The following is a 72,089-nucleotide window of genomic DNA, read 5'->3' as shown; positions in this document are numbered from 1 at the left end:
ACACACTCCCATTTTCACAATCTCACCAACCTCGTTCGTCTGCGGTTTTCAAGGCAGCCACTTGCCTCAAGTGTCATCACCTTGTCTTGGTACAGCTTGATTCGGTGACTTGCACCTCGCTGTTGCTGGCTGGCCTGCCCTCAGCCCTGGCTGGGTCGAGTCGTACCTCACCTGCTCCCCTCGCTGCTCAACGGCTGCAAACTGGCCACCTTAGCTCGTGGCTTTCGCCCAGTGCCTCATCTCACTGTTACCATCTGGTCTGCCTTCCTCAGCCCTGGTTGAGTCACCCCTCTTCTACTCCGCTTGCTACTCCACGGCTGCTGACCCGACGAGCTGGCTCACGACCTCATGGCTTTCACCCGGTCCCGGCACCTCGCACCTCACCACGCTGTTGCTGACTGCGCAGCCCTCCTCAGCCATAGCTGGGTCAAATTGCCCCTCACCTGCTCCCCTTGCTGCTCGATGGCTGCTGACTAATTGGTTCACCTTGGCTCATGATTTCACTGGAGCCTTGCATCCCGCCTTGATGTTGCTGGCCGGTCTGACCTCAGCCCCAGGTCAAAAAACCTGCTTGTTGCGCCTTTTTTCACAAAAGTAAAACTCTTCTGCCTTAGCCTCTCTCCCTCCTCACCTCATCACCTCTCATTCCTTGCGTGTTCATGCCTCAATGTTCAGGCCAATCTGCTTTCCCGCTCCAAGGAGATGGGACCAATCAGGGTCTGGCGTCCCTCTGTACTGTCTGCAGATAGACTCATTTTGTGTTGGAGCCTATAGCAAATACAGAGTTATCAAGCTCTGATTGGTGCCCATAGACACCCCCCCCCTCAATTGGTCAAGGCCCGATGACTAGCCAAGTGTGTTTTATTGTAAATCCGCCTGTGCTTGTGACTAAAAAACTGAAAGATGATACATATGGGAAAATCGGAAGGCTTGCTCCATTGGCATAATGATAGGGTGCCTAATTTATGCCACTGTGATTAAACCTTTCTTTTCCAATCTCTGTCGCAATCCCAGAAGATTGGTGTTCCACCACCAGACCTGTCTATTATTTTCACTGTTGCCTTTAAATTAAAACTGTCTGCTACACTAAAATGATTGAATTCAGCAACAGACCAGTGAGACTGTTAGGGCTGCGTGATGGGCCAGTGAACATGTTTCATAATGAACACCACCAACTGCACTGTACTCAACTGTGAAGGATAAGTACAGATATTCAGCTTTATAGGAGGCGTACAAAGTAATTAATGTTTAATTGTCTATGGATTGAGTGACCAATGTTTCCTTTTCTCTCTCGGTCAGCTCTATATCCTTCCGTTTTAAATCCTATTGTTACCTATGGATTTATGCGATAAACCACATGATTCAGCAGGAGAAGGGGCAGCAATTACAACATGAGGTAATAATAACAATAATGATCTTTATTATCACGAGTAGGCATACATTAACACTCCAATGAGGTTACTGTGAAAATCCCTTAGTCGCCACATTCCAGCGCCTATTCGCATACACAGAGGGAGAATTCAGAATGCCCAATTCACTAACAGCATATCTTTCAGGACTTGTGGGAGGAAACCGGAGCACATGGAGGAAACCCACGCAGACACGGGGAGAATGTGCAAACTCCGCACAGACAGTTACCCAAGCCAGGAATCAAATCTGGGACACTGCGCTACCGTGCCACCCAGATTGCCATGGACAACATGATCTATTTCTCACATTTAAATGTTGGACAGCAGCTTTGTTGTTAATTTAATCTTGTCCTTAACAAGTTGATAGATGGTGTATCGGTACGGAGCTTCTGCACACACTGCCAGTGCTTGTTTGATATCTGTGCCATCCTCGGTATTCTGTATCTCATTGAGGTCCTATCATTAAAAGGGAAATTCAATATATTCAAAATATATCTTTTGATGAACCAGGAAAATATAAAATGCACTTCATTTATGAAAGTAATACTTCAAATCTCAGAGAATAATCTTCTGTTGGTGTTCATTTATTGAGCTTGGTCAGCTTGAAACCTGATTTGTTTTTAAAATATGGTAGTTATCACATGCAGAGAATTGGATTGGCATCTGCAAGGGAAGTAGATTTAAAAGCTGAAGAAAAAGGGGTAAAAAGACACAAAATCGTGCCCTTGGGGCTTTCCATTCACATAATACAATTCCACAGAGGCCTAAACCAGTCAAGCCTTCTTTCCACAAGCCACCCACATAACAATTAACCTCACTACAACCTTGAGGTCTCTGATTAGTGATGGCCTATTGTTTAACTCCATTAGCATAGCCCCTGTGCAGCCGTATTCTCACTCAAATGGTCTAATCAAATCAGTCACTGAGGACCTCAGCTCAGGGACTAAGCTTAACAAGCATTGACTTGTTAGTCAAATGGTGGCTCGCAACACCATTACAACCATTTAAAATATAGCATATTCAACTGTTTACAGTTTTCATTTTTGACATGATTTCAGACAACACGTCACTGCATTTGACAATGACAAAATAAATTGAACTTAAGTTTATTTTTTTTTGTGTAGTTTTTAAATTTGCATTCAGATCAGTTTACATGATTTTGATGAAAGACACCACACTCAGAGCTCTTTCGCATCTAACTCCAATGCGGCTCACAGTCAAATGGTAATAAAATCTCTTGGAAAGCAAGACAGGCAACGTGAGCTCTCCTTTACTCTCTGAAATCCAGGAATGTTTTGTGACCTCAAGGCACTCCAGCTGGTAAATCCGGCCAAGGGCTTGTGTAAAGATGCTCACAACCCTGGCTGGGCTCAAAAAAGCCGAAAGGTTGACAAAGGGTTGACAAAGGTTGGTCCACACAGGTTCCGTTTGCCTACGCTGATTAACACAACAAACAGATGCTGAAACCACACCCACCCTCTTAGTAAGACCCATTGCATTCTTTTCAGTCCTCGTCATCTCATTGTCGTCCATATATTTTTTTACATCCCGTGTGGACCATCTGTCGTCTGTTTTACCTGCTGCTTTGTTATTTTGCGTTTCTGAATAATAAGGACCCCACCCCACCCCACAACCGCTCTACTCCCCCACCCAGTGAATAAATAGACCATGAATAGTGCCAGGTTCAAACTATGGGCTGCATTGACTTATTTTGTTGCAGCCACGGGGGCACGATAATTGACATCAGCATGACGGAGAGGAAACTAAATTGATGCCTCGTGACAGGTGGGAAATATATCTGGGTATTCAGATGAGCACAGGCCTAGACTCAGAGAATCTCGTGGGGGCTCATTTTTGGCACCAAGTGCCGTTGAATATGGGTCGCGATCTCGCCAACGTGGCCATTGCTAAACACCCCATCAAGAGTGCCAAAACCGGATTTTGAAATTGTTCCGTTGATTCACACCTGCAAACTCTGCTTCCCAACCATAGACAATTTCACATTGTAACAATAATTTGTGCAAAGCAATATTTTGGAACCTCAGTACTTATTGGAACTTTGTGCATTTTTGTTACTGTCTCACCAACTGCTGTTGATTCAACCTTTAATGCTCCAATGGAAAAAGCCCTCTGATTTCAAACTTCAGTGGGAAAAGCATTTGATTGTCCCTGTTTTTGGATAGGGGAATCCCTGATTCTTAAAGACCCCCTGCCTGACCCCATTGAGGCGGTGGCTGCCTCCTTATTTCAATTTTTTCAGTGTACCCAGCACTGAAAATGCTGCTGGCTGGCTGAACAATCAACAGGGGACGATGGAGTCCATTTGCATGGTTAGCAAGTGCTTCATAGAACATAGAACGTACAGTGCAGAAGGAGGCCATTTGGCCCATCCAATCTGCACCGACCCACTTAAGTCCTCACTTCCACCCTATCCTTGTAACCCAAGAATCCACCTAACCTGCACATCTTTGGACTGTGGGAGGAAACCGGAGCACATGGAAGAAACCCACGCAGACACGGGGAGAACGTGCAGACTCCGCACAGACAGTGACCCAGCGGGGAATCGAACCTGGGACCCTGGCGCTGTGAAGCCATAGTGCTACCCACTGAGCTACCGTGCTGCCCAGAAAAGTTCAGAAAACTTGCCTATTGTAAAGATAGTGTACCTCTCGCTTGAACTGGAACTGAATATCTTAATGCTGTTGCTGAATGTGTCTGTAAGAATTGGCCACAAGAAGAAGCACAGGAAATGGAGCAGCAGGCAAGGCAGAGGCCTCTGATGCAGTAGTGTAGGAGGTGGAAAGGAGGAGAGAAGCAATGAGCATGCAGGGGCCCAGGATTCCACAAGGCAAACCGAAAAGGGAATGGGAGCAGGTGGCTAAACAGGTCAAATTCCAGAGTCTAAAGATCTGTCAGCAGCATCTCAGGAAGTTCACTGACCTCACATGGGTAGTCAAAGTTAGTGAATGCATTTCAAATGGGCAGCTCCTATCCATCAAACTCCCAATCTCTCAATTTGCTCAATGCACCGCAGCCCAAACACTCAGCTCTTTTCCCTGGGTTTCTGTGGTTGTGACTCATCTTTCATTCTCACTCCACAGTATAAATATTCCCCACATTCTCTGACTGTTAGCTTTGACAAAGAGTCATTGGACTCGAAACGTTAGCTCTTTTCTCTCCCTACAGATGCTGCCAGACCTGCTGAGATTTTCCAGCATTTTCTCTTTCGTATTAGATGATGCTACATTGCTGCATTATGGCTTCACTAAATTCCCACCTCAACCTCATCCCGCTGCCTGGGATGAAGTGCGAGTTGCAGATCATGCGACCAATGTTTTGTAACATGCCCTCTTCCATCACCCCAATCTGCATTTCTGCCTGACAGAGATGCACGGACTGCTAACAGCCTCAGGTGAAAGATCAGGAGCAGCACCAGACTTGTGATGAAGAAGGAATGTCATTTCATCTGGCGCTCGCAGCCACCAGCTCTGGTATTGACACAGCTTGGAAGTGTGGTGGAGGCAGATTCAATCAAGGCATTCAAGAGGGAATTAGATTATTATTTGAATAGAAACAACGTGCACGATTTTGGGGGAAAGGCAGAACAATGGTGCTAAGTCATAATGCTCATTCGGAGAGTTGGTACAGACATGATGGGTTGAATGGCCTTCTTCTACAGCTTAAAAATTCTGTGATTCTGTATCTTCGAGTCCAGTATAGAGTTGGCATATGCATGTGGTGAGTCACCCGGAACCAGTAGGTTACTGGCAGGCCAGGGGGCGGGGGAAAGGATAGTTCATGTGGCACCTCCCTGGTGGACAAAGCTGCAGAAGCCTTCTTCTGTAGGAGCCTCAGATACAAGCTCCAGGCGTCCCATGTTCGATTCCCTGCTGGGTCACTGTCTGTGCGGAGCCTGCACGTTCGCCCCGTGTCTGTATGAATTCCCTCCGGGTGCTCCGGTTTCCTTCCAAAGTCCAAAGATGTGCAGGTTAGGTGTTTTGGCCAGGCTAAATTTCCCAGAGATTTGGGGGTTACTGGGTTATGGGGATAGGATGGGGGTGTGGCTTAAGTAGGGTGCTCATTCCAACGGCCGGTGCAGACTCGATGGGCCAAATGGCCCTGCACTGTTAATTCTATGAAATCTATGAATTGAAATACAGATGAACATGCTTACCATGGTGTTTGATGCAACTGCAGACCTGCCCAACAGTTTGTCATTGTCAAGTAACATGGAGAGTTTGGAACAGGGTCTTGTGCGGAGTTTGAAACCCAACCTTGCCAACGTGGGAGTGATGAAGAACTCCAACCCATCCATAATGCAGCATCCGATGGCTCTCAGTTTCCATTGTAACACAGGTTCAAGTTCCCAATGTAGAACAGGTTGAAGCTGCCCAATGTCTCAGGGCTGCATTGGAAGATCAGACTGAGGTTATGAGATTCACGCTTGCTGCAATGCCAGCCTGGCCGGGGGTGCTCAGTGCTCAAAGAGGCATACAGGATTTTACAGCAGCCCAGCAATCTGTCCTCCAACAGTTAGCCAGGATAACTGAGGCATGGCCTGGGTGAGTGCCATTGGCTTTGTCAGCACAAACCTGCCGACCTTTCTCCGGATGACAGCATTCCTATTACCACCCCTGCCAGTCACACTGTGGCCTTTCTGTTGCCTCACAGCGGGTAGCCCAATTTGCTGCCAGCTATGCCAAGGTGGTGCAATCTGAATCCAGGCTTGAAAGGCCTAGAGCTGCTCAAAGATATCCTGCAAGGCCATCCCCAGTCTCCCCCACTGAAAGACGGCAGCTGGGCAGCACTGCAGAGGAGCACCAAACAAATACACAAAAGTAAATAGATTAGTTCAACGGTCTGAAATTATACCGGAAAGTCAAACAAAAGTTTAATAGAGGTGTTCAAAATTATGGGGTGCTTGGCAGAGAGATTAACAGAGCATCAAAAGCATGGCAATACGTCCTCAAAGATATGTGTTAGATGACAAGGTTGGTGACAGAAACTATGACATACTTTAAGGCACTGCCAGAGAGGTATTCTCTGCTATGCAGAGCCCTGTGGAGCAGATGGCAGCTCCAGGAACTTGTACATATATCCCCCAGAATGCAGAAGGCTCCTGGAATATAATTTCATGGACACATTAAAGAATAATCTTCCAAGGTTTACTGGTGGTTAAGCAGCTGAGGCCAGACCTCGATCCCCTGTGATGATGCCTGATAACCCTGACTTCCCAGATTTCCTGATGATCCTGTTCCCCTTGCTCCTCAAACAAATAGAGTCGGAGCTAACACTGACATGTCACCTTTCACATCCTCAGGATGTCTAGAATAATTCACAGTTAGTTAAGTACATTTAAAGTACAGTCAATGTTGTAATATAAACAAATGTAGCAGCCAATTGCACAACAAAAGTTCCTACAAACGACAACAAGATAACTCCATCAGATAACTTATTTTGTTGTTGTTAGCTGAGGGTTTAATATTGGTTTTCTTTGAAAAGTGCAGTAGAACCCTTTCCTCTCACCCAAGCAAGAAGGGAGAACACTCTTTTAAAGACCCACCTGAAAGATAGCACCTCTGACAGTGCAGTATTTCATTGGTGCTACATTGAAATATCAGCCTACATTATGTCCTCTGGTCTTTGTGGTGGAACCTGATCCTTGGTTTTCTGATTCAGAAGTAGAAGAGGTACAGCTGAGCCAAGTTTGATATCTAAAGAGGAAAATAGCGTTGGAACCTTTACCTTGATTTGATGGAAACAGCTTAAACAGGTAACAGTCTTTCAAGAGATTGGGAGCCTCGAGAATAAAGAGCACTTGAAGTATAAGATGCCAACATCAGCATTCCCCAACTGTTGTCCAAAGGTACATCTATTCTATGCTGGAAAAATGGTAGATCCTCAAGAACAAATAACAGAATTTAGGACTGGCAACATCATCCTGATTAAATTTATAATTTTCACGGCTGTACTTTTGCTCTAACCAGTATATTTTATGCCTTCAGTCACTGTCAACTTTAGGATAGATAGGGCATGAAATATCTCTTTATAGCAATCAACCCTCATCCCTGAAAGTATTCATGTAAATTAATGCTGCAGCTTTACCATAACATTTATATCCTTCTAATACTGGGATTCTCAAAACTATGTAATATTCCAAAAATGACAGAGTTAATGCCTATAATGTAAGTGCAATGTTATAGTCATTCTTTTTGTATTCTATATCTCCATAATACTAAGAATTCCCATTCTGGCCTTACCTAATCACATTAAGATTGCCTACTCCTCCATTCAGTTTGAAATCTCACCACTTAAGGTCTCTTTCCTTCTCCTACTCTTACTTCCAAAATTATCATTTCATATCTCTCTCAATTGAATTGGATCTGAAGTCAATTTGGAAGGTTGGGTGAGGCGGGGGGGGGGGGGGGGGGGGGGGGGGTCACTTTTAAGGTTTAATACCACAAAATGTAATACTGTACATTTTTAAAAATCCTCTTTTGTATTTAAACTAGCATATAAATAGCAGTCTAAATTTTCATTATGCTCTAAAATAGACACAATTGTGATGACATGCTGTGTTGATCTACCAGAGAATTGACATTCTTGGGCATCAAAAACTAAATGTAAGAAACTAAAAACTGGGATTAATGCTAAAACATGGCATTGACTCACTCTTGCCCGTTTTCATACTCTTGCAGAGTCTGGGAATTAAATCCCGATTTGTCACTCGGGGATTGCTTAAAGAAAGGTTTTACAAATCTCTACACCATCCGAGGTTCATCTCAGACAGGCTACAAACTCACAGCGTTCAATGTAATTTGTATGACAGCTTTTGGGGAAGGGGAAATAATCCAGTTGTTGAGTTAGGTCATGTTGGAATTAGATACCACATATCAACCTTCTTGACAATTCAATCTATATTTTTCTGAAGCTGCTAGTAGATGTCTGATTAAAAAACCCGAGGTATAGTGTCACTAGTGTAAAAGAGGCAGATGCCATTTATGATACATTGTGGGTTGGCGCTGGAGAAATCAGAATGGTAAAGTTGTATTAGCTACAGCGCTGAATTGTTTTGTAAGTATAATGTATTTTTGTAACGACTTTACTAATATTGGTTGATTGCTCTATGATTAATTATCCTTTGGGAATCAGCATTTGGCCTCCAAATTCACTATTGCTACGGTCACTCTGCCTACTGATGCAGGTGTAATGAAAGAAAGATGAAACCTACATTTTCGCTGGACCTTTCATGATCTCCCAAATTGCTTTACAGCCAACTCGGTACTGTTGAATTGTAGTTGTCACGGTGTAATGCAGTAACATTATTAAATGGCAGAGCAGGCTCAAGGAGTCAAATGGCCTATTCTTGCTCCTAGTGTGTATGTCCGTGTGTCATTTGGATGGAAGATATGGGGTGGGATTCTCTCAGTCCTAGGCCGGGCCGGAGAATCCCCGTGATCGGGCCATGCCGTTCTCTGCTCTGCGGAGAATCGCCTCCATTGGCGCTGGTGTGGTTGGCGTGGCGCCGGTCGCAGTCCACTCTACACGGCCTGCCCGCTGATTCTCCGGCCCGGATGGGCCGAATGGCCATTGAAAAAAATAGTCCCGTTGGTGCCATTCTGACCTGCTCTGAGCCGGCGGGACGTCGGCGGTGAAGGGTCGGGTGGCAGCCTGTGGGGGGAGGGGGGGGGGGGGGAAGGGGGGGGGAGGGGGGGAGGGGGGGTCCGACCCCGGGAGTGCCTCCGGTGTGGCCTGGCCCACGATCGAGGCCCACCGATTGGCGGGTCGGCCTCTCTGACTGGCGGCCTCCTTTCCTATGCACCGGCCCCTGTAGCCCTGCGCCATGTTGCGTCGGACCGGCGCATTGAAGGAGGCCACTGCGCATGCGCATGTTGATGCGCATGTGCGCGTTGGCGCCGGCCCCACTGCGCATGCACGGATCCCCCGGTGCACACGCGACAGCGTTTACGACGGCATGGACATTCTGCCGCAGGATGAGACAATCCCACCCATGAGCTGGGCTAGATGGCCTTTGACATCCATAATTATCTCGTTATCAGAGGATGGAATCATGGGCTGAATTCTCAGTTTCGTGACACTGGAAATGCAGATCGTGTTTGGGCGGAGAATCGCAAGTAATCCAAATAGAATTATAGAATCATAGAATTTACAGTGCAGAAGGAGGCCATTTGGCCCATTGAGTCTGCACCGGCCCTTGAAAAGAGCAACCTACTTAAGGCCAATCCTCCACCTTATCCCCGTAATCCAGTCACCCCACCTAACCTTTTTGGACACTAAGGGCAATTTAGCATGGCCAATCCACCTAACCTACACTTCTTTGAACTGTGGGTGGAAACCGGAGCACCCGGAGGAAACCCACGCAGACACGGGGAGAGCATGAAGACTCCGTACAGATAGTGATCAAGCCGGGAATCGAACCTGGGACCCTGGAGCTGTGAAGCAACTGTGCTAACCACTGTGCTACCGTGCTACCCTTAGTGAGCTTCGCGCCCAGCACCAATTCCAATGCCATGCTCCGGACCCTCACTGGCGATGATATCGATGTTTGCCCCGCGCCAGCGGATACACCGTAGTTTGCATGGATTTCGATATCATTTGTTATGCAGATTATTATTTGAATGGGTGTAAATTGAGAGAGGTGGATGCTCAGCGAGACTTTGGTGTCCTCGTGTATCAGTCGCTGAAAGTAAGTGCGCAGGTACAGCAGGCAGTAAAGAAGGCAAATGGTATGGTGGCCTTCATAGCGAGAGGATTTGAGTATAGACATAGAGATGTTTTACTGCAATTCTACAGGGCATTGGTGAGGCTATACCTGAACTATTGTGTGCAGTTTTGGTGCCCTTCTCTGAGGAAGGATGTTCTTGCTATGGAGGGGGTGCCGCAAAGATTATAAGGCTGATTCCTGGGATGGCGGGACTGTCATATGAGGGGAGACTAAATTAGTTAGGATTATATTCATTGGTGTTTAAAAGAGTGAGGGGGCATCTCGTAGAAACTTACAAAATTCTACCAGGATTAGACAGCGTAGATTCAGAAAGCATGGGCAGGATTCTCCCGTACCCGGCGGGGCGGGGGGGTCCTTCAGGGACTAGGCCGGCGCCGGAGTGGTTTGCCCCCTGCCAACCGGCATGGAAGGCCTTTGGCGCCGCGCCAACTGGGGCCGAAGGGACTCCGCCGGCTGGCGCTGGTCCGCGCATGCGTGGGAACGGCTGCTGATGTCATCCCCGCGCATGCGCGGGGAGGGTTCACCTTCGCGCGGGCCATCGTGTAGGCTTACACGGGCAGCGAGTAGGAAAAGAGTGCCCCACGGCACAGGCCCGCCCACGGATCGGTGGGCCCCAATTGCCGGCCAGGCCACCGTGGGGGCAACTCCTGGGCCAGATCGTCTCGCTCAGGACCCCAGAGCCCGCCGGCGCTGCCAGGTCCTGCCGGTAAGGGACCAACTCTAATTTACGCTGGCGGGACCTGCATAGAACGAGCGGGACTTCGGCCCATCGCAGGTCGGAGAATCGCCGGGGGGAGGTCGCTGCGAGCCGACCGGTGCGGCACAATTCCCACCCCTGCCAATTCTCTGGTGCCGGAGAATTCAGTGGCCGGCGGGGGCGGGTTTCACACTGTCCCCCGGCGATTCTCCGACCCGGCGGGGGGTTGGAGAATCTCGCCCCATGTTCTTGATGTCAGGGGTGGGGGTCCAGAATGAGCAGTCATAGTTTAAGGATAATGGGCAAACCTTTTAGCACTGATGAGAGTGGTGAATCTGTGGAATTCACCACCACAGAAAATAGTTGAGGCGAAAACTTTGTGTAGTTTCAAGAAGCAATTGGATCCAGGTCTTGGGGATAAAGGGATTAACAGATATGAGGGGGAAGGAAGGTTCAGGGTATTGAACTTGATGATCAGCCATGATCATAATGAATGGCGGAGCAGGCTTAAAGGACCGAATGGCCTCTTCCGGCTTCTATTTTCTATGTTTCTACTAGCAAGTTTGTCACAGTATGCTCCACCCTTCCATGATGCTCTACCCCTCATTGGCGGAGGTCTTGCGGGCACGAATTAGTGCAAGTATTGGCAAGTGGGTCCTGGGGTGCCATGACTGTGGAGGGGGAAGCGGAAGGCAAAAAAAAGCGGAAGGCTTCCTGGGCCCGTAACAGGGAGCAACTGGTGCCAAGTCTGTGGATTCTGAGTGCCCCCCTCGGGATCAGGGTGGTTCAGACTGCCAACGTTGCAGTCTCTCCATTAAATGCACCACCTCGGTGCTCCTTACAGATCCCTGGCTCTTCACTCTGCTGAGTGCTGCCTGTGTCATTTGAAGGCTCAGGGCACCTCTGGTCATCTGGAGCTCACCCAGGCCGCCCCTCAGCGCAACCTCAGATCCCAGCTGTTTCATCAAGGGATGGACGTGGCCAAGGTCAGTCCGAGACCCAAAAGGTGTTGACACTCTTCAGAAGTGTTGCCCCAATGCAAGCAAGACTAGTAATTGCGCTCTTTACAGCTTATCAGCAAAATGAAGTATGTAAAACATCCAAAATTAACCCGCACTTAAAAATCAACTTTAAAATTCCTGGCATTGCACAGTACGGGTGTGAGAGCTGAACCCTCAGTTATACTGGTGGGAAGATGTTTAGAACTTCTGAAATGTGGATCTGGTGTAGGATCATTCGAATCGGCTGGACTTACCGAAGGAGCATTGAACTTGCCCACAGAAAAATTACAGTCCCAGTATCTCATGAGCTTTTAGCAGAAGTGAAGGAACAGAAATTACAATATGAGCAAGCTAATTAGGAGCAGAAGTAGGCCATTCAGCCCCTCGAGCCATCTCCATCATTCAATAAGATCATGGCTGATCTGATAGTAAACCCAACTCCACATTCCTGCCTGGTTAATGAAGAATCTATCTCGATCTGCCTTGAAAATATTCAAAGGCTCTGCTTCCACTGCCTTTAGAGGAAGAGAATTCCAGAGGCTCACTCCCCACTGAGAGAAAAAATGGAGAAAATGCAAACACTGGAAAAGTCTGGTGTTGGTGTCAAAAGAGGTTGAAAGAACAGGTGAGGTTACTGAAGGCCAGATGGGTGGATGATATCAGACAACAGGTGGAGGGAGGAATGACAGCAGCACACTGAATTGAAGTGAACAGAGGGAGATAGATGCCTAAGCCCCAAATTGACTATGAATAATTATGGATGGATGGACCTATGACATGCAGTATTGTACAGCCACTTTTAACATGCCACCAAAATCTTCAGCTGATCCCTGGAAGGTGCAAGAACTGAAGACGTTCACCGTCACTATGACTTTGGCGGTTACTGGCAATGATGGGAACAAATATCTGTGCCCATCTGCTTAGTGAACTGCAGTTCTTCTGGCACTGCTTCTCAGTCATCTTCAAATAGTTCCACCTTCGGCAATATATATGCTGAAGGTATGGCTTCCATGTCTTTCCGGCACCTCATCTCCATTCGCTGCCCTCCTGATTTCCGTAGCTCTGCCCTTCTTGTGGAGGGTGTTTCTTCTCATCATCACTGGGCTCAAAATCTCAGCGTCATTGACTCATTGCCACCTGAAGCCTTCCTTGTGTTGAGGTGGTCTCCCCATTGTGCTGGCTTCTTGCCCCCTGTTCCTTCTACCCCCTGCAAGCCAGGAAGGTGATGACCACCAACGCTCCCCCAACCCCCTGCATGAGCGCTGACTGCCACCTGCACTGGCCTGCTGTCACCTCGCTCTCGTGGCGGAATCCCCCGCTGAGCCATTAACCTTTTTAAATTCCCTGCATAAGGCCATGAATGGCTCCCCACTGTGTGCTCACCTTGCTTAAGCTGGTCTGTCCCAGACAGCACATGCATGTGTGTCCTTCTGAAAATTCACTCTATCCCCAGGTAACAAGCTCTTAATCAGCCAGCTTGATTGCTCACAAAGCTTTCCTTGGTTTAGCTCACTGAGCTAAATCGCTGGCTTTTAAAGCAGACCAAGCAGGCCAGCAGCACGGTTCGATTCCCGTATCAGCCTCCCCGGACAGGCGCCGGAATGTGGCGACTAGGGTCTTTTCACAGTAACTTCATTGAAGCCTACTCGTGACAATAAGCGATTTTCATTTCATTTTCCTTCATCCATGCTGGTGAAAACGGCCAGCTCCAGGAGCATTCCCGGGAAATCGGCATGCCGGCTGGTGCTGTGGCTATCAATCCCCACCTGTCCCTGAATTCAGCCCTTTATTTTTTAACAGACACAAAGTAGAGATCTGCATCTTGTATTATTCATTCATCCGTATTCACAAATGGTTTGGTTTTGGAAACTTATTTCTTCCGTACATCTTTATAAATTATGTTATAAATATTCAACCTGTAATCCATTTAAATGATACTGCAAAGTAAAATCAGAAAATGTAATTATTCTTAAGTAGTTTTCATAGTATCACATTAAGGTACTAATCTCATCTGTAGCATAGACGACTATAATAATGTTCTTGAAAAGCATTTAACAAGAATACAATGCTGTATCAGTATGACTGGGCAATGAATCGTTTTCAAAAACCAGTGGTTTATTTTATAATGGAAATTCTCATATGCCTGGAAGGCTACATTTCTAAATATTGAAAATATATTTCAATGTATTTCTGTATAACACCAGTGCTAACAATACTTGATTATCCCAATTTCTCTTTGCATTGTAACAAATCCATGATTATTATGTAAATTTCTGCTCAAGGCTGGAACCAAGGTTTTTATCAAAAAAAAAGGTTGACTTCATATTTTTAATGTAGAAATTTGCAGTGGTTACCAGCCAAAAGCATTTTCAGCTTGCAGAACGATGTGGACCTTTGCTATTAGGTGGTTGCTGTGTTGTGGGGCACAGGAGAACAGTCAATTTTGGATGGGCCTTTCAATTTTGTTTTGAAGGTGATCTGTATCCAAGAATGTGTCCCTGCTGGCGAAGTGACACATGGCCTGTAGGGAGATCAGAAGTGAGTGTTTGCGTGGGCTTCAGTTCTCCATCCTAGATTGTATGAGCAACATCGCAAATTAAACCTCTCACCGTGTTGGTCAGAACCAAGAGTGTGGGCACCTCCGTAACTTATTCTCTTTGCAGCAAACTCCAAAGATGTAACAAAAGAGAAAACTGGCGACGAGGATTGAGGGAAGAAAACGGAATTGTTGAACAAAAAAAAATATCGCCGACGGAATTGGTGGAGTCACTGTCGAGAGCATAGAAAGATTCTCGAGACCGGACTTCCGCCCATGTCAGGCGAAGCAAGCTGCCTATGCTGAAAGTTGTGCAATAAAAATCAACTACGACCGTGAATAAATGAGAACAACAGTTTGAAAACCTGCTTGTCGTTGAAGGGGTAGAGTCTGGGTTGCAAAGCTGCACATGTGGCGAAGCTAAATGGGCTGAAGGGATGGGGATTCAGAAGTCTTCTGACTCTGTGCAGGCACCTACTTGGGAAGAAGTCAAACCACAGTAAGACAAAAAAGAAAAGAATTCTCAGTAACTTGTGAATAAGGGATCACTTGTGCCATATAGAATATAGAACACAGAACATACAGTGCAGAAGGACCGACCCACTTAAGCACTCACTTCTACCCTATCCCCGTAACCCAATAACTCCTCCTAACCTGAGGACAGAAGAACGTGACCAGCGAGGTACAATGGAGTAAAATATGCCTTAAAGAACTCAGAGCTGTTGTTCCCAGGTATCTGCTGTCCTTGACCTCTCTGGCTGTGGTTGTGGCTTTGGAAGGTGCTATATAAGGAAGCTTAGTGAATTACTTCAGTACATCTTGTAGGTGGTACACATGGCTGCTACTGTGCATTGGTGGCTGAGGGAATTAATGTTTGTGGAAGAGGTGTCAATCAAGCGGGCTTCTTTGTCCTCGATGGTGTCAAACATCTTGGTTGTTGGAGCTACACTCATGCAGGTAAGTGCAGAGTACTCTACCACACTCCTGACATGTGTCTTGTAGATGATTGACAGGCTTTGGGGAGTTGGGATGTGACTTACTTGCTGAAGGATTCCTCATCTGACCTGTTCTTGTTGTCACAGTATGTATAGGACTAATTCAGTTAAATTTCTGGTCAATGGTAATCCCCAGGATGTTGACAGTGGGGGAGTCAATCATGGTAATGTCACTGAATGTCAAGGGGTGATAATTAGATTCTCCCTTGTTGGAGATGGTCTGTCAGCCCAAGCCAGGATATTGTCCAGGCTTCTTGCATTTGAACATGGACTACTTCAATACCTGAGGAGTATCATGGTGATGAACCTTGTACAATCTTCAGCAAGCATCCTTAAATCTGACCTTATGATGGAAGGAAAGTCATTGATGAAGAGTTGAAGATGATTGGACCTCAGACACTGCCCTGAGAAACTCCTGAAGTGATATACTAGAACTGAGATGATAGACTTCCAACAACCACAATCTTTCTTCGAGGTATGGCTCCGACCAGTGGATAATTTTCTCCCTGATTATCATTGACTCCAGGGCTCCTTGATGCCTCACAGTCTTGATGTCAAGGGTAGTCCCTTCCAACTCACCTCTGGAGTTCTTCCCTTTTGGCCATGTTAAAACCAAGACTGTAATGAGGTCAGGAGCTGGGTGACCCTGGTGGAACCCAAACTGAGCATCAGTGAACGGGTTATTGCTAAGCAATATTTATTAGCGTAATGCAAAAGAATCAGGAAGAAAGTATGTTATTTTGTTACTCATAGATCTTTGCAGCGTACATGACACTATGTTATATTATTTGATCCAGTGAAGCACTGGATAGTCTCATGTGTGCCGCAATAAGCACATTTGACAAACTTTGCAAAGATACAAAACGTCTGGACCTAAGTGCACCAAGTCAGGTGTTAAAAATTTCTGGAGGCCAGAGCCCACCCCAAAAAAAATTCTGTTTGTGATGTACAATATACCAGCATCGAAAACTGTCTCACATCATTCGTCATAGATTGCGATGAGGATACAGGGATCCTACAGCATGATCTGGACAGGTTGGCGAGTGGGCAAATCAATGGCAGATGCAATATAATTTGGATAAGTGTGAGGTTATTCACTTTGGAAGCAAAAACAGGAAGGCAGGTTACTATCTGAATGGTTATAAATTGGGAGATGGGAGTGTGCAGCGGGACCTGGGTGCTCTTGTGTACCTTTCACGGAAGGTAAGCATGCAGGTGCAGCAGACCGTAAAAAAGGCTAATGGTATGTTGGCCTTCTTTGCGAGAGATTTCGAGTATAGAAGCTGGGATGTGTTGCTGCTATTGTACAGGGGCTTGGAGAGGCCACACCTGGAGTACTGTATGCAGTTTTGGTCTCCTTCTCTGAGGAACAGTGTTCCTGCTCTCGAGGGAGTGCAGTAAAGGTTTCCCAGACTGATTCCAGGATTGGCGGGACTGTCATATGAGGAGAGATTGACTAGGTTGGGATTGTTCTCGCTGGAGTTCAAAAGAATGAGGGGGGATCTCACAGAGACTTATAAAATTCTAAAAGGACTAAACATGGTAGATGCAGGGAAGATGTTACCAATGATAGGTGGGTGTATCCAGAACCAGGGGTCACAGTCTGAGGATTCATTTCGGACAGAGATGGGGAGACATTTCTTCACACAAAGAGTGGTGAACCTGTGGAATTCATTACCACAGGAAGTAGTTGATGCTGGACATAGCACTTGGGGAGAATGGGATCAAAGGCTATAGGGAGAAAGCAGGATTAAGCTATTGAGTTGGACGATCAGCCATGATCGTGATGAATAGCGGAGCAGGCTCGAAGGGCTAAAAAGGCCTTCTCCTGCTCATATCTCTATCTATCTATGTATCTGTGTATCCATTCCTTTGGGGGGCTGATTTTAACTTGTTCTATCTGACACAGACATTAACGCTCCAGTTATGCTCTTGGTTCACCCACCGTCACATGGTTTCGGTTCTTAAGGTAGCCAGCCCAGGCACTGTTCTGTTTTTGGAAGGAGCATTGTTACTGTTTGCAAATTGATAAAAATGTTATACATTTTTCAGGCACAAAATTAAATGGGCCGAAAGGGGTTTAATTTCCTTTGGTAGCACTCCGCTAAAGAACTTGTGTGAAATTCTTTTGATGTCCCATCTTAATGAAATTGTTAACTGATCTATTTTGAACAGTTAATGGTTGATTTTACCAAGTAGACTACAAAGAAACTTCTACTCGATAGCCTTCAACACTGCATCAGCAGAAGAAATTAAGCCCCTTACTGGATTGAGTCACTGTCTGTGCACAGTCTGCATGTTCTCTCCGTGTCTGCGTGGGTTTCCTTCGGGTGCTCCGGTTTCCTCCCACAAGTACTGGAATAAGTGCTGTTCATTAACTTGGACATTCTGAATTCTCTCTCTGTTTACCCGAACAGGCGTCGGAGTGTGGCGGCTAGGGGCTTTTCACGGTAACTTCATTGCAGCGTTAATGTAAGCCTACTTGTAACAATAAAGATTATTACATTATTATAAATTAGGGCCATCATCAACTTTCAGCATAATATTAATTTAATTTTGAAACATGCCCCTTCTCCCAAAAAAGTAATAATATGCTACTCGGCAAACACAGCTGATAATTCATACATAAAAGGCAGACCAGTAAAATGTATATTTTATTTCATTGGCCTTTAAAATGTATTCCCCTTTTTACTGTCCATGAACGCCAAAACAATGAATCAAAGGCTGTATTCATAACAGACGCAAGCCCCACCCCATCCCCATGCTTCAGTAGTGAGTAATGTCCTTGAGATCGTATTCCTTGGACATCAATATTAAGTATAAACCACTCCCCACTGTTGAATCCTTATTTTCCTAAGGCAATCTTCATACACTCTGTGATAGAGTTAATAATGGGCTGGATTGTCCGTCACCGATAGCAGAGTTCCCGATGTGGCGGAGAATACAGCGTCGGGCAAAAAACGGGAACGGCGCCCCATTTCTGATCCTCCGATCCACCACTGGTGGCAGCATTTAGCTATTAACGGGCTGGGCACCGGTTTCTCCATGCCTCGATGATTCTCTGGCCCTCTAAGCCAGGATTCACTTGGGTATGGATTGTTACAAGTATTTCCCAGCGTGGCACTGATGCAATGGACCTGGCAGTGGACCAAGTGGGTAAATATTTAAGGTAGGTGCCCCGCAATTCCATTGTACAGCCTCCTCCCCCCGCCCCCCCCCACAATGCAAATCCTGCCCACCCACCAGACCTCACTCCACCAGAGACCCCCATCAGACCCCTCCACCAGAGGGTGTAATTGAGGGAGAGAGAAGTGCAGGCTTCTCGAGGGAAAACATTTCATAGATTATCATAGAATTTACAGTGCAGAAGGAGGCCATTCGGCCCATCGAGTCTGCACCGGCTCTTGGAAAGAGCACCCTACCCAAGGTCAACACCTCCACCCTATCCCCCATAACCCAGTAACCCCACCCAACACTAAGGGCAATTTTGGACACTAAGGGCAATTTAGCATGGCCAATCCACCTAGCCTGCACATCTTTGGACTGTGGGAGGAAACCGGAGCACCCGGAGGAAACCCACGCACACACGGGGAGGACATGCAGACTCCGCACAGACAGTGACCCAAGCCGGAATCGAACCTGGGACCCTGGAGCTGTGAAGCAATTGTGCTATGCACAATGCTACCGTGCTGCCCAACATAGTCCCAGATGACGATAGGCTGCTTTCGTCTTGAGGGGGAGAACTGACTGGTGGTGATTTACCCTAAGGATCCCCCACCTCAGGTGAGGGGTAAGGTTGAGAAGGCGAGGCCTTCATGAATACCCTCAGCCGGTACAAGAATCCAACCCACGCTGCTGGCCTCGCTCTGCATCACAAGCCAGCTGCATAGCCCACTGAACTAAACCAGCCTCCATTGCCATCTAAATATGAGGGAAAATATCGTCTGATAGCAATGATTTTAGCAACAAACAAAAGTTATAACTAAAAGGAGACAATTTTGCCCAGCTACTATATAATCATTTAAATAGCTTTTTAATTTAAACCACAATATTAAGTTCAAGGATATTAAATGTTCATGAAGGCTCAATTTAACTAAGAAACCGAGAGAACTGAGAGGGCTTTCACAGCCCTCCCCAAACTCAAGCTAACTCTTTGATAGTCATGTGTTATGAATAACTATGGGGTTCCCAGCTCTACCAGTCATAGCCCTCACACATAAAGAGAGAATTAACTCTTCCCCAACCTCAAGTATCAAAACTAAAGTTTCATTTTCTAAAAGATACACATTCAGAATTTTCCACAATGGTCCAGTATGCTCACATAAAATATAGAGGGTGGAATTTTTTGATCTGCAGACTAAGGGCGGAAAAGCCTTCATAATTCCCGTTGGGTGGTGGGGCAAGTGGACATCCGTGATTTTCCGCTTTTCCGTTAATTAATTAATTGTGCATTTGTGAGGAGCTCGGGAAAGCTCTTGCCCACCCTGCCAATACCCCATGGGGTCGAAGGTCCTGCTGCCCTATTTGAATGAACACCCACACACATATTCCATCATTGCAGGCCCGGAGCTCTGCGTTACTCCTCCAGAGTTCTTGCAGCTGCAGCTCCTACTGGAGAAGCTCACAGATGTGAGCAATCACATCCTGGGACATATAAGGATGGTGTAATAACCCCTATGAGGCCCACGGTGAAACTGTAATTGATCTCCCCATGGGGCCTGTTGAATACGAACTTTCCCAGTAGTGGGTGGAAGAAGGCCCAAGCAGGGACCGGCATGCTGGTAGTCCCAACGGAGACTGTGAAGTGTAAATAATTACTGTCGTGGGCAGACTTTATGTTAAGTTAAATAAATCCTTTGTATTTCCTGTCACTGACTTCCTGGTCATTAAAGCCGCCTCCAGCATTGCCTTTCGTTCATCTCAAGATAACAGCACCACTGGTGATACATTCATGGTTGGGCCAATGCTCATTGTTGCAGTGGTCCATGTTTGCCAGCCTCTTTATCTTAAAGAGCCCTCCGCTGCCCCTTGCTGCTTAGTCTCATGTTCCTCTTGGCTCTGTGTCGAATGGTGATGGGCCCTTCTTCACTTCATCAGCCTGCATCGTTGATGTCTCAGTGGACATATGAATGAAATGAAGTGATATATCAAGTGACTAGGCCCTTTACAGCTTTCATGCTTCTCAAAGCTAGCAGGTAGGTGCTAAGCCCTTCACCTGGCCTCCGACCGGACATGGTATCCCCACCCCATCCCTTCCAGGTAAAGGATATCTTGTGTGACCAGAGACTGGTGTTTCTTTCATCCATGAATGCGTATGAAGATATTGCTCTTTAACCAGGGTTATGAGAGCCAGGTGCAAGAAGCATAAAGCAAACACCTTTCTGCTTGTCTCCACTACCCTTGACACGATAGAGAGACCAATGCCTTGACAGCATAAAAAGACTAACTGCGTAATTCCTTGTCAGCTATGACCATTCAGCTGGGAGGATGAAGCTTTGGAGTCGTGAGTTGGCTGCTCTTCACCAGACATGGTGCTTGCAGGCATCCACCTCTCTCCTTTTATCTCTGCCTTTGACTGTAGCTGATGGCAAATGGAACAGTATGAATGGCAGCTACACACCCCGCTGGCATCTCAATGTTCTGAGTCAGGAACAAACACCTTTCAAACTTGCTCCACCATCTTCTACCCTCCCTGTCATCTGCCGTCTTCCCCCCATTACCACAGACCCACCCAATATTACCATTCCTCTCCTCTCTGTCACCCATTATCATCCCGATGCCCACCCTGACCCTGACTCCTCCAGTTATCCATGCCACCTGTTTTGTCTCCCTCGGTGACTCACCTGATGAGACCTTCACCTGCCAGACTCTCACCCTGGTCGTGCCACCCTAACATATCCCACTCCTCCCTCTGACTGTGACTGTTTCCTCCCATCACAAGTACCCTGTGTTCTCCCCCTAAGACCCCACTGTTGACACCATCAGCCCCACCCTCCAAGACATTCCTCTCCGCTTCTCCAGACACTCTTCTCCCCACTTTTCTGGACACGCTTCCCCTCTTCCCCAGACACTTTCTCCACCTTTCCATCATAAGCCTGCCTTCCCTGTCCAGCCTTCGCTCCTCCCTTCCATCTTACCCCAGCCCCTTCCAGCCCACACTAACCTCCCTTGTCCAGCCTCAGTGCAGAGTTTGTGTTACGTTATGCGAGAACCCAAGAAGGAGGATGCAACATCTACGGACCTCGAAATTGTACATGAAGTGAGCTCGCCAGCTGCACAGCACTTGTTTCAGTCTGTAACAGACCATTCTAATTATCCAAAGGCTGACACTGAATTTGTAAGGGGAAATGTAATTGATAATTCTGGCCAGTTTCCCATTTAATGAGCATTCACGAAATTGAAATGAATGCAAATGTGGTTCCTGACATAGATCGGTGGGAAATTCTGACCTACCATCAGCGTCCAGAGACCAGAATACCAAACTAATTTCCCATCAGTGGGAAACTGATGAAGGGATTGTTCGGTCACGCCCGCCCACAGACTGGAAATTCCTGCCCAAGGTCACTGGACCTTTAAATGGTCTGCCAAATTTTCCATCCCACCCTCAATGATTCCCATGGTGGGTAGGACTGGAAAATTTGCCCCTGACCTTTTGTACCATGTCATATTTACTGCCCTTGCTCGCTCCAATTCCCACCACTGGCAGAAGTGGAAACTTTCACTGTAATAACCAGCGTGTCACGTGCATGAGGGGCAGCACGGAAGCATTGTGGATAGCACAATTGTTTCACAGCTCCAGGGTCCCAGGTTCGATTCCAGCTTGGGTCACTGTCTGTGCGGAGTCTGCACATCCTCCCCATGTGTGCGTGTGTTTCCTCCGGGTGCTCCGGTTTTCTCCCACAGTCCAAAGATGTGCAGGTTAGGTGGATTAGCCGTGATAAATTGCCCTTAGTGTCCAAAATTGCTCTTAATGTTGGGTGGGGTTACTGGGTTATGGGGATAGGGTGGAGTTGTTGACCTTGGGTAGGGTGCTTTTTCCAGGAGCCGGTGCAGACTCGATGGGCCGAATGGCCTCCTTCTGCACTGTAAATTCTATGAAAAAATGAGGTTCATCCAGCTGGGGATGGTGGTTTCCCTGTCCTGATTGGAATGACAATTAACTAGCATTTGCATAATAGATCGGCCTCTGTAGAGGCCAAGGGAAAAGAATAAGGACCCGGTAATGTGTAACCGGGCCCGACATATGTGCCGCTGTAAAGCTGAATAAACGTCTCCCTGTGCACTTGCGGGACTCCCCTTGTTGTTACAATAGTCACTCATTTGGTATACAGGCGTTGTGACAAAGACCCAGTACAGTGTCACTTAGGTATGTTTCAAATGAGAAATGTGCATAGGCGGCCATTGAAATTACAATCGGGACGTCCGACGGCGCATCGGGAGGCGTCCGACCCGACTCGTAAAGCGTGCTATCAATAGCGATAACAGTCAAAAAAGAATTACAGTCATCTTTTGAAAAAAATACTTTTTCATCAATAAAAAGTACCGTGATTGATGATGTGGATTAAGGACTATTCCACTGAAAGTGTTTTTTGCTGAAATGGAAACAAGATAATATGTGGTTGAGAGTTAAAAATAATCATTAGTCAAATATGTTTGTCCTGTGCTGGAAAGCACAACCACGAGTAGACCAATGGATTCTCCATGTCCTGCTGAGTGGCTTTCCCAGCAGTCTGATACTGTGCCAAAGCCTCTTATAAGATTTTGAAACAAAAGCTCACGGCTACTCCCGCCACCATTCTGCTTCCTGTCAGCCAGCAATTTCAATGCCTGTGTATTGTGTTTCCTGCTGTTTAAATTTGCTTATTTTGCAAAGCCACAACAGCTGGAAAAATAGAGGGTAGGACAGTTTCTCTCTCCCACTCCGTCAATTCTTGCTTTGCTTGGAAGTCATGATCCAATATTAAGGCATTACTGAAGTGAGTGTATATTATGCAAACATTGCCCCATATTTTATCAGTATGGTTAAAAGGTCTACTTTGAACAGTTTTTAATGTCGGAAGATAAGGTAGAAAAATTGAAATACTCCAGGGCAGTATTAAAATGTAGGGAGTGAATTAATTTCGAAGGATAATCAAATCCATTCTTTCAGCATATGTGGTGGTTCAAGTGAAGGCCCAAGGAGAATTAACTCCAGTGCTGCTGGTCAAACCAATCAACATGCCTCATTTTAAAAATTAATTTTGCTTCACAGTTTAAACTTTCTCCATTCCCACTCCCTTTCTTCGATACATCAAATAACTAAACATCCATAAATAGGATTTTAGCACCAGAACAGTAAGAAGTCCAGCTTGCCATCGTGACGGTATTAATACATTCCGATTTTAACACAACTCCCTCCTTTAACACAGACTTAGCATTGAATGCCTGCTTCTCGCTTCCAGACATTGAAAATTCCTGCTGAATAGAACTGTACTTCAAAATTCAGAAGGTAGTTATTAATGCTGCAATTAGACATTTGGAAAAAAAAAAGTGGATAGATAATTGCATTTTGCTTTCAGCGTTCTGCTTCATTTCAAATGGGGGTCACTTTTTATTGCAATACAAAAGGTTGCAAAGCTGCATTAAATCCAGTCTACCATTGAAACATGAGTTCAAAAATTACACACTGTGTGCATAATCACAGCTTCCTATCTACACTGGATTTTTTTACAAAATAATAATTCAAATAGTTATACATTTCTGTAAGAGGACACAAAAGTGAGACGTTTGTAAAAAAAACTTTGGTCCACATTAAGATCGTTCAACGTGAGGACTTTTCTTTGAGGGTTGGCAGACGCTGAATTGATTTATTGAATTCTAACCAACATTAGACTCTAACGTTAGCTTATTTAGTTTTATTCCCCGTGTTTGTAATGAAGAGATAACAACTGCTCGAATCTTAATTGAATGCAAATATAATTATGCTACTTAATAGTTTTAATTAGCTGAAATTCATGAATTTTTTCTATCATAATTTTAATAGTGCCTCCTTTTTCATCCTTTAGGCCTCCCCGTGCTGCACACATTTCCCTGGTCAGGATATTGCATTGAGAATGTGACTCTAGGCCTCGACTAAGAGGGTGGCATTTTAGGTTTCCGTCCTCCCGTAACGAACAGATTTTCTGAAGAAATAATTGAGCCAGAAGAAAATCATTAATTTGTTCCCATTTGCATTAATTTTTTGTTGAACACCTTCTCTTTATCGATGCATGTGTGCCACGATCGCAAGTATGTCAATAGAATTAGGTTGTCAGATACAAACAACATCACTTAAGATGAATCAGAAAGAGGGTTATGGTCCGATAACCAGATGACGTAGGTTGGAAAAGTGCTTTGAAGAATTGGTGCAAGTTAGGTAGCAAGGGGAGAGGTGCATGTAGGGAAATGCAGAGCTTGAGGTCGAGGCAACCGAAAGCACGACCACCAATGGTGGGACACTTATGACCAGTAATGCACAACAGGCCAGAATTAGTGGAGTATTGATATCTTGGAGAGATGTGGATTCGGGGAAGATTACAAGGTGATCGGGGAAAAAAGGTCAAGACATTGTTCGACCGGAAACCAATGTAGGTGAGCAGGCAGAGAGGTGATGGGGGAACTGGTCTTTCTGCAAGCAAAGACATGGGCAGCAGAGCTTCGGACGATCTAAAGTTTACGGAGGGTTGAAATATAGGAGACTGTCAACCAGGAATGCATTGGGATAGTTGAGTTTAAAGGTAATAAAGGCATGGATGAGGGGCGCAGCAGAAGATGAGCTAAGACGGGGACAGAGTCAAATGATGAACGAGGAGGCCTTGGCAATGGCGCAAATATGAGGTTGGAAGCTCATCTCAGGAGCAAATATAACACTAAGGTTGTGAACAGACTGGCTTAATCTCAGATTGCTGTTTGGGTGAGAGATGGAGTCAGTAGTTAGTGAATGGAAATTTCTCCTCAAATGGTATTGGGTGTTGGGTAAGCAGTCTGATAACTTAGCAACATGGAGGAGTCAAGAGAAGTGGCACTGAGGTAGAGCTGGGCGGCAGCAGAATCCATGTGACAAATAATAGATGATGTCGTCAGGGAGCATAAGACATAGGAGTGGCCAAGGACTGATCCAAAAAAGAAGGCAATATTAAAGTGGCAGTTACATTTCTGGGCAGGGACATATGGTCTTATGACTATTCTCAGCTTGATTTTGGGTGACTTACAGTACAGTGATTGGATTGGATTGGATTTGTTTATTGTCACGTGTACTGAGGTACAGTGAAAAGTATTTTTCTGTGAGCAGCTCAGACACATCATTTAATACATGAAAAGAAGATGAAATAAAAATAAAATACATAATAGGTCCACAATATAAATACATAGACACTGGCATCAGGTGAAGCATACAGGAGTGTAATATTAATCAGGTCAGTCCATAAGAGGGTGGTTTAGGAGTCTGGTAACAGCGGGGAAGAAGCTGTTTTTGAATCTGTTTGTGAGTGTTAGCTGACTTTTGTATCTCCTGCCCAATGGAAGAAGTTGGAAGAGTGACTAAGCTGGATGGGTGGGGTCTTTGATTATGCTGCTCGCTTTCCCCAGGCAGCGGGAGATGTAGATGGAGTCAATGGATGGGAGGCAGGTTTGAGTGATGGACTGGGCTGTGTTCACGACACTCTGAAGTTTCTTGCGGTCCTGGGCCGAGCAGTTGCCATACCAGGCTGAGATACAGCTAGATAGGATGCTTTCTGTGGTGTATCTGTAAAAGTTGATAAGAGTTAGTGTGGACATGCTGAATTTCCTTAGTTTCCTGAGGAGGTATAGGCGCTGTGGTGTTTTCCTGGTGGTAGCGTCGATGTGGGCGGACCAGGACAGATTTTTGTGATGTGCACCCCTTGGAATTTGAAACTGCTAACCATCTCCACCTCGGCCCGTTGATGCTGACAGGGGTGTGTACAGTACTTTGCTTCCTGAAATCAATGACCAGCTCTTTCGTTTTGCTGGCTTTGTGAGATAGGTTGTTGTCGTTGCACCACTCCACTAGGTTCTCAACTCCCTCCTGTATTCTGACTCGTCGTTATTCGAGATCCGACCCACTATGGTCATGTTGTCAGCAAATTTGTAGATGGAGTTGGAACCAAGTTTTGCCATGCAGTCGTGTGTGTACAGGGTGAGTACAGGGTGGGGAGTATAGTAGGGGGCTAAGTACGCAACCTTGCGGGGCTCCGGTATTGAGAACTATTGTGGAGGAGGTGTTGTTATTTATGGGATAATGCAGGTTGAATTTTCAGGTCCTGCTGGAGGCATATGTCAGTGCTCCAATGCTGTTTCTAACGCCGACAAGCTTCAACAGGGTGGGGGAGGGAGGGAGGCTTAACGTGCCACAAAGGAGAATTAAAATTGTGAAAGAGCTTGTGGAGAGCATTGCCAATGGACAAGTGCTAATTTTCACAGAGTTGCACCACCTGCAAACCTTGCCTGTTGCAGACCAAGTGAACAAAGATGGCACACACTGAGGAGCCAATCATGATTGTCCTGGGAAATTAGGTGGGCTCCATGAAAGGGTGAATGTTGCAGAGAAGGGAGTTGTTGCGAGACAGACGATATTGGCTCAAAAGAAGTGGTGGAGAGATTGGGCAGTCGGCACTTGGAGACAACAGAGGATTATTACTCACCTCGGATTATCGGAGTGGGTGAGGGGGTGGTCATGGTGTGGGGAATCTAGAAGGAGTGAGAAAGGCTCCCAAACACTGAGGAACACTTAGCGACCACTTGTGCACAAACAAGGCTGTAGCTGACAATGGGAAGACAACTCCAAAATTGGGTCCTGTGGTGATGAGGAGCAAAATCCTCCTCAGGAACTGCAGAGCGCTGAGTATCAGGAGGGTGGAAGAGGGGGAATAAGGGGCAGAAAGGTCATGGAGTCTATTCCCTCAGCATAGGATCTATAGCCAAAGACTAAGCGACCTGGAGATGACCAAGATCCAGTGCCAGAGGAAACAGTGACTCACCAGGTAGATAGTCCCAGATAGTGCCCCCCTCACAGCAGACCTCAAACATTGTAGCACTGGTCATCGCGCCAAGCCAGTGCCTCTACTTGAACTTCTTCACTTCTGGCTTCTTGAGGGTTGTGGGGGCATCCCGAAAATGAATCCACACCATGGCATCTTGGAGGTTACTGATGCCCTAAATGCCAAAGCTATCTAATATAATAATAATCTTTATTAGTGTCACAAGTCGGCTTACATGAGCACTGCAATGAAGTTACTGTGAAAAGCCCCTCGTCGCCACACCCCGGCACCTGTTCGGATACACAGAGAGAATTCAGAATGCCCAATTCACCTAACAAGCACATCTTTGAGGACTTGTGGGAGGAAACCGGAGCACCCAGAGGAAACCCACACATCTACGGGGAGATGTACAGACTCCACGCAGACAGTGACCCAAGCCAGGAATTGAACCCAGGTCCCTGGCGCTGTGCAGCAGCAGTGCTAACCACTGTACACCCTCCACATGGCTTTCAAATTGATTCAGTGTTTCATAGCATTTTTAGTTTTAACTTCGATGATTGTAACAGTGGGTCAACCACACCTTTGACGTGGAGTTACATGATGTAATCCGGTGACTCACATCTCAGTTTATTCTTTCGCTTCAGTCGTGACATAATATTTCAGTATTTTTTTCAAATTGCTGCAGTATCAAAATCATAAAATAAGGCCTCGGCAAGTATTTTGAGGAAGCGACAAGTAAATCAACGAAAGATCAAAGAATGGAAACGAACCCAGATGAACTATTCTGTCGCCTTTGGCTCCCTGATGGTCGGAATCTCTCCCGTGACAACAAGGGGCAGTGCCAGGGTGCCAGAGGCAGTGCCCAGGTGCCATGAGGCATTGGCAGGGTGCTACCCTTTGCTCTCATGATTATCAGGAACACAGTTTCCAGTTCCACAGGTTTCACCCCCCACACCCTTTTGACAGGGAGACCCATGAAAGGCATTGAATATTTATTAGGGCTCAATTTGGCAAATCCTGCAGTAACCGCGCTCACCCACGAAAAAGATCGATGAGGGTGATCGAAACCCTATCGATCCATTGGGCCTGGAGAAAGGGCCGTCCAAAAGGGCACGAAAGAGATGAAGTATAAAAAGCCCTGCTCACTAGAGATCGGTCTCTTTTGGACCGGCCTGTGTGGGACCAATTGCAGCATAACCACTAGCCAAGTTCAAGGACCTGTGATCACTTTCCAAAGGACGAGCCCAGCAGAGACGAACCTGAAGACTTCCAACCGTCCACGTGGACCCGGATAAAGGCCTTTTCTCACACAGTGCCGGTCACTCGAAGTTAAGTAATGGTCATCTTAGTTGTTAGGTATAGTTTAGTACGGAGCCGCGTGTATTATTGCATAGAGATACAAGTCTTGTGTTATTAATAAACTGTGTTTTGCGCTGACATACTGGTTGTGTGGTCATTAGGTCAATATAAGAAGCAGCTTGTGGTTCACACAAAGGGTAAAAAGGCAACATGCCACGGGGTAATGACAGAGTGCCATGGGTCAGTGTCAGGGTGCCAGGGTACTGCCCAGGCAGGTCCCTCTCCCCCCAGGGGCTATACCAGCCTGTATGCCCCAACGGGTTCCCCCTCCCTGGTTTCCATTTTTAATAAACCTGCTGTAAACGTCAAGTGGGCAAGAGGGGAGATCCCAATATGGTGGGGGGAGGAGTGCACGATAAGGCAGGGAAGCCCCTTTAATGTCATTATGATTTGTTCAAATGTGTTTCCTGACCTTTCTAGGCGGCAACCAGGATATGCCACTGATGGTGGCTGAGAAAATCTGAAAATGGGATCTCACGGCAAATCCCAGCTTCAGTGTTCCAGCATTTTAGTTTTTCTCTGCAGCTTCTGCAAGTTCTTGGGTATTTTCACAAACTGCCACCATGCTGTAGAGTGTTGATTACAGTTTGGTAGGTCGGATGAAGTCTTCATAGTCTTACATAGGTTAACTCAAAGCTTCTTTTGATACATAAGAACTATTTACAAATATACAGTAGGGGACAAGCTTGGAGATGTCTCCATGCTCTGTCCAACACCAACCTGACCCTGGGTGCTCGTCAAATGCTATTTGGGTGGGTACAACTATGTGGGTTGTACTGTATTCAGTATGAGGTCCAAATCCAATTGTGTGATGGGATCCACTCTTCCTGTGCAGGGATCATTTGAACTGCCAAATATAATACTTCTGCCCTAAGGACCTCTCTTCTCAGGGCACAAGATGAAACTGACAGTACTGGCCTGAGCAATGAATCTGCATAGAAGAACATAGGAGTTTTTGATTTTTAATCCAGGGCAGGAGCCAGTACCATGCTGCATCCAAAGCTGAAGCAGGGAATACTCTCCACTTGCCTGGATGAGTGCAGTTTCAACAGCACTTAAAAAGCTCAACACCATCCAGGACAAAGCAGCCCGCTTGATTGCTCCTCCTTCCACAAACATTCACTTCCCTCCATCACCGACGAACAGTGGCAGCCTTGTGTGTCATCTACAAGATGCACTGCAGTAACTTACCAAGGTTCCTTAGTAAGCACCTTCCAAACCCAGGACCTCTACCATCTAGAAGGACAACAGCAGCAGATACCTGGGAACCAACTGAAGTTTCCCCTCCAAGTCACTCACCACCCTGACTTGGAAATAAATCGCCGCTCCTTCGCTGTTGCTGGGTCAAAATTCTGGAACTCCCTCCCTAACAGCACTGTGGGTGGATCTACACCTGAAGGACTGCAGTGGTTCAAGAAACCAACTCACCACCACCTTCTGAAGGGCAACTAGGAATGGGCGATAAATGCTGGCCTAGCCAGCGATGCCCACATCCCATAAATGAATTTTTAAAATGCCAATTTGGGTCTCATTAACTTTCTACTGGATTGATTGTTGATAAACAGTTGGAAGCAGTAGGCCAATAGTGGAGCCCTGTGGAAACAATTTCCCGGTACAAAGTAAGTGCTCCTGGAGGTGCATCCTGGTCACGGAAGGGGCACAAAAGCCCAGGGAAAGCTTCTCTCCTCAATGACCTCATCTATCCAAACTGAAAAACAAGTCATCTCCATCGGCTTCAAAAGAACATTAACTCCCCAGGGACTTCCCCAGGCAAAACTACATTCCATTAGCCTCGACTGAAAAACACATTCTTTCATCAATTTCATCTGCTGGTTGCTAAAACGATCCGGGCACTGCAAACAGAACATTCTAACCCTTAAATTGCCCAATACTTTCATAATCCAAGTTTGCTAAAATCATCCAATCGTCACACCTCCTCCCTTTAAAAAAAATAAACCAGCAATATAAACAGATGGCTTCATTTTCTTAAAACCCTTTCAAGGTTAAACATTTTTAAGATTACATACAACTTACGTTCTACATGATATATTATTTTACATTTTTAAACAGACAAACATCACATAAAGATAGTCCATTCTAGTCTTCTCACATGCCACAGTCGTGATAATAAATTTACCCACTCCTCAGAGCAAGCGGTTACCAGTGCTACCCTGAAATGAGACGATAGCATAGTGGCGGTGACTTTAAGGGCCTTGAGCAGTAGGTCTCCTCCTATTGCATGTGGTGCCAGCTCTTGCAAGGCTTGAAATGGTGGTCCACTGTCTCCCGGGACAGATACAGTCTTCTCTGGCACTGAAACTCTGACATCTGCAGGTAGGATGTCTGACGTTGGAAGATTCTTTGCCGGTAGTGTCTCCAATGATGCTCCATCATCTCTGAAGCTGATTCTGGAACAGCTACAGATCCAGCCTACCCCTCATCTGCAGGGCACTGGTCTGAGCCACGTGCACTGCAAGTTGATGTCTCTGCTGCTGCTCGATCGCGATTAGTAGAAAAGCCAACCCAACAGGCTCCATGATTCCCCAGAATCATGCACTCTAAAGAACAGAACACCAAAGTGAATGTTGAGGATTTCTGACACAGCCCTGACCCACAGCCCTCCACACCTCTGGGACATTTACCCATGCACTTCCCCCTTAATTAATGGCTCTCCACTGAGTCTCACATTCTCATCTCTCACACTACAGGCACTTCCCTACAGATGTCCCTCTCCACCTGGATGAGGTATGTTGGCCCTTGAGGGTCTCAATGGCACCTTGCACATAACCATTCACCCATTCTCTCCCAACCCTGGCATTAGCCAAAATGGAAGTTGAGTGGATGCATGGGATCAGCATCTGCATCCACTCGTGCAACCTCAAAGATGGTCCCAACATGACCTTCAACTGGGTGAATGATAGATATTACCAGTATGCTTTGCATCGGGGTACACATCAGTGTTATCTGTGCAATGTTAACACATGTATGAACATTGGAATTCAATGGTTGGGACCACGCTTCCAAAGTGTTAAGATCTTGGCTCCAATCAGTGGCACTCTTGTTCAGCTCTGCAGATTTCATTGGCACAATTGACTAGTCAAGGAAGCGCGAGGTGGCATCTTCGAACAGATGAGACACAGCTGATTCAATTGAAGTCTTCAATTAGCTTGACAAGCACTTCCCTAGAGGGCACCCTCATTCCCCACTTGAAAAGTTTTCAAACAGTCACAGCCTTCGAGCCCAGCATTAATTCCAGAAAGTCAAATTTCCTTGAGAAGTGGATTTGAACTTCCATGCAGCTTAACACCTTTGTCCTCACAATGTTGCCTTTGTTCTTTGAGTGAGGGGTTGAATTCACACTGCAGCCATCCTCTCCCCAGTGAGAGGGTTTTCATGCCTCATGAGGCAGAAATGCAATCCATTCTCAGTCCCCCACTCTGCCCTTCCAGTCTAGCCTCTCATGAAACCCCACCCAAGTACCTCAGAATCGTCCCAGTGCTGACCCTCTGTATTAACCTCCTTCCACACACTTTCCAACAAAAACAAAGGAAGGGAACTCCCTCATCAATGATTTGGGCACAACGATGTCTGCATGCCAGCCTGCAGACCCCCTTAAAGCAAATGCTGCCCTGACATGAAGGGAAGGTATGTCCTGTGAAAGATTCATTCCACCCCCATGTCCCCCAATACCCTATATTGAGAGACTGAACCCCACACCCGGCTCCTAATTGAATTTATTAGTGTCCCCCCTTCTCTCCGGTGCACCCCGAGCATTTAGCTCCCTGGAGGGTAATGGCTGACTGAGTGCTCCCCTACAAAATCCCCCTCGGAAGTGAGGCCGCCAGGTACGCGTTTATATAAATCTATTGTAAATAGTGCCGACGGGACGCCCCACTGGTGTCCACTGAATATTCAATGAGTGAGTAATTCCCGGATTAAGTGCTCACTAATGACATTCTAATGTATTAAAATGAGGTTCCCGGGTTCCCGTATTTCACGTTACTCCATCTGCAAGGGGGGTTGAAATCGCGAACTTGCCGGAGACGATTGCATTTTCAAATTCTCTCTAGGTTTTGCGCCTGAATCGCCATTCACACTGATGGATAATGCAGGCTAAAAATTGCCCCCATAATTTCTTGAGCTATTTTTACCAAAGTAATTGCTTTCCTTTACTTTCCGCACTCTTGTTATATGAAGAAGGGAACAGCAATAACCCTCAAACTTTACTGCACCAAAAATAGTATATGTTTCAACAAGGTTACGGTTTTCTTGGGGGTCGTAGCTCACTTGTCAATAATCAGGAACTGCCTTTCAGTCCTGTCTGTGCTGGCATTCTATGTTATAGCTGTAAATGCCAGGAGTAAGATTTATATGCATACTTTACAAGAAACTTCATGAAGTTTATCAGTTCTCAAATAGTTAATATCCACAGTGATTTAGAGGTTTAAATGATTATGCCTCTACTGGGCAAGGATTATCACTCTGAAGCTTTGCTTGTTGTCTCCACTTAGTTTAACCCTCTTCATTCAATGGCACAGTGGGTGATTTCCAGCATTTTCATTCTCTTTTTGTTTATTTCCTCACAGTTTTCAGTATTTTTCACATCCACTGACTTTTCATAAGAAAGGCACCTGGTCCATTCTTTATCTCCCCTCCCAGCCTATTGCCAAGGCTCAGAATGCATAAGAAAATCCTGGCACTCTGCCAAAGAACATATAGGTACACTTAATGTAGCTCATTCCTGGTGTGATCCTGCACCAGAGGAAAGTTACTCTGTGGATTACGTGCAAATAAATCCTAAGCCTGTTTATGAAGGATAAGTTTACAATCTTGTTATAAATAACATACAACAGGAATCTACACAGAAATTCATTGCGTTTTTTTTCCCCCTGTAAATTCCTCCACAAGGTGTCATTGTTCTCTGGAGTCTTAGCAAAAATTTGCAAAACAAAACCAAAAAATTTAAGAAACTAACGATAGCCAATAAGACGTCCACACATAAAATTTGCCATCTTTGGCCAAATTATACAAATAGAACTGGCATTTACATTATATTGGTGCAAAAAAAAATCAAAACACCAGAGAGAGGAAAGCTAATTTAGAAGCCCAGCACAGCATGACGTACATTTTGCAAAACAAAGTTTGAAATATAAATCTCAATTAATAACCTAATCAAATCTTACGAACGAATACAAATCACATGCTTTCAGGTGAATAATTAATTTTGCGGAAATATAAAAAAGGAAAGTCTTGAAATATTGGAACTCTGAAGCATGCACAGAAAATTGAGAAAATGCACAGTGGGTCGGCCAGCAACAGAAAGAGTAATTATAGATTATGATATTTCATCTGTAGCCCATCCACCGGTTCCAATGCACACCTGAACTGCATACACTGTCCTTTCTCTTCATCGGTGCCGACTGCTGTGTATTTCCAATGTTTTCTGTTGCATTTCAATCAATCTTTCTGCATCGTTCTGCTTCTCATAATGTCCAAAACGTTCTCCTTTAATTCAAAATAATAAAACTTTGCCTTTTTAATGTTGCATTTTACCTTTAAGGTGTATGTTGTTCATCATGATTTTAAAGGCGAGGCTTTTGTCACCCTGCACGTGGACACTGAGATATGGTTCTCAAACTCACAGAAAGAAATTGTGCGGAATATTTTACATGGTCGTAGGTTTTTTAGCAGAATGTCATAATTCATAAGCTTATGAAAAAGTCTCACAAAATAACTTTGCAGAACTTGTTTCTTGATAGTGATTTTACAGCTTTAACCAGGACTGCTGTGCTTCAAGTCACCATCCAAGAGTCTATCATATAATTTTCATGTAAAGGATTGGACCAAAAAATTCTGAGTTTAAAAAGTGATTTGAGGGGGCTGCACTTTTAAGACTTCTTTTGTCTAAGTAGCAGGGGTATGTTCTGCACTGAACTGCTTGGAGGCATTTGCATCTCCAGAGGTGGCTATCAGAGGTCCATCAAAATCCCACAGGAATTCTTTTGGCCTCTATTCATAAGTTAAATGATCGGAACTCACCACATGCCTTTGAAATGTTCCCAACGCACAAACTAACAAATGCCTGAGGGATTGTTCTGGGAGCCAAGCTACCTACTTGTGAGCAGGCAGGCTATTCAGTACAAAGGCGAAAGACAGCGGAAATCCGAAATAAAAGTAGACAATGGTGGAAATAATTAACAGGTCAGGCAGCATCTGCAAGGAAAGTAACAGACAACTAGGTTGGGATTTAGCCACCGTGTTGCGTGCAGCGCAGATCCAGGCATGCCAGGTGAATAGTGGGAAAGGCCAAAATCGAGGTTTGCGCCGGACGGCAATGTAGCATAGTGGTTAGCACTGATGCTTCGCTGTGTCAGAGGCCCAGGTTCGATTCCTGGCTTCAGTCACTGTGTGTGTGGAATCTGCACATTCTCCCCGTGTCTGCGTGGGTTTCCACGGGTGCTCCGGTTTCCTCCCACAAGTCCCGAAAGACATGCTGTTAGGTAATTTTGACATTCTGAATTCTCCCTCAGTGCACCCGAACAGGCACCGGAGTGTGGCGACTAGGGGCTTTTCACAGTGTTAATGTAAGCCTGCTTGTGACAATAAAAATTGTTATTATTATTTTGTGATTCAACCGACCCACTCCCGTTGCTGAGTTCTAGATTACGCCCAAACATGGCAAAAATATCTCAATAGGTCCACATTTGCATTCATTACAATCTCATTAACCAGAGTGAAGTCACATGTAGCGGCCTCCCGGGAATTACCAAACTCCCCAGCGAGAAGTCACCCGGGCATCATCATTTAGTGCTCCTTTTCAAAAACATGAAGCTGGAGCAATGGCTTCAAAGGGGATGTGAGGAGTCATCTCCATTTTCTGGCGTGCAGGGTTGGGCTTGATCAGGGGCTGAAGCGTTCTAGGTTGGGGGTTGCCCCTGGGCCGGGGTGAGGTCTTCAATCCACCTCTAAATATTGTGGATCTCCAAAACAGGGGCAATCACAGCTGCAGCCTCTCTGTCCGACTGGGCACTTCCAGGACAGAGCCCTGCTGCTGCTTTTATCCTGAAATTCACTTCCACTCCCTTTGAATGTGATCAGCATCTGGCTTCACAACCGAGGCTATTTTAAATGAGCCTCGTTAGTTGTGACAGCACTTCACACTCCTCAACTCTCAAGTGCCTCGTCGAGGTTACACGTGCCATGTCTCAGAGATTGATTCGTGCACTGCATGTCCAGCAAACTTTGATGGCTGAGGAGTGTTAGCACTGTGGTGAATGTATTATGCAAATAAATCACCAGTGTATTTGTATCTGTGCTGTTGCCCTTGTATTTGTATCTGTGCTATGCTGTTGCCCTTGTGGGCTTCTCCTATGGGCCATTGTATGGCATTATCCTGGTGTGGCTGGGAATGAGCAAGGTTTGCTAGAACAAAAGGCTCGCTGGATGGCACTCTGAGAGAAGCGGGACATGAAAGGTTGGGGCATCAGGGAGTGCCCTATATTAACAGGAAGGGGTTCCACTCCCCGAAGGTTCAGATTGTGTGCAATCACTTTCTCCGAATAATGCACATGTGCGGCCGCTACCCAGGAAGCGTGCATGACAAATTACATCCTGGGGCATTCGGAGATCTCGCCCCAGGATGACAGGTGGGGGCCATGGATACCCGCTGAGGTCATGGCTGATGATGCCTGTGTGGGGGCCTGAGACCGAGGCAGAGACCCGTTCTAATGAGGCTCCCGCTGCTACCAGTGCTGTCATTGAGTGGTGTATCAGCCTGTTGGAAATGCGATTCTGATATCTGAACTGTTCTGGTGGTGCTTGCAGTACACCGCCCAGGTGGTCTCCCACTTTATGGTACTCTGCTGTGCCTCCACAATCTGGCACAGCAGCGGTGCAACATGCAGGAGGAGGAGGCGGAGGGGTGGCCTTGTCTAAGGAGGAGGTCCAGGAGGGGCTGGAGGACGAGCCCGAGGATGGAGGACTGGCTCGGGCGAGGCGAGGGGGACTGGGTATACTCTTTTCATTTCTTGATTCTCCTAAGACATGGCTGTGTCTGTCAGCTCAAACCCTTGCCTCCCTATTCCCCTCCCTCTTCCCACCCCCATCCCCCCACCATTTCTCTCCCTGCCCTCCCCCAATTTCCTCACTCCCCCCAATTCTTTCATCCCCCTACCATTTTCATCCCCTCCTCCCCCCAATTTCATTACCTCACCCAATCCCCCCTCCACCCCTGTTCCCCCCCTTCAGGGACTGTATATCATCACCCCAGAAAGGTGGGCCTGTGTTGGCACTCTCAGTGGGTCACCATATAAGGCAGGAGAGTGATGACAACTTGTTGTGGGGAAACCTCATTCTCTGCAAAGGTCTGACTCCTGTCTTTCTGCTGACAGCGAGCTCACACCTATCCTCTGAACGGGGTCTGCATCGGGAGCTTGAGAGCCTGCAACAATGTGCATCGGGGGGAGGGGCTTTGATGCTCATGGCCGATGTCCTCTGGGGGCCACATCTGACTTACTGGAGTCACTGACATCGCGTGCCACCCGGTTGTGCCCGTGCCCGTGTCTGGAGGAGGGGATTCAGAAGAAATAGACACCACCGTTGTCTCCTTGGTGACTGGTCCCAGGTTGGCCTCCAGCCCTTCCTCCTCCCTGATGGTGCTCAAAGGGCCCTAGAGGACTCTATGGGACAGCTGGAGTGAGCTCCAGAGGCCTCTGAGTCATCTGGCGCGACAGTCCTGGAGGCTTCCCATTGTCTGCACCATGGTGTTGACGCCCACAGCAATGCTCCTCAGTGACTGGACCATGCTCCGTAGGGCCTTGGCAATGTCCATCTGCATCTGAGACATGTTCCTCAGTGACTGGCACGTAATGCCGAGTCCCTCAGCCATGGTTGTCTCAGACTGAGCCATCTCTTGAAATCATTACTCAAGACACGGACATTGTGCTCCAGGTTTTCAACTGCGTTTGCCAACCTAGCAGTTTTGGCCTCAGTGCTAAGCACTGTCGGCAAAACGCGACACACCATTTTGGGGGGTGGTGGGAGAATCACGGGAGGTGCGAGAGCGCACCTCCCGCGATTCTCCCACCCAGCGTGAGGAGCGGAGAATTCCGCCCGAGGTCTTTGAGAGGGAAGGATTATCCTGTCTGACATGAACTACTCAATTGAGACAGGTCATCTGGGTGAAGGGCCAATAGATCCTCTCTGGCTCAGATCTACCTGGCTGTCGGTGACTGCTCTCTCCTCAGGGCAACCCCGTGATTCCCAGTGCCTGTTCCTCATGGGACGTGAGGATTTGAAGCTCTGGGACTCCGCCGCCGTCTTGATGCTTTTCCATTTATTATGGGCTATCGCCTCCTGCGGAGACTAAGAGAGGGTATTGTGAGCCACACGTTTGACGGGTCAGGAGGTTCTGAGAACCAAGCATGAAGATAGGATGTGGGGAGGGTGCAAGGTGTCAGCCAGAGATTGGCGGGGGGGAGAAGGAGGGGGGTTGAGGTTTGGGAATTTGGGCGGTGGCAGGCAGAACTGATGCCAGGAGAGAGGTGGCAACTTACCCTTGCAATTCGTTGGAGGTCGTTTCTCTTGTTCTGACATTGGAAGGTGGCCCTCCTTGTCATTTTGCCTACACTCACTGCAGCTGTCATTGTCTCCCAGGTGGCATTGCTGACCCTGCCGCTAGTTCTCTGACCCCTCGGGGGCACAGGGTGTCGCACCTCTCAAGTCGGCATCCCTAAAGCGAGCAGCAGGTCTCCACGCTTCCATCCTCCTTTCTTGACTGGGAGTAGTGGTAAGGGAGCGCTTAAAAGCAGCTCCCCCTTCTTAGCTGCAAGCAGCTGATGGGCAAGTCGGGCGAATCAGATGGCGAGGGACCCGGGCCTGGCAAGATTCATGTGAGGGCTCATCTTTGGGACGACATGCGGTTGAATATAGGCCAATGCAGCCGACGTGAAACACCCCACCAAACTTGGCCAAAATTACATTTTTAAAATTTTCTCTCCTGAATCGCACGGTATATTTGGATTTTCAAAAGGCATTTGATCGGGTACTACATGAGCTATTATTATAAGGGCTCATGGAGTTGGAGTAATATATTAACATGGATGGAAAATTGGTTAACAGAGGATGCAGGGTCGGGATACAAGATATTTTCAAGTTGACAAGCTGGAACTCGTGGGATTTCTCAAAGAACAGTGCTGGGGCCTCATCAATTTACCACCTTTATGAATGACTGATGAAAAGACAGAGAGTAATGTATCCAAGTTGGCTGATGTTACAAAGCTAGGAGGGTATGTAAGATGTGAATAGGATTCAAAGAGGCTACAAAGAGACAAAGATGGGTTAAATGAATCGGCAAAAAAGGTGACAGATGGAGTGTAAACGGGTTATTTCCATTGCTAGTGAGAATTTTAAAAAGCAGAGTATTTTTAAAAGGTGTCCAACTTTTTAATGTTGATCTTCAGAGAGACATTTATTCATACCCAGAAAGTTAGCATGCAGGTATAGCAACAGTTTGGAGCCAAATAGCATCCTGGCCTTTATTGGAAAGGGATTGGAGTGCAGGAAGTTTTGCTGCAATTGTACAAGGGTTGGGTGTGTGCTCATTCAAGGTTGTGCAGGATACAGAGGACCAGGGCAAGGCATGATATGCACTGGAAGTTAGCACAGGGCTCCTCCAGAGTGGCCTCAACAGCAGAAGCATTGCTTAAGCACCCTCAACTTCTTAACTAATGTATGTGACATGATGGCTGTTGTTTCATTCATGCAGCCCAAGTGTCTGAGGACTGAATGCAGGCGTCCTGAGCAGGTCGAGAGCCTTGTGGCATTTGACTTCTTCTGGTGGTCAGATGCCGATGGCATAACAGACTAACGCAGAACAAGACCACCATGAGCGCTGCCGTAATAGACATTCATGATGGACTGAGCATGGTCACTCACCAGCTGGACATTGAGGGAGGGAATTCTGCGGTTACGGTACATCTCCAAATTTACATGCGGTGCCCTCAAAGCAACTCATGCCCAGTCATTGGCACCATCTCTGGCAAGGAAGAATGTGTTGGATTCCCCTCTCTTTGCATGCAGCGTTCAGTGGCCTCCTTTATAGAACAGTGGACATTGGATAATCCCTTTAAATAGCACAGTTGAGGGGAGTACTTCCTGCTGTCGAATGTATATTCAGAGGTATGAGGTTAAGAGCGGGTGTTAGCTGGAGCGTTAAGGTTGAAAATGGCACTGTGAGAGTGAAATCCGTGTTACACACTGAGATGAAGATCTGTTCACTCCGCATACATCTGGGACATGTTTCCAGTGCTCGTACTGAAGACTTGCTTATAATACCATTTGGCTTGGCCCACACCCTGGGCGCGATACTCCGGAAATATTTTGAAGCGTGGTAATGTTCCCGGAGGGTTAGCCACAGGGCAGCCAGTGCTTCCTGGGATGAGATGGCGGTGGCAGTGAGCGCTGGGTGGGGGGGGGGGGGGGGGGGGGGGGGGGTGTGACCAGGAGGCCTGACCTCCAGTACAGGAAAACGTTCAATGGCCTACACTGTTCTCCGACCACATTTTGTTTGAGCGGGAGCGCAATGAGGCCGGAGAATCACGTCCTGTCATTTGGGCGCAAAATGTCTTCCATGAAATGAAATGAAATGAAAATGAAATGAAAATGAAATGAAAATGAAAATCGCTTATTGTCACAGGTAGGCTTCAAATTAAGTTACTGTGAAAAGCCCCTAGTCACCACATTCCGGCGCCTGTTCGGGGAGGCTGTTACGGGGTGGAATGGAATGTTAAGGAAGGGAATGGTTGATTAAATCATCATATTTTATCGAGTGATATGATCATTCGTAAACACTGCGGCCAGCAAAATAGACTTCAAAGGCCTTGCCAGAACTATACATCCTTTCTTCTGTGTAACTGAGTTGGTTCTTTTAGTCACAGGCTGAATTTGTTTCCTGTTCTGATTGATGAATGGAGTTAATAAATGAAAACAAGTTCCAGAATAAATAGCATCATCCTTCAAAATTGTTGCATCTCCTATATATATGAAATCAGTCCTGGTTGATCATACTCCAACTGTTGTTTTGAGTTGAAGTGCTTGTATTATATTGGTTTGTGTTTCTTGAATAGGATATTCAAGTGAATTACTTACAGGGTTGCACTGCTGCAATGTGCATGCTTATTCCATCACATATGCTGGACATTCTTGAGAATTTATATTCACATGCCCTCCAATAGTTTAGCAGCCTCATCTTTTTATGTCGTCAGTTGGGGCGGCCCAGTGACGCAGTGGTTAGCACTGCTGCCTCACGGCGCCGAGGACCCGGGTTCGATCCCAGCCCCGGGTCACTGTCCGTGTGGAGTTTGCACATTCTCCCTGTGTCCCCGTGTGTCAATTCCCCACAACCCAAAGATGGACAGGGTAAGTGTATTGGCCACACTAAATTACCCCTTAATTGGAAAAAAAAGAATTGGATATTCTAAATTTATATTAAATTTTTAAAAAAATTCTTGTCAGTATTTTTCTAACATCGCCTCTTTGAAAACTTAAAGGACTAAAAATTTCTGTGTGTTGACATTTAAGGTCGGTCGTCGCAATTTGTGATCTGCTGCCGTCAGTTCTAAATGAGGTCGGCAGCACATAAATTTGGTGAACCCACCTCACCCGAATAATTGTAGTGTGAGACCAGTGAGTCCAGCTTCCTTCTTCTTTATGCTGTCGGCTGCCTCTATACATAGAAGGGGGCCAAACCAGTGTTGCCATAATACCACAACCTGCTCTTTCTAAAAGCAGACGCTAATTAAAGTAATGGTTACTGGTAAATTATTTTGGAAGATTGAAGTTGCAGGAAAATGGCAACATATCAGGGGAGAGGGCTCTCAGGTTCAGTGACATCGTAGATGCACTTGTCACATGGGTGGAGTCTGTGAGAAAGGCTTAGGACGGGACTCTCCATCCCACCAACCCCGTTTTCCAGCGCGGCACGCCTCCACTGTCAGCGGGATTCTCCGTTCCCGACACCATTGTGGCCACCCCATGCCGTCAGGAAACCCGCGGGCATGGGGTGCGCTGCCGGCGAGGCAGAGGATCCTGCCGACGGAGAATCCCGCAGCATATTTCTGTGGAGGGATGGGGGAGCAGGTGACCCTCATGAAAGACCATTCGAATAGAGTGAAAGCAAGCTGCAAGCTGAAAAACCTCACGTGGTGACCAAGGCGAATTAATGCTTCTTCAAATCTCACTTCGTACCCATCACACCACCAAATGTTTAAGCTGCTCAATGCAACATCCACCATCACTCATCCAGCAGCTCCCACTTGCACTCAGCACTCACACCTAGCAATCACATACTCCATCTCACCCACACACACCTACCAATGCTGCCAGCTTCACACCCACCTCTTGCTGCCTCCACATAACTCCAGCTATTCAGTTTTGGCAAGTAAATCACCCAAACACACTTCCAGACAATTACTAATATTCTCTTGCAGGAGAAGGTGGCCCATGGCACCAGGGAGATCCAAAGAACAGTTGGAGGATTGGTGTGAGTCCATCCCCTGAACCCGTCTGAAAATGATGCTCTGCATCATCTGCCCAACAGCGAGAGAGTCCGTAACATCTGGCACCATCAGGGTCCCTGCTTTATTCCCCTTCTCAACTCTCTCACCTCCCTCATATTGAGATGTGGTGGGAAGTGGAAGTTGAAGATGTTCTGACCATGGACCTCATGCATTTTTCCCACCACCACCTCAAGCCAATTCTCCTCTTCTGCTTTTATGCTTCCAAGTACCCCACTGAAGAACTCCTGCCACGGCAGCCTCAATGCAGCTGGTAGGAGGAGGAGGAACAGCAACCTCACAACAGTGATGAGGAGACATGGTCACTTCGTCTGACAATCCCAGCTATCAGATACTGACTGGCACTGCCCTAAATTTGGAGCATAGTTTGGAGCTGGGGTTAGCATATGGTAATACACTGGGCATGAGTGCAGCCAGGCCAGGTGATAGGATGGCTTACATTCCAAACTCCTGGAGGATGAGGTTATAGAGTTAGAGGTTTACAGCACAGAAAGAGGCACTTCAGCCCATTAGGTATCTGCTGGCCATCAAGAGCCTATCTATTGTCATCTCATTTTTCAGCTCTTGGTCTGTATCCTTGTGTGCTATGGCATTTCAAGTGCTCATTTTAAGATCTTCTCAAATGTTGTTTGGGTTCCTGCCTCTACCACCCTTTCAGGCAGTGAATTCCAGATTCTCACCACCCTATAGAACATAGAACATAGAAAATACAGCACAGAACAAACCCTTCGGCCCACGATGTAGTGCCGAACATTTGCCCTAGATTAAGAACAAATTAATCTACACCCCATCATTCTACCGTAATCCATGTACCTATCCAATAACCGCTTGAAGGTCCCTAATGTTTCCGACTCAACTACTTCCACAGGCAGTGCATTCCATGCCCCCCCTACTCTCTTGGTAAAGAACCTACTTCTGACACCCCCCCTATATCTTCCACTATTCACCTTAAATTTATGTCCCCTTGTAATGGTTTGTTCCACCCGGAGAAAAAGCCTCTGACTGTCTACTCTACCTATTCCCCTGATCATCTTATAAACCTCTATCAAGTCGCCCCTCATCCTTCTCCGTTCTCATGAGAAAAGGCCGAGCACCCTCAACCTTTCCTCGTAAGACCTACTCTCCATTCCTGGCAACATCCTGGTAAATCTCCTTTGCAGCTTTTCCAAAGCTTCCACATCCTTACTAAAATGAGGCGACCAGACTGCATACAGCACTCCAAATGTGGCCTTACCAAGGTTTTGTACAGCTGCATCATCACCTCACAGCTCTTAAATTCAATCCATCTGCTGATGAACTCTAGCACACCATAGGCCTTCTTCACAGCTCTATCCACTTGAGTGGCAACTTTCAAAGACCTATGAACATATACCCCAAGATCTCTCTGCTCCTCCACATTGCCAAGAACCCTACTGTTAACCCTGTATTCCGCATTCATATTTGTCCTTCCAAAATGGACAACCTCACACTTTTCAGGGTTAAACTCCATCTGCCATTTCTCAGCCCAGCTCTGCATCCTATCTATGTCTCTTTGCAGCCGACAACAGCCCTCCTCACTATCCACAACTCCGCCAATCTTCGTATCGTCTGCAAATTTACTGACCCACCCCTCAACTCCCTCATCCAAATCATTAATGAAAATCACAAGCAGAGGACCCAGAACTGATCCCTGCGGTATGCCACTGGTAACTGGTAACCCAACCACCACTCTCTGACTTCTATCGGTTAGCCAATTCGTTATCCAACTGGCCATATTTGCCAGGTGGATAGGTGGAAAGGTTTTTCCTCAAATCCCCTCTAAATCTCCTACCTCTTAAAATCTATGTTCCAGGTTACAGGGAAAAGATTCTATCTATGTCCCTCATAAGGTCCCACCTCATCCTTTTCTGCTGTAAGGAGAACTCCAGCCTAGCCAGCCGAGAACAGCTGGGATGCTCCAGCCCAGGCAATATGCCAGTGAATCTTCTCTGCACCCTCTCTAGTGCAATCCCATCCTTCCTATAAAGTGGTGGCCCGAATTGCACACAGTACTCCAGCTATGGCCCAACAAGCATTTTATACAGTTCCATCATAACCTCCCTGTTCTTATATCCTATGTCTCAGCTAATAAAGGCAGGTATCCCATATGCTTTCTTAACCACCTTAGCTACCTGATCTGCTGCCTTCAGGATCTTTGGAACTCTCTGGACCTCTGTACTTTCTAGTGTCCTATCATTCATTACGCATTCCCTTGCATTGTTTGTCCTCCCAAAATTCATCACCTCACACATTTCAGGGTTAAATTCCATTTGCCACTGTTCTTCCCATTTGACCAGCCAGTAATATAAGACTTTCCTCCTCGCTATTTACCACACAACCAATTTCCGTGTCATCTGCGAACTTACTGATCATCGCTCCCACACTCATATCTAGATCATTAACGTACACCATAAACAGCAAGGGACCCAGCATTTACGGCAGCACGGTAGCACAAGGGCAGCACGGTAGCACAAGCGGATAGCACTGTGGCTTCACAGCACCTGGGTCCCAGGTTCGATTCCCGGATAGATCACTGCGGAGTCTGCACGTTCTCCCCGTGTCTGTGTGGGTTTCCTCCAGGTGCTCCGGTTTCCTCCCACAGTCCAAAGACGTGCAGGTTAGATGGATTGGCCATGATAAATTGCCCTTAGTGACCAAAAAAAGTTAGGAGGTGTTATTGGATTCCGGGGATAGACTGGAAGTGAGGGCTTAAGTGGGTCGGTGCAGACTCAATGGGCCGAATGGCCTCCTTCTGCACTGTCTGTTCTATGATCCCTGTGGTACTCAACTGGACACAGGCTTCCAGTCACAAAAACAACCTCAGTCTCCTGCCACAAGGCCAATTTTGGATTCAATTTGCCAAATTGCACTGGATCTCATGGGCTCTTACCTTCTTGATCAATCTCCCATGCGGGACCTTGTCAAACGCCTGATTGAAATCTGGTTAGACTACATCAACTGCACTGCCCTCATCAACACACCTAGTCACCGCCTCGAAAAATTCAATCAAATTTGTTAGATATGATCTTCCCCTGACAAATCCATGCTGACTATCCTTGATTAATCGTTTCCCCTCCAAGTGGAGATTAACTATCCCTCTACCACTGATGTTGATTCACTGGCCTGTAAGTACCTGCCTTATACCTTTTCCCTCCTTGAATTATAACACCACATTAGCTGTCCTCCAACCCTCTGGCACCTCTCCTATGGTCAGACGAGATTTTAAAATTAGCACCAGTGCCTCTGCAATCTCCTCCATCACCTCACACAATACCCTAGGACATATCTCATTTGAGCCTGGGGATTTATCCATTTTTTAGCCTGCTAAAACCGCTATCACTTCCTCCCGCTCCATGCTAATCTGTTCAATTATATCACAGTTCCCCTCCCTACTTTCTATACCAACATCATCCTTCTCTACTGTGGACAAAGATGAAAAATACTCAATTAATACCTCACCTATGTCTTTTGGCTTCATACAGACGTTGCCACTTTGGTAGATAATGGGCCCTACTCTTTCTCTGGTTTTCTTTTGTCTCAAATAATATACTTATAAAACACTTCGGGATTTTCCTTTGTTTTGCCTGCCAGTGTTTTTTCATGCCCTCTCTTCACTCTCCCAGTTGCTTTTTTAAGTCGCCCGGCACTTTTTATACTTCTCTAGGGCTTCCATTGTTTTGAGCTCCCTGTATTTTCCATGAGCTTCCTTCTTTTTCTTCTCCAATCCTGTACATCCCTTGATATCCAGGGTTGCCTGGACTTTTTGGTCCCAGCCTTAACTTTTGCAGGAACATGTTGCTCACATATTCTTTCTATTTCCTTTTTGAACGACTCCCACTGCTCTGATGCGGATTTTCCAACAAGTAGCTGCTCCCAGTCCACATTGACCTGATCCTGGGCTGGATTCTCCACACCCCGACACCGAAATCGCGTTCGGCGACGGGGAGGAGAATCCGTTTTCCCACACGAAATCGGGACCAGCGCATGTTATGCTGTTCTCCACCCTCCCCAAAGCTAAGTATCCACCGCCTCAGTCTATTGCGTGAGGCCTGCTCGGCTATTCTCCATCCCCGACCGGCCGAATTCCCAATGGCGTGGTTCTAATCTGGTCCTGCCGTTCGGGAACCTCGGGTGGCGGCTGCAGACTCAGTCTGGGGCTGCCACAGTCGGGGGAGGGCCGATCGGAGGGCAGGGGGGTTCATTCGGGACTGGGGGCTATGTGTGCAGGTGGTCCCGGTCGGGTGAGCGGTCGATGTGGGACACCATTTCGGTGGTCCAGGTCCGCGGGGCTGGGTCCGCCATGGAGCACGGCGCGGCCGCAGGAGGCCGCCGACATGTGCATGCGTGGCCTCTGACCCGGAAGTGCGGTGGGCCGTATCGGCGACTGGGGCTGCTAGCTCCATTACAGCTGCCTGCTAGCCCCCAGCAAGGCGGTGAATCTGTGGCCTTTTTATGACCATTTTCCTCGCGTAAAAGACCACAGTTTTCATGACGGCGTGGGGACATAGTGCCAAAAAGAGAGAATCAGCCCCCTGTCTTTGGTTCTCGCTTAACCCTTTATTTCAAGCCTATCTTTGTCGTTTTCCATAACTACCTTAGATCTTATAAAGGTATGGTCACTAAAACCAAAATGCTCCCCCACTGACGGGCGTCACGGTAGCACAGTGGTTAGCACTGTTGCTTCACAGCGCCAGGGTCCCGGATTCGCTTCCCAACTTGAGTCACTGTCTGTGCGGTGTCTGCACGTTCTCCCCGTGTCTGCGTGGGATTCCACCGGGTGCTCCGGTTTCCTCCCACAAGTCCTGAAAGACGTGTTGTTAGGCAATTTGGACATTCTGAATTCCCCCTCAGTGTACCCGCCAAATTGTGGCGACCAGGGGCTTTTCACTGTAACTTCATTGCAGTATTAATGTGTGCCTACTTGTGACAATAATGATTATTATATTATAAAGTTTGTTAATGTAAGCCAATAATAAAACTAAAGATTAATTTACGACCTTCCGGATTCATTCGTAAAATTGTGTCCAATACCGCCCCCTCTCTTGTAGGACTTTCTACGTGCTGGCTCAAAATGCTCTCTCTGGATGCATTTTAAGAATTCAGCCCCCTCTAAACCTTTCACATTTTTCCTATCCCAATTAATATTTGGGAGGTTGAAATCCCCTTCTATTTATTGGTAACCTATTATTTTTACATTTTTATGAGATTTGTCTACATATCCGTTCTTCTATCTCTCCCTGCCTGTTTGATTGCCTCATTTTTGTATTTAAGTTCCACCCATTTGTCCTCAATGTCTCCTCACTGCACTAGTTGACTCTTGGATCAAAATAACAACATTGCCTCCTCTTCTGGGAGACGCCTCTCAGGATGGCAGCAATACAGCTCCCACCGTTATCTCTCCACCTTACTGTTTCCTCACAGTCAGCCGGGCCAGCCTGCTACTGCCCATGCTGAGGTGGTTTAGTCTGGAGTCAGGCCTCCACCCTCAGAACTACTTGGGAGTGTGCAGCAAGGCCTTCTGCAGTCCCAACAAGTGATAGGCAGCAGCCTTTCATCAACTATGTTTCAGCCATGAGGGTCGTGCCTTATAGGAGCAATAAGTGAGGCAATTAACTTAAAGACAAGCCTTAAAGGATTTGCACAAGGGTGAATAGTTAATTTCTATTTGTCTGTGTTTTCACCCTCACGGATTTTACGGGGTTGAGATGATTCACTACCCTATGGACCTGCAGAATATCAGATTCCCCAATAAGGGGTGGGGGACCCTTAACAATGTTCACTTGTATAATCAGAGCTGGGCCAGTAAGGCACCAACTCGAGAAAGACGCAGTAGGGAACTACTGGAGCAGTGCAAAATAGTTACGTGTAAAATGAAGTACGTTTTGTTTCTCTACACGCAGTGTGGATGCTTCATTGCCCTTACAAAACTATGATTATGTGTGTTATTGAATAAATATGATATGTGAAGGCTTCATGTTGGTGACTTTATTGCTGGATGTTGGACAAATAGATCTTGAGGTACTGGGTCTGAAATAGATAGTGGAGAATGTCAAGTCTATGTTGGGATGTGGAAGCTGCCTCAGTGCAAGCTGAGCCTCATAATCTACTTGCTCATCCAGCATTCACTCAAAGAAATCCAAGACACCTCCTCTCCTTCCTCCTCCTGCTCTTCATCCTCCTGCTCCATCTCCACTTGAAGTGGCCCCCAGATCCCTGAACCTAATATCCGTGTCCTCAGAATGGGCCGGACACAGCAAGCCACAAATTTAGAGACCCACTTTGGTGTATATTGCAATGACCTCCCCAGTGGTCAAGATAGCAGAAGCACTATTTAAGGACGCCGATTTCCTGTTCAAATGGCACCAGAGCTTTCATTATAGCCTGCTCTTCCTGCATGGTGCAATGGCAGTAAGTGGACAGGTGTAGAGCCCTTGTCTCCTAGTAGCCAGTGTCTGTTTTTTCTGTGAAACACGAGACAGTCTTTAAGGCATACAGGATAAAGGCACCACGGCTGCTGCCAGGATAATATATTCAGGGTACTCATCAAGGTGAAGGTCTCAGTGGGGTCATGGATTAACGACATAATTTATTGAGAGTACCTCTCCCTGCCCTGTTGAAATGGGGAGGACCTGCAGAGGCCAGCAGGTGCAGTCAATGATCTCTGACAACCAATCTGCTTAATAATTTTCCCTCAATCAACATCAGCAAAGAAAAGATTCTCTGGCCATGATCACATTGCTATTTCTAAGTATTTTCTCTATATTAATGGGCCACTGTGTTTCCGACATCACTACCCTCACCTCACGTTGATCAGTTGTCTGTGATTACACAAGGTTTTGATGGAGATTTCAAGTTTTACTTAAAGGGGTACCTGCCACGTCATGTCCATTTGCTGCTGGACCTGTGCGGAGAGGGTCTTGGAAACACATTGGGGAAATCTTCTGGGATGCTTTGTTCGACTTCACCAACACTCTGGCAATTTTGATTTTGCAAATCTACTGAGAATTTAACTTAAAAAGAGTAAATTCTGTGCAAATCTACCTTATTGAACACATGATGGATATCACCAGGGTAAGGGAATGCTTGATCATGAGTATTTTCGCAGGGGTCCCCCTTGGTCTAGACAAGGAATGGAAGGAGAACATAGAACATAGAACAGTACAGCACAGAACAGGCCCTTCGGCCCTCAATGTTGTGCCGAGCCATGGTCACCTTACTCAAACACACGTATCCACCCTATACCCGTAACCCAACAACCTCCCCCTTAACCCTACTTTTATTAGGACACTACGGGCAATTTACATGGCTAATCCACCTAACCCGCACATCTTTGGACTGTGGGAGGAAACCGGAGCACCCGGAGGAAACCCACGCACACAGGGGGAGGACGTGCAGACTCCACACAGACAGTGACCCAGCCGGGAATCGAACCTGGGACCCTGGAGCTGTGAAGCATTTATGCTAACCACCATGCTACCCTGCTGCCCTGACAGGAAGCCAGGCAGAGTTGCTGCAGGATAGATGAAAGGTCGGGCAAGTCCTTATCTGCTTCAGGCACAGGACATCCCCTTTCATCAGGGCCTGCTCCACCAGGACCTCCAGTTGTGTCTCTGAGGGCTTGAGATCCGTCTCTCATTGTCCCATGTCACAGAGATCAAATTATGGTCATCAACAATTCAGGCTGCAATTGTATGATAAATTCATTCTTTCACTCAGTTGGTGTCTGTACTGCATCCATTTTGTCTCAGTTTTCTCCTTTGGCGAAAACAATCCCATTCCTGTTTTGTTCTCCATGGCTTGAACTTTACACTCCCCTGCCGGCAGCTTTGCAGGCGGAGGGTGAGCATACAAATTCCTCGGATGGGTTTCCCACTGGGTTCTGCCCCCACTTCTCTGGAACTTTGTGCTGGTGTGGGCACCGTTTCCGACAGTCCGCAAGCTCTAGCCCCAGTTGAGACCCTTAAGTGGCAACTGTTGACCACTTAAGGGCCGTTTCCCACCCAGCCTTAATTTTAATGCTGGCAGGAGTAGTTCCCGATTTATGGAGGAAGACATAAATAATCGGGCTCATGCCTTTGGAAAGAAGTGAGGGGGGGGGGGGGATGGTTGGTAGTGATAGCTCCATCAGCAGCGCTCTTAAGGTCTGGTAAATGTTGGACCTCCCTCAGTGACCCTTCCCCAACAGCCTTTGACCTAACCCCCGCAATCCTCCCCCTACTCTGTGACCCTCGAAACCTACCTCTTCCTGGAATTCAGGCAGGATTTCGGCCGGGATTTTTCACTCCTGATCGGGGCAGCCGTTATGTTGGATGCGAGAGCAAAATATCACGAGAAACCCCCAATTGGTAAAACAAGGAAGCAGTTGTGTGCCACACCATCCATGGTGGGATGCCTTTCCTGCTGCCGAACCTCATGAGCATTATTAGCATATATTTGCATTTTGTTATGATGCCTACTGTTCGGAATCATCCTGCCATATTGAATTTAAATCCCATACCGGTGTGCAATTAGAACAACGTGTTTCACGACCGGTTTTAAACAGTTGAAGGTGACCTGTACTCTGATCAGGACTCTGACGTTATGTTGCACAATTGTGTGTTAGCACAGGGCTCACACGGGATCAGTGCAAGGCTTTGAGGGATGTGCCGCTGCGGCTCAGGGAGGCCTCTCAGGGAAGTATCCACAGTGACCAGAACAGGGTTAAGGTGGGGTGGTTTTACTGTGCTGCGAGGTAAGCGATTCACTGGGAAAGGCACAAGCCAGGATTAAGTGAAGGGAAGGGTCTGCGGGGCAAGTTGGACTTGTGAAGCAATTATGCCAATTCAAGCACCACTGATCCCTCAAAGTGGCAGGATTGCTCACATGGTTTTAACCCCTCATGCGTAGTCTTATCGAACTACAGAACTGTGGTAGTCACCACTGATGTACATATTGTATACAGAGGATGACGGTGTCAGTGTTTTGTGGTAAGGCCCTGTACTACAGGTACGGGGGTACTTCCCTGCCTGCTGGCTCCGCCCAGTCGGCAGAGTATAAACCTGTGTGCTCCCAGTACAGCAGCCACTTCGCCAGCTGCTGCAGGAGGCCACACAGCTTAGTGTAATAAAGCCTCGATTGCATCCAACTCTCATCTTTGTGTAATTGATCATGCATCAAGAACTAATGGATGATTGGACAATGTTGAGTAGACACTGACCAGTAACTCTCATGATGGGCGGGATTCTCCGACGCCCCGCCGGGTCGGAGGATCGCCGGGGGGCGGCGTGAATCCTGCCCCCGAGATCCGCCGAATTCTCCGTCACTGGAGATTCGGCGGGGGCGGGAATCGCGCCGCGCCGGTCGCCGGCTACTCGCAGCGGCCCCCCGGCAATTCTCCGGCCCGCGATGGGCCGAAGTCCCGCTGGTTCTTTGCCAGTCCGGCCGGCGTAGATTAGACTAAGTCCCTTACTGGCAGGAGCTGGTGGCGTGGGCGGGTTCCGGGGTCCTGGGGGGTGGACGCGGGGTGATCTGGCTCCGGGGGGTGCCCCCACGGTGGCCTGGCCCATAATCGGGGCCCACCGATCCGTGGGCGGGCCTGTGCCATGGGGGCACTCGTTTCCTACGCGTCGGTCGTGTCAGCCTCCGCGATGGCCGACATGTAGGTGAAACCCCCCCTGCACATGCGCGGGGATGACGTCAGCAGCCGGTGACGCTCCCGCGCATGCGCGGACTCTCGCCGGCCGGCGGAGTCCATTCAGCCCAGGTGGTGCCAAAGGCCTTCCACGCCAGCCGGCATGGCGTAAACCACTCCGGTGCCGGCCTAGCACCTGAAGGTGCGGAGGATTCTGCACCTTTGGGGCGGCCCGACGCCGGAGTGGTTTACGTCACTCCGTCCCGCCGGAACCCCCTGTCCCGCCAGGTACAGGAGAATCCTGCCCGATGAGTTTAAACTGTTCAATCTTGGAGTGCAGTTAAAGATGATTCCAGCACCTGAGCAGAAAGCAGAACATCCAGTCAACTGGCCAAAGCTGTCGGCTGTTGGTCATGTGGGGTGGGGGGGACGGATTGGATGTGTTATCTGTGTTGGTCTAACATTGACTGCAACTGGACGCAGTAAAACGAGAAACAGGCTTCCGACACAGGAGATGGTCCAACACTGTTTTATTGAACCTGTTGATTGCTGTACATAATCTGTTGTGGGTTGACACTCTATTAACCTTACTGATAACCTCCTACTGGCTTGACCAGTCTAGCTCTCTATCACATGGTGATGATGTTCATTGGCCTGTGCACTGTGACTATCTCCCTAGCCGTGTCCTGTGAGAGAGGGAGAGCCTTAATGCCCTGTGGGTTTCATAGTGGTGGTGTCCTGTCTGGTGATTGGTTGTTCTGTGTCATGTGTGTTCATTGGTTGTCCTGTGTGTCAATCACTGCCTGTCTGCATCTCATGATATACATGAGTGGATATTATGACAGGATTGAGTGGGGGATGGGGGTGGGGGTAAGGAGCGAACATTCATGTTTCTGTGGGCAGGACTGTATGGTATGTATGAGGATTCCTTGAGGGCTCAATCGCAGTCAATTCCTTGACCAAAAGTGGACCTTTGCAAAGAATTGCTATTTTTTTTCTTTATTCGATCATGGAATGGGGGCATCACTCGCCAGCATTTATTGCCCCTCCCTTAAGGCATGTGTAAACATCAAGGAGATCAGAGCACTGGGTTTTGCTGAGATTTCTGGACTTCCATAGGTGCAGGGTGCCTGTGACTGCGCTCATGTGTCTCTGAAAGCTCCTTGGCAACAAACAGTCCAGTATGTCAATCGTAAAGGCTTCCACTCGCTCAATGTTCAGCTGATGTGCAACGATTACAAATGTATCATTGGAGGTTTGCATCAGATACCCCAGAAGCGCCCATGTCTCCTACACCCTTCGTAGGTCTCAGGTCCCTGACATGTTCCAAGGACTACAGAGGATGCAGGATTGGCTCCTTGGGGCAAGGGTCACCAGCAATGGACGTGGCTGATGGCGCTCATGTGAACAACCTCAGACTCCTGCTGAGAGAAGGTATAACGAGGCTCATGTTGCAACCTAGACTTTGGTGGAATATTCCATAGTGATTCTGAAAACGGTGCCTGGACAGATTTGGCACAGCACTCAGGTACACTTCCCAGAGGGCATCATGCATAATCATGGCTTGCTGCTCGGTACACAAAATGGCACTGCAAAGTGGGGATGGTGTGGCAGATGGGTAGATGGGGCAGCTGCACAGTCTCCTATTATGAGGGGGAACGGCGAAGCGGATGATGGTGTTGAAATGCTCGAAGCCGGTGAGGCAGGTGTAGAAGAGGCAAGCTTAAGGCCCTCATTGCCAGTAGATACCAGGAGGAGGATGGCAAGATGAACTGAAAACCCTCCTGGACAAGTCTCCTCCATCATGGCATAAACATCATCATTGCTACTCCTCTAATTTCAGCCATGCACTTCCAGATGAAGCTACCTCATTGCACAGTTTGATCACATTGCCCTGATACTTTGAAGAATAAAATGCCTCTGGAGCATGTATCAGTCCTGAGATGAGATGCTACCTGGAGGAGGTGCTGCACCTTCACACATTCTTCCAGTATCCCAATCACAGCTGCACCTTCATCAATATACAGGCACTTGAACAATCATGAGTTGGATGTTAGCTGCATGCCTTCCACCCACCACAATGAGTTCTTCTATGAACAAGGCAGCCTCGCATGATGTGTTACATCGATGGTGAAACATTGCACTTGGGACAATGTAGCCGATGAAATGCTGCTGGTGTGACTGCATTTACAGATGTCTCAATCAGCTGGAGCACATTTCCCAAAATGACACTCTCATCTGGCAGTTTCAGTTAGGGTTCCTGAGTGGCACTCACCATAAAATCTGCAATGGAGGCAGGACACCTGATAATAACAAGGCCATAAACTTGGCTGCATGACTTTGAGATGCCTCCTCTCACACACAGCCAATGTATCATCATGGCTAACACATGTCCTTGCAAATTCAAGACGATCTGACAACAAGAAATCTTCAAGCACATGCATCTTTGCTTCTAAGGAGCCCACTCCTAGCTTATGATAGACTTCCCTCTATCCTAATAATCCTTGGCACACTATGAAAAGCAACAATGGGCAGGCCCAGTGCATGTCCAAAGGCTCTTGTGACCTTCAAAGATCACCATTTGGAAGCTGCAGCAGTCAAGGTGATGGGCGAAATCGCTGTCCACCAGCTTAGTGAAGAAGCCCATCTTCCTGCTGTGCCCTGTTGTCTGTGATGACCTTGGCGGGCACTCTCTGAAGATCCAAAACGTGGGGGCCCCAACTTAGTTTGGATGTCCTGCTGTGGGACAGGTGCATCTGTTTTGATGCGTGGAGCTGTTGCTGATGGGGTCATTGGAAGAGGGGATTTGGATCGGCCGAACATTCCCGGAGCCACCTGGATGGATGGCCCAGGTGTGTCGAGCTGCTAGTCCTCCTCCCTATGAACCTCTAGCTGAGTTCTGAAGGAGAAGAGGCAGCTGGAATGCGATCAGGATGCCTCACTCCCCCCTCTGCCTTGACAGTGATGGATGTCACCAAGGACTACAGTGATGGAGTGCAGCAGTGCCAGACCATTGTCCTGGCCCACGATTTCATAGAATTTTCATAGAATTTACAGTGCAGAAGGAGGCCATTCGGCCCATCGAGTCTGCACCAGCTCTTGGAAAGAGCACCCTCCCCAAGGTCAACACCTCCACCCTATCCCATAACCCAGTAAGCCCACCCAACACTAAGGGCAATTTTGGACACTAAGGACAATTTATCATGGCCAATCCACCTAACCTACACATCTTTGGAATGTGGAAGGAAACCGGAGTACCCAGAGGAAACCCACGCACACACGGGGAGGATGTGCAGACTCCACGCAGACAGTGACCCAAGCCGAAATCGAACCTGGGACCCTGGAGCTGTGAAGAAATTGTGCTAACCACTGTGCTACCGTGCTGTCCATGGCATTCTCAGTGTTGACCTTGGTGGGATGGCATGCCGGAACAATCACCCCAGGCTGTAGGTGGATGGGCTCTTCCTTCATGCCATGCAATCTGAGGAGTGCAGCTGAATAATTTCTTTGGAGCTCCAGCTAAGCTACTCCGTGTTATTGGTCACGGGTTCTGTGGGTTCTTGCGTGGCAGACGAGTCCGATCCTAGAGCCGCATCTTCGACTGCACACCTGGCAGGAGTTTCCAGGAGGTGAGATTGGTCGTTGGACTCTTGATTGCCGGTATTCCTTTTTCAGGCTCCTTATCCAGGCCTCCTCTTGATACTCGGTGTCCTTGGAGAATTGTGCCCCTTCAATCAGGAGGTTCCTCCAAGTCAGTATATTCTGAGCAAGGGTGGCCCAATCTTTGACGTTTATGTTGCATTTCTATTTTTAAAATAAATTTAATGCCCAATTCATTTTTTCCAATTAAGGAGCAATTTAGCATCGCCAATCCACCTACACTGCACATCTTTGGGTTGTGGGGGGCGAAACCCACACAAACACGGGGAGAATGTGCAAACTCCACACAGACAGCGACCCAGAGCCGGGATCGAACCTGGGACTTCGGCGCCGTGAGGCAGCAGGGCTAACCCACTGTGCCACCGTGCTGCCCCTTATGGTGCGTTTCTTGAGGTAAGCCTTCAGGGTGTCTTTGAAGCACTTCCTTTGTCTTCCTCTTGTTCGGGAGCTTTCCTTGAGCTGGGTGAAGAAGATTTGTTTTGGCAGTCGGGACTCTGACATCCTAAGCACCTGCTCAGCCCAATGGAGTTGGTTTCAGGTGATCATGGCCTTGATGCTGGAGCTCTTGGCTCCCTCATTAACACTGATCAAGGACAGGGAGTACGCCAGACCTCCCAGCTGATGTGGAGAATCCATGTCAGACAGCGCTGACGGTACCTCTCAAGGGCTTTGAGGTGGCGTCCATACATAGTCTAAGGGACTAGAAAGCTGCCAATCAATCAGATTGGCTAGCAGCTCTCAAAGGAAGGACTTGCTCCCGATCGAGGGGTGGCAGTCCCGTCTGCAGCCAATTAATGTTCGTTGGAGCACAAAATGGCGGTGGAGCAGCCAGAGTCAGCGGGGTGTGTTGCAAAATGATTCTTCACATAGCGGGATGGGCAACCCCATCATCCTAAAAATTCTGGCCCATGTGACCTCAAAATTGGACATTCCAGGCTCGAGTGCATTTCTCCATCTCATCTCAAACCAAGAAAAGGTAAATCAACTTCAAATGAAGGGCTGTGCAACCCTCCAATAAACCGTGATGTTAGCTACAACCTGCAGTGGTAATAGATTAGCAACCCGTGTGTGTATTTGCATTTGTCCTGGTTACGAGCTTGTGCTTTGTGCAGAGAGGATGAAGTAGGGGAGTAGGGGAGGGGGGAGGTGCATGGGGGGGGGGCGTGGTTTTAGGGAGGTAGCGATCGGGTTGAGAGGCGGATGGTGAAGGGAGTAAAGAAATCAAACCAAGGGTGTTTATTCCTGTGTTCAGCCGAGTAGAGATAGCACAAGAACTGGTGACATTTTTTGCAGCCTAGACACCCCTGCATTTTAAAATGTAAACATTTGGTCAAATACTCTGCGGGTTGGCAGCAATCTGAAGCACACAATATGTTGTGTACTACTATTGACGATTTTGCCAACTTGGAACCTGAGCTACAGGATGACATCTTTAGCAGCAGAATTCTCAGTTAAGGGGCACGACATTCCTAATTAGACAAAATGCATATAAAATGGAGTGGTGAAAAATATATACAGGTTGAAGAAACACTGAACTGTTTGGAACTTAAAACAGTCAATATGGAAAGTACTGAATATGTGATTCATCTGCAATAAAAAATATAAAGGATGGATCAAAAGAAAATAAATATTTTTAATGATAAGAATAATAAATATGTACCAATAATCGTACAGATTTATGAATTCTATATGTTTTGTTCAGTATTCAACCACAGTATATAATGCAGTGAATAATTGTCTGGGCAGATGGCTATTTGAAAGGGCAGTTGTTGCATGATTGTTCCATTTTGCAATGAATTATGTGTTTCTCCGAATCTTGCCAATGCAAAAAACACACAGTCAATGGCAGAAGGAAAGGATTATTTGAAGAAACATGCTATGATGTGAGCTGCTGCTGCTCTGCTGGAAGCAATGGAAAATTGAGCTAATTTGCCATACAAGTAGTTTGAGAAAATCCCAACACAGCAGCAAGACAATTACATCCAGGTGCAGGAACTTAATTTAACAAATTCTAGGAGGATCCCTTCAGTGGACAGTTTCTACCTAAACTGTGACTAAACATGTATGCCCTTGATAAAAAAAAACTACAGACAACCCTTGCCAGTAGTTTCACTGGTATGTGGTGCATGTGTTTGTGGTTGACTTGTAAGCCAGAAACTAATATTTTCCCAAATAAATGTTACACGTCTAACAGCATGGCAGAACAGCTGTCTCTTCTCTTTCACGCAGTTCCTCAGGGTCGAGGATAAGTTGCTTCCACTCCGGTTTGATCGGTTCCGAGATGGTTGATTAATCCAACGCCTGACCTACAGGCTCTGTCACGTGTGTGGCCCGTGGTGCTTATAAGGTCAGGTGGATGAGTTGTTTGGAGGTTAGTGCACTCCCTCGGATACTTCGACTTCACCTCGGAACATTGCCAACAATGTCTCTCGATATGCTCCGTGTCTTCCTGAATGAGACTCTCCATTTTAGTCAATCACAAGCCAGGGTCTTGGATGAGTCGAAGGGTATTTCTGACTACTTTAGGGGATGCTGCCCCTAAAGCGGTCGCATTGTCTTGTTGCTGATGACACCAAGATTGGTGGAGTAGTGGATGTGGTGGAGGGCTGCTGTAGGCTGCAAAGAGACATTGATTGGATGCAGAGCTGGGCCGAAAAATGGCAGATGGAGTTTAACCCTGATAGGTGCGAGGTGATTCATTTTGGTAGAAAAAATTTGAATGCGGATTACAGGGTCAACGGCAGGGTTCTGAGGAAGGTGGAGGAACAGAGAGATCTTGGGGTTCACGTCCACAGATCTCTGAAGGTTGCCACTCAAGTGGATGGAGCCCTGAAGAAGGCCTATAGTGCGTTAGCGTTTATTAACAGGGGGCTTGAGTTTAAGAGCCACGGGGTTATGCTGCAACTGTACATGACCCTAGTGAGACCACATTTGGAGTATTGTATGCAGTTCTCGTCACCTCACTATAGGAAAGATGTGGAAGCATTGGAAAGGGTGCAAAGGAGATTTACCAGGATGCTGCCTGGTTTGCAGGATAGGTCTTATGAGGAAAGGTTGAGGGAGCTAGGGCTTTTCTCTTTGGAGCGGAGGAGGATGAGAGGCGACTTAATAGAGGTTTATAAAATGATGAGGGGGATAGATAGGGTGGACGTTCAGAGACTATTTCCTCGGGTGGATGTAGCTGTTACAAGGGGGCATAACTATAAGGTTCAGGGTGGGAGACATAGGAGGGACGTCCAAGGTAGGTTCTTTACTCAGAGAGTGGTTAGGGTGTGGAATGGACTGCCTGCTGTGATAGTGGGTCGGACACTTTAGGAACTTTCAAGCGGTTATTGGATAGGCACATCGAGCACATCAGAATGACAGGGAGTGGGATAGCTTGATCTTGGTTTCGGACAATGCTCGCACAACATCGAGGGCTGAAGGGCCTGTTCTGTGCTGTCCTGTTCTGTGTTCTATGTTCTTCCGGGGAGTCATCTGCCACGACCAAGTTCCGAGTTCAGCAGTTGCTTTGGGAGTTTGGTGCCAGGCATATGAATGACATGTCCCTCAAGGTTGGGCACATTGGTTTTGGAGAGGACGCTGCTGTTTAGACTGCCTTTCCTGTCAACGAGTTTGGAGGATTTTGTGCAGGCACCGCTGGTGGAAGTTATCTGCATGATTTGAGGTGCCTGTTGTATCATCTGCTGCCTTGCACTTTTAAGTATATAACTTTAAATATGAAAATGTTGCACTTTAATTCTGGCATAATTTTTCCTACTTTAAAACAGCTATAACAATATAACTTGTTATAAATAAACGCCATCAGAATGCATAGATTTTGTATCAGAAGATAAATGGGAGTTGGTCCAATAATACAGTCCCATTATGGGTAGGATTCTCCGCCGGCGGGATTCTCCGTTTTGCCGGCGCCCGGGGTTTTCCCGACAGCGTGGGTCTGCCCCACAATGGGACATCCCATTGACTGGCCAGTGTAACGGAGCATCCCACCGGCGTGGCGAAGCAGAAATGTGGCGCGGTGGAGCGGAGCATCCCGCCCCATGTCTTTCATAGAATCATAGAATTTACAGTGCAAAAGGAGGCCATTCAACCCATCGAGTCTGCACCGGCCTTTTTTTTTTGGAAAGAGCATCCTATTTAATTCCACACATCCACCCTATCCCCATAACCCAATAACCCCATCTAACCTTTTTGGACACTAACAGCAATTTAGCATGGCCAATACACCTAACCTGCGCATCTTTGGACAGTGGGAGGAAACCAGAGCACCCGGAGGAAACCCACACAGACACAGGGAAGACGTGCAAACTCCACAAAGACTGTGACCCAAGCCGGGAATCGAACCTGGGACCATGGAGCTGTGAAGCAACAGTGCTAACCAATATGTTACCGTGCCATCTTTGAGCTAATTTAAAGCAAACCTTTCCATCAGAAAACTGATAGGATTAGACTAGCTGACCACTGAGTGCAACAATAACAATTTGCAATTATATGAAATGAAATGAAAAATGAAAATCGCTTATTGTAACGACTAGGCTTCAATGAAGTTACTGTGAAAAGCTCCTAGTCGCCACATTCCGGCGCCTGTTCGGGGAGACTGGTACGGGAATCGAACCGTGCTGCTGGCCTGCTTGGTCTGCTTTAAAAGCCAGCGATTTACCAGCCCCTATAGCACTTCAAAGATGGGCATCTTAAAGCACTTCACAAGAGCATTATCAAACAAAACTTGATAGCAAGCCAGATAAGAAGGTGTTAGGACAGATGACTAAATGGTGGTCAAAGCTGTATGTTTTAAGAAGTTCTCAAAAGAGGAGCGAAGTCAAGATGAGGTGCAGTTGAGGGAACTTAGGTTTTAGACAGTTGACGGCACATCCACCAATGGTACGTGGAGCAATTAAAAATGGGAATTTGCAACAGGCCGGGAGTGGAGGAGTGCAGACATCTTGAAGAGCTGTAGGGCTGGCAGAAGTTAGAATAGGGACTGTCAAGGTCATGGAAAGAATTGAAATGCAAATTTTAATATCAACACACCACAAATGAATGTCATTGAGAACAGGAGTGATTGGTGAATGGGATTTGGCGCAAGTTGGCATGTGGACAATTTTGAATGAGTTGAAGTTTTTGCAGGGTGTTTGGCCAGGAAAGGATTAGAATAGTCACGCCCAGAAGTAACAAAGGAATAGATGAGGGTTTCTGCATCAGATACACTGAAACAGAGTTGAAATAAGGACATGTTATGTAAGGGGAATATGGCAGATTGGGTGATGGGAGTGGATAGTGATCAGAAGTTCGAAGAAAAGTAATATTGAGCAGGCTGTAAAACCAGTGACCGTCTGATTATGTTAAGCAGGCTAAGTTAAATTTATCCACTTTCCCGTTTTGGGACACTGCCTAATTTGGTTTTAACATGTCATATGGTTTCACAAATCCAACTCTTAAAAATACAGCATACTCCATTGCATTTATTTACAAATTCATGCTTCTGGCATGGAAACGTTCACAGTCGGAACATATGCCAGGAATTCAATCTGGTTGACCAGCAGGCCCTGCAGGATTTAGGATGAATAAACTGGATTTTAATGTGTAGGTGTGCTGACAGCCGTGCATTCCCTGAGAGAAGGGAATGTTGAATTGAGGGTACGTGGTCAGAGAATATGGCCCACCACACAGAAACCTCCCTGTGTGTGTTGCTGTGGATTACCAGGATCCGGATGTAGATACTGTTCCCTAGCAGCAAGAGGAAGGAACTGACTGGAAAAACCATGAAACTATGGTTGGTGTTGGCATAGGAGGTTAGCTTAGAGTCAGTGATGTTTACAGCATGGAAACAGCACCTTTGGCCAGTTTGTCCATGCCGCCCAGTTTCTATCACTAAGCTAGTCCCACTTGTCTATATCCCTCTATACCCACCCTGCTTATGTAACTGTCTAACTGCTTTTTAAAGGAAAAAATTGTACCCGCCTCTCCCACTGCCTCTGGCAGCTCATTCCAGATGCTCACCGCCCTCTGTGTGAACAAATTTCCCTTCTGGTCTCTTTTGTATCTCACCCGTCTCACCTTACACTTATGCCCTCTAGTTCTAGACTCTTCTGCCTTTGGGAGATATCGACTCTCTACCTTATCTGTGCTCCTCATCATTTTATAGACCTCTATAAGATCACCACTAAGCCTCTTATGCTCCACAGAAAAAGTCCCAGCCTCTCCTTATAACTCAGACCATCAAGTCCTGGTAGAATCCTCGTAAATCTCTTCTGGACTCTTTCTAGTTTAACAATATCCTTCCTATAATAGGGTGACCAGAACTGAACAGAGTATTCCATGAGTGATCTTACCAATGTCTTGTACAGCTTCAACAAGACGTCCCAACTCCTGTATTCAATATTCTGACCAATAAAACCTGGCATGCTGAATGCCTTCTTCACCAACCTGTCCACCTGCGACTCTACCTTCAAGGAGCTATGAACCTGTACTCCTCAATCTCTTTGTATCCAATGCGGTTTGATGACCTAAGCAAGGCAGGAAAAGTGAAATCAGTGACTCATTCAGCTACATCCTCCTGGCCATAGCTATCTCCTCTTCAGTATGGAGTCCAGTCTCTCTGTAACCCCATCCCCAATAGGATGACCAGGGGCTCTCCACTTCTTCTTTAAATGGAGGTCCAATCAGCCTCCATCCATCGCCATTGCACTCCACCTGGATTAACGTGTTCTCTCATTGAAAAATTTCTCTTTTAACTCATCGCAGCTCCTCCAATTAAAGGTTGTTGTTATGCATACCCGTGTGAGTCCTAGTTATGCCTGTCTCTTTATGGGGTACGTGGAACATACCTTGTTGTAGTCCTGCCCGGGCCCTCTCCCTCGTCTCATCTTCTGGCACATTGATGGCTTTATTGGTGCCACTTAATAAGAATCTTTATTAGTGTGACAGGTTACATTAAGACTGCAATGAAGTTACTGTGAAAATCCCATAGTCACCACATTCCGAAGCCTGAGGGAGAATTCAGAATGCCCAATTCACCTAACAAGCACGTTTTTTGGGACTTGCGGGAGAAAAGCAGCGCGCCCGGAGGAAACCCACGCAGACACATGGAGAACGTGCAGACTCCGCGCAGACAGTGACCCAAGCCAGGAATCAAACCCGGGTCCCTGGCGGTGTGAAGCAACAGTGCTAACCACTGTGCTACTGTGTTGCCCTTCTTGTTATAGCCCTGAATTAGAAAACTTCCTCAACTTTGCTTCCAATTTCCACCTTTCTCTCACATTTACATGGTTCGTCTCTGACTCCTCCCATTCTTTATTGATTTCTCTGTCTCCATTTCTGGTGATAGATTTGTCGACAATATTCAGTATATGCCCACTGCCTCCCACATTTTCCTAATCCATTTTCCCATTGTCTCCACCTTGTCTGTTCTGGTGAACCTCCATACCAGTGCATCTGATATGTCTTCCGTTTTGATCAACTGAGGGTTCCTTTTCCAACATGGGAGACTGGGCTCTCGACTGTCCAACCCATTTCCTGCACTTAGGCTCTCACCCTTCCCCTCTTGTCCTTACCTTCCACCCCTTTCATCCAGCCTTCATAATAAATGGAGCAACCATCACCATTTCCACCAGCTCAAATGTATTACTATCACCAAACACATCTTCTCCTCCCCTTCCCTTTCAGCCTTCCCGCAGCACTTTTCCATTCAAGCTCAGGAGATGTAACAACATACCCTCTTACCTCCTCTCTCCTCACTGTTCAAGGCCCCAAGTGCCTCTTCCAGGTGAAGCAGCAATTTTTGTATGCTTCTTTCAATTTAATATACTGTATTCACAGTCTCCTCTACACAGGTTGACCACTTTGTGGAGCACCTGCATCTAGTCCGCAACCATGTCCCGAGCTTCCGGGGGCTAGCCATCTTTACTCTTCACTTTGCTCTCACACTGATATTTCTGTCCCCAGCGTACTGCAGTGTTCATGGAATCATAGAAATGTTATAGCACAGAAGGAGGCCACTCTTCCCATCTTGTCCATGCCAGCCTTAGGACACCCAGGTTCCCTTTCTAATCCCACCTTCCTGCACCCAGTCCATAGACCTGTAGCTTAGAGCACTTACGGTGCAGATCCAGGTATCTTTTTAAAAGAGTTTAGGGTCTCTGCCTCCACCACCATCTCAGGCAGTGAATTCTAGACTCCCACTACCCTCTGCGTAAAAAAAGATTTTCCTCATGTCCCCTCTACACCTTCCGCCAATTATCTTGAATCCATATCCCCGGTTCTAGAATTCTCCACCAAGGGAAACAATTTTGTCCTGCCCTCCCTATCTCTTCCACTCATAGTTTTGTGCACCAATGTTGCAATGAAACTCTTCACATGCTCGAGGAACTGCATCAAATGTTTCAACTGGCACATTACAGCCTTCTGGGCTAAAGGTTCAACAATTTCAGACTGTGATCTCTGCTCGCCAATTCTCTTTCCTTTTTTTTGCATGTGTTGGCCTCAATCTTGTTTTTCTCATTTTTGCTTTCAGACGCCACACCACCTCCGGATCCATCTTTTGTTTCTTTACTTGAACTATGACCCATCTTTGGCTCTACCCCACGAACCTTTTTGTCTTGCAATGTCCTCTACCCTATCAGACGCCTGCTTTTTTGTTCTTTTTCCACTTTACCCCCATTTAACCTACTTAATAGCTGTTAGGTTTCTGTGTTCTCCTAGTTCTTAATGTAAGGCGATGACCTGCAATGTTAACTCTGTTTCTCTCCACAGTTGCAGCCACAGCTGCTGAGAATTTTCAACATTTTGGGTACGAATCACCCAAATGGGAACAAAGTCCCATAGCGAGCGTGTTTAGCCTCCTATTTCCCGGCGCTCGCAGTTCCGAGAAGCACATGGCAATTCAACGTGACTCGCGTTGAATTAGGGCTGAAAGGGGAATGCGCAGCTGAGGCTGCACGTAGCCCCATTTTATACAGTGGGAGCTCCACTTACCGGAACTCCCCAGTGTAGTGAGAGATCAGGACAACATTTTTAAATGGCAACCCGATCTCTGAGGCACCCAAAGTGGTCCCTGGCCTCCCACACCTCCAACACCTACGCAGGGCACCCCCAGCCCGATCACGCATGTGCAAAAAATGCCAGCTTGGCAACTTGGCAGTGCCAACCCGGCAGTTCCCACGCCAGCCGGCTGTGCCACCTGTAAAACTTGACAGTGCGAGCCTGGCACCCAGGTGGCACTGACAGGGTGCCCAGGTGGCAACGGCAATGCAGGGCACCACCCTGCACAAAGGGCATGCAGCTGGGGGCCTCCAATCCCCTGGGAGGCTCTTCTGAGTGCCATTCCATCTGGCCCCCATTTGTGGGGACCAGTGCTGAACTGCACTTGCCCGAGGTCTCCAAGGCAAAGGGGATGAATGTCGAAGCCTCAGGTACCACAGGATTCTGCACATTAAAGTGAGACTTACTGTCTCACTCTAATGTGAAGATTTGCCAAAAGGTGAGCCCGCCCACAATGGGAGCGGGGGTCTCCCGGCTTTTATTGGCCACGCTGTGCTGCGGCGAGCAGATTTTCCGGCACAGACTGGCCATTGGATCGCACCCATGGTCTTTAAATGATCTCAATATTATTAGGCAAAATGTGGGAGTCTAGCCACTGGAGTTATCAAATCCAGTTATAACGAAAGTATGCATTAGTGTTTTAACAATAGATAAGCTGAGAAGAGTTGGACAATGTTACAGATGTCCGAGTAATGCCGGTGATAGATGGTCAGAATCTCAAATGATATCAGGGTTACAAACAGCCTAACTCAGCTTCAGACAGTTTTGAGGAAGAGCGATGGAGTGATAGTTGTTTGTAGTGGGTAGTTGTTGTGGTATGATTAGCATAGCTGCCTGCCATTGGTGCAGAACACCGGCTTACCATTGGCCCTGGTCGATCATGTGCCTCTCAACCGATTGGTTGAGACCAGTCATGTGACGGCTCCCCGATTGGTTGAGAGGCTGAGTTAACCCCGCCTCCAGGGCGGGGTATAAATACCCAGTACTCCCGGCGGTCGTCCATATACTGTAATCGACCGCAGGGCTAACATCTAGCCCTGAACATCTAGCCTAACATAAAGCCATACTTTTGTACAGCAACTCGTCTCGCGTTTAATTGATGGTACATCAGTAGTCAATGGCTTTGGTTTTTTTTCAGCGTTTGCAATAATGTAAATTAGTTTGAGTCGAAACTTGAACTTCACTTCGGAAAAGAAACACAGTTTTATTATGCAATTTGCGGCTGGATAGCCAACTATGCCCAAAGCAGGAACTCTAACTCCCTCAGTGCAAAGTGTCTTTCAGTGGTACAAGCGCTGAGTTTTCAGGGGAGGCTCCTCTTGACCTTGGTTTCAGTTTAGTTTGTGTCGTTCTTAATTAGATTATTGCCATAAAATGTTACCAAGCTGCAGAACGAGCATAAATTGCAAACTTAAGGGACATTGAATTTTCTCAAGATTGTCTGGAATAACCAGTCAGTGGAAGACTGAGGAACAACTAATTCCAATAATCACCACTGTTTAGTCAAACATAGAAGCCAAAATCAAACTGTTTGCAGTGGAGCAACTCGGCAGTGCACAGATTTATTCTCCACCACCAAGATCAATAGAGTAACCCAGTGAGAAGTGACTCCTTATTTGAGGGCATACATCTGTTGTTAGGAAAAAGTCACATAAACTTCGGATGAGTTGAACATTTTTCTCCATACAAAATGGGGTGTGCGTGCGATTATGGCTGCTCCACTTGTAATTTTTTTATCCCTATAATGAGGTGAAATGTCAATGCAGGGGTTATTTCCCCATGACTACTTACGCTTTACAATCATTTAAGTGAATTTCATCGCCCATTTAAGTGAATCAGGTGGGAAGACGTCTTTTATCCTGCAGCAGAGCTTGCGTGAGTTGCCCGAATTCCAAGATAGCTTCACCGATCATCTTCTAGATAAAGGAGGGTCCCAGCGCTTGGTGGGTATTAGCGCTTCTTTCAAAATGGCGGCAACGTGCTTCTGAAGGCTTCCTTTGATAGGCACCATAGAGTCACGAGGTAGGCGAAAAAGATGTAATTAATTGTTTCTTTTTGCTTCTTTCTGAACACAGGGGGCTAGATTCTCCGATTCTGCTGGGTCGTGGTCACGCATGGGCACGGTGATTGCCTGCAGCGGCTGCGCCGTGCAACATGGCGCCGGCTGCGCTCGGACCCAGCCGGCCAAATAGTGCCCCCCTTTGGCCAGGCTCACCACCTCCAGACCAACCCCCACCAGTACCCCCAGTCCTGCCAAAGACACCCTGCCCGCGGATCGGCCCCCCCCCCCCCCCCCCCCCCCCCCCTCCCCTCCCCTCGACTGTGGCGGTGCTGGAATCAGTCCGCAGCCACTTTGCCGAGTTCTCGAAAAAAATTAGCATGAGAGACCCAAGCCGTCGGGAACTCGGCCGAGTATCAGAAGATGGCGCCGGAGCGAGGCGACTCTCTGCGAGCTCTCGCCAACAGATCCATTTTTTACTTAACTTAAACTCGTTCTAATCTTTTAAAATTTAATACTAAGACTAACATTATTACTAACCTCTCCCTTTTCCCCATTATGTATTTTTTTTAATTCCCTTTTCTTCCCATGTACTTAATGATCTGTTGAGCTGCTCGCAGAAAAATACTTTTCACTGTACCTCGGTGCACGTGACAATAAACATATCCAATCCAATTCGTTGGGGGCGGAGCATCAGGTAACATCCTGAGGCCCTCCATACAGCATGCAGTATGCCACTTTGGAGGTGGGCGGAGCATCGCCAAAGCGGCGCCGCCCTCTAGTTCGGTGCCAAAGTAGATACTCCGGCCGATCGCCGAAAGCGATTTTGCCGTCGGAGACCGAAGGATCCCGCCGAGGAGCTTTATGTCCGCACTCGGAGTGGGGAATAGTGTTTAGCAAAGATAATTTTCAAATGGGCCTTCTCAAGGTTGGCTGTCCTGGAATTTACAAAAATATATCTCGCCCTTGCAGGCTGCAAGCGCTTCTTCCTGAAACTGGACTTCCCAGGAGGATTCAATGACTTCTTCTGCTTGAGTAAAACTTCTACCTTTCTTATGTAATTCCAGATTTTTCTTTCCCTGGAGTTTTTTTCTTTCTGGTGAATTTTCCCAGTGCCTGAGGCATAAGTTGGCAGTTAGGTTCAGTGCAGAGTCTGTGATCATAGAATATCATAGTATTTACCGTGCTGAAGGAGGCTATTCGGCCCATCGAGTCTGCACCGGCCCTTAAAAAGAGCACCCTACCCAAGCCCATACCTCCAACCCATCCCCTTAACTCAGTAACCCCACTTCACCTTTTTGGACACTTGGGGCAATTTGGCACAGCCAATCCACCTAACCTGCACATCTTTGGACTGTGGGAGGAAACCGGAGCACCCGGAGGAAACCCACGCACACACTGGGAGAACGTGCAGACTCCGCACAGACAGTGACCCAAGCCGGGAATCGAACCTGGGACTCTGGAGCTGTGAAGCAACTGTGCTAACCACTATGCTACCGCGCTGCCCGTGATGGTGATCTCTTTGTTAGTTTCTCAGCATTCTTGAAGGTTGACATTGCAAAGCTCCCATCACGAAGAAGCCTGGGAATCCCAAAGTTGTCACCTCGAACAATCCTGCTTCAGAAACCAAGAGGTAGGCTCGCAGTCTGGAGTAAGTCAACAGCAAGTCTTGATTCACAGCTCGTTACTGCCTACAAATTTACAGTCGAAGGTACAGGTCTGGAGCTGACCACCTTTTAGGTCTTAATCAACTGTGTCTACATCTCTGTGTGGCTGCTACTCTACTCAATCCCACATTAATGTCCTTGACCATTCTACCACACAGGCAATTACAGCTACTCCCCTAATCATTCTAGTCCTGTTTAATCCGATGAAATCTCAATCCACAGTTTATTTCCCTGTGACTATTTGTCCTTCACAATCATTTAAATGAGCCCCACAGCCCATTTAAGTGAATCATTTTAAGCAAAAAACAAAATGGATGGTTTGAGTCCGGGCGAGATGGGAATGTTTTAAAAGTCTCAAACCGTACCACAGTGGTTAGCACGGTTGCTTCACAGCGCCAGGGTCTCAGCTTCGATTCCCGGCTTGGGTCACTGTCTGTGTGGAGCCTGCACGATCTCCCTGTGTCTGCGTCTCCTCCGGGTGCTCCAAAGATGTGCAGGTTAGGTGGAATGGCCATGCTAAATTGCCCTTAGTGTCCAAAAAGGTTAGGTGGGGTTATTGGGTTACGGGGATAGGGTGGAGGTGTGGGGCTTAAGTAGGGTGCTCTTTACAAGTACCGGTGCAGACTCGATGGGCCGAATGGCCTCCTTCTGCACTGTAAATTCTATGTTCTAATTTTGACGCACCTCGCAACCTGCTCATTTCTGAGTAGAATGGCAGCAGGACAACGGTGGACAGTCATCCCTCTCCCGGGAGGCATGTTTGGCATTTCAATATTGTAATATCGCTGACAGACTAGTATATAATCATTTTTACCGGGTCAAATCTGGTCGGCTGTGTTTCCCAAACCTTGGGAAATGCAGCAGCTCTGGGCAGGTGAGGGACAGCTCTGTGAAAATGCTAAATGCTTTTACAGCCCCCTTTGTATGCGAGGAGGAGCAAGGCATGCCCTGTCACCTCCCAAACATGTCTAGTTCCCGAGCATTCCATCGTCTCATCGAAGATCGGGCGGCACGATACCATAGTGTTTAGCACTGTTGCTTCACAGCGCCAGGTTCGATTCCCACTTGGGTCACCGTTTGGGTCTACACGTTCTCCCTGTGGATGCGTGGGTTTCTTCCAGGTGCTCCAGTTTCCTCCCACAGATGAGGAAAGACATGCTTGTTTATGTGAATTGTGCATTCTGAATTCTCCATCAAAGTACTCAAACAGGCGCCGGAATGTGGCAACTATGGGATTTTCACAGTACAATTTTCACAGTAACTTCATTGCAGTGTTAATGTAAGCCTACTTGTGACAATAATAAAGATTATTATTGTTATATTTCCACTAATGCAACAGCAGATTTCTTACCTGCCGCTGAAGCTCTGGCCTCCCCCGGAGTGCTCACTGCCTGATAGGAAATCAATCATGTCAATCAGAGTGGCTTCCAAGTGAGGCCCCTGTGGTTTAAAAGTAAAAGATGCACGCGGTAGAGTTAAAGTCCAGTCATGGATTTCTCAATCAAAATTTTGCCCTTCTGCTCAAGGAGCCCACCCCTTTCAACATCAGGACCTGAATGTGCCTCCTACCTGATTCTCTCCACCTGGTGCTGCATTTAGCTGAATGTGTCGGCTGAACTCCAAGCAGGTAGAATATTTGAACAGTTGAAATGAAAGCAGGTTGCCTCAGTGTGTCAGTTTATCTCCAGTCCAATGTACTCCGAACCAGCAGATTACAGCTGACTGAACAACTGAAATTGATTCAAAGCAGCAGTTTGTCTCAATGTGTCACTGGATTATATTGGCATGCTGGGGCAAACTGATTTAACCTCACATCTTCCCTATTATAGAAAATACATTAAAGCTATGGTGGATGTACAATGCAGAATAGATTCACCAGTTTGATGTCAGGGATAGGACACTATTGCCATAAGGCGTTGCTTATTCTGCGAATATTTCCACTTGAGCAAAGAAGATTAAGAGGAGATTTAATCGAGATTTCAAGAATTAGGAAGAGTTTCAATGGAGTTCAGGAACAGACTATTTTCTTCACTTGAACGGTTTGCACTCAGTTAACAATTGGCACAAACAGAGTGAGGTTTGGAGGAATTTCATAACATAAAAGTTTGTTTGAACATGCAACGCTTTGGTGCAGGTATTAGCTGAGTCAGAAACCATTCCATCTTTTAAGCAAAGACATATATGTAGCAGAGTAAAATGCACAGGTATAGGCACAAAACAAATAAGTGTGATTAGTTTTGGATTGCAGCAGCAAAGAGACAGCACAGACATGCTGGGTCAAATGATTGCCTTTTGTGCTTTGGGATTCTGTGATTTCACTGCTTGTGGTAATGAGGAATAATGTGAAACTGACTATGTAAATGACACAAATAACTTGATTCAGTTTGTTGGCTCTTCAGTTAAACAGGTGTCATGCATCCCAAAGCATCTCATCATAGCATGGCAGCACTTTAAAGGAGTAAATATAATTGAAGGTATTATGATGTTAAAGATAAGAAAGAGTTTGTATTTACGGTAGTCCCCTGATCTTCAAAGGCTCCCCCTGTGTAGGTTGCCAACCGTGCTTTGGTGTCACGCAATGCCAGTGGCATGATCCCTGTACGAAGCCACCAAAATGTGCGAAGGTCGACAATGGAGATGGCAGCCCCAGTGTCCGTTTCCATTAGCACCGGATGGTCATTGACCTGCAAGGTGATCTGGATCGGTGCAACTCTTGGAGCTGAAACACAGTGGAATTGCATTAAAAAGTCATCCTCACCCAGGGCATCCATGTGCAAGGCCCTAGTTCGTGGTGGCCTTGGTGATTGTCGCAGACGGCGCTCCCTGTACCAAACCAGGTGACCCCCGACCCTCACGAGAACTTTGACCACACAGATGGCAATGCAGCCAGTTCTTTCCTGCATCCTTGGACGAAGTATCCCATCAGGTAGCGGCAGCACCTGAGATACAAACTGGACTACGGAATTGCCTCAGAGACTGATCTTTTGGGGGAGATCAGGCCGGACCAGTACATTCCTGTTATCTGGAGGAAGTTCGAAAGGATGAGCGGCCCAAATTATTATAGATGCCACAGTCCATGAAGCCCTGCAGCTCTGCACACCTCTCTCCACATGTCCACACGAGAGGGAAAGCTCAATGGTCCTCTTCAAATCTAGAGTTTTTTCTGCCAACAGTTTCCTCTGTGTGGCCGCATTATTAAAACCACACACGAGCCGGTCCCCCAACAACTCGGAGAGGAAAAGCCCAAACTGGTAGTCCTCGTGGGGGTATTGACAATCACCATTAAATTCTACCAGTCAAACCCACAACGAGACATCCTCTTGTCACTTTTCAAGGGGCATGGGGGAGACTGGTTCCAAGTTGGCAGAGGGGCACTGTGCAGAAACACTGCTACTGTAGCCCCCATATCTATTGTAGCTTTTGTGCGCAAATGTCACTAAAACCTCTGTTCTCCTATGAAAATGCAACAACACACCCTGCCAAATCCAGGCGCTCACTGTAAGATCTCCAAAAATACTGCACGGTACTTCCAGAGACTTTACAAGGGCAGAAGTTATTCCCAATTCCCACATGTTGGATGCTTTCTTGTGTAAATGGCGTCATGTATGGGCCCCTTTGGCAGCTGAACACAGGTTCTCTAGCGAGTTTCAAGTGACTGTTCAATGTACCCGCGTGGTCCAAACTTGTAAGTTGAGTGATCAGCAGGTAGGGCTGTTTGGCATCATGACAGCAACGGTTCGGAGGCTCCTGCGACATGCAGGAGAT

Source organism: Scyliorhinus canicula, chromosome 13, assembly GCF_902713615.1.
Source record: "Scyliorhinus canicula chromosome 13, sScyCan1.1, whole genome shotgun sequence".
Lineage (NCBI taxonomy): Eukaryota > Metazoa > Chordata > Chondrichthyes > Carcharhiniformes > Scyliorhinidae > Scyliorhinus > Scyliorhinus canicula.
This window is presented reverse-complemented; position numbering follows the sequence as displayed.